This window comes from Lissotriton helveticus, chromosome 10 (genome assembly GCF_964261635.1).
Source record: "Lissotriton helveticus chromosome 10, aLisHel1.1, whole genome shotgun sequence".
NCBI classification, from domain to species: domain Eukaryota; kingdom Metazoa; phylum Chordata; class Amphibia; order Caudata; family Salamandridae; genus Lissotriton; species Lissotriton helveticus.
The window spans coordinates 886,467,838-886,539,926 of NC_136071.1; positions in this window are offsets into that span (position 1 = coordinate 886,467,838).

The window sequence follows — 72,089 nt, forward strand, 5'->3', positions numbered from 1 at the left end:
TTATCAAGGCGCAGCATCTGCATGCAGCGCGAGGTGGCGCACAACAGCCAGGATGTGGCAAGGGACCTGCTACAAATTACTACGGCTGTGGATGAGCTGCGGGCAGTCCGCACTACTGGTCCAGGAGTCCTGACTCCCACTGATGAGGACACCCTATCAGGAAGGAGCATCGTCACCCCCCCACCCACCATTGATAGGCGCTGTAGTGGCCATAACAGTAGGCCTAATGGCCCAAGTGATGGGGACACTGTGCATCCCCAAACAGGGGCTTCCTCCCGACAGCGCCGCTTGTGAGGAGTAATACATGGGACCACAGGATGGGTACAGCTACCCACTTCACATGGACACTTGCCCCTGGAAACTACCAGATGCCAAGAGGTGGAGTGATCACAGGACCTGGATGTGGGTGGGGATGGAGTGTGTCCTGCGTGTGGGATGTTCAAGGAAGGGTTTGAGTTCCTCAATTAAATTGAGGATGCTCTCTTCATCCAGCCTGTAGTGTGTATGGATGTCCTCCTCAGTGCGCTGGAAGATGGTAATGCGCGCACGGAATATCCTCTCCTGGCGTCTCCTCCTCTGTGCAGCAGCTCTGAGTCGCAGCCTCCTGGCTATCACGTAAAGCCCAGCCATTGTGGAAAAAACTCTGTTGCATTGTGGGACTCCTTATATAGTTTGCACCTGGTTACCACCTGCTCCTACTTGGTGTTAATTGCGATTCTCTAAAATGCGAATTTCGTGAAATCGCTAATTGTGATTTTTTCATACATTCCATAGCGATTCCTTGTTTTGCGATTACCCCATTTGCGATTTTCGCTAACTAAGGTAATCGCAAAATAAGGAATCACTGGAGAAATCGCAGAATTCAGGGCCTCGCAACCTAAGGAATCGCTATTTTAGCGGCTTCTCATTTTGTGATGCGATTGTGCTTCATACATTGGGAATAGCGAATTTTTAGTCGCAAGCGCTGTTTTTTGCGATTCGCAGCATTTGCGACTAAAAATTAGCTTGATACATATGGCCCTTGTTGTATACCACATACTAGGCATTCTAGAAACCTTTTGTACATTGCAGACTGGGCAACGTGGAATTGGCATGGCTATTTACCTTTATGTAGTGAGGCATTGTGAAGACTTTACTTACTATGGTGAATTACATACTTAGGAATTGTGATAATAGGTCAGGGCATACATTGTGACGAGCTCTTTAATGCTACACGGACAGTTAGGCACATTGTTATGTGGTACAATAATCAAAATTAGTGTATTTTAGCATATGTTTTTTGAAAGGTGTTCTTCCAGAGTGCTTCACTCCTACAGATATGCAACTATAAATATGCAGTACAGGCTCAACCAGTGCTTTGCATCAGATGCCCGTTTTTTTCAAGAAGGTACATGCATGATTTCCTATAGCAAAAATATTTGCTTCAGAGCACTGCTGAAGATCCTAATGTTTTGAGTTGTTACAGTGACTCCCCTTTAGAAATATTTGCTAAACGTACATTTTTAGCCAATATATTTGAAAGTTTTCTGGTAAAATGCACAGCATTTTATCAAAATATCCTTGGGCGAACAAGCAACAAAGTCAGACCCTCTTGACAAAAGTTTTCATTTATAAGGCATGCTGTTTTTCACACCTGCTTTGGATTGCAAACCCTGCACCTAGGCACAAAGTACCCTGCCCTCTCGCCCATCCACAAAGAAAGCTATACTGTTAGAAATGGGGGTCTCTAGTTGGCAGGTTGTTACCCTGTCCAAATAGGGATCCTTCTTCCTAGTGACGATAAGAGGGATACACTTCTAAAATAACACCTGCTCACACCCTTGGGTGCTTGGCACAAGCAGTCAGGCTTATCTCAGAGGCAGTGTGTAAAGTATTTGTACTTAATGTACTGTAATACAGGGAAAACACTACAAAAGGACACCACATCAGTTTTAGAAAAATATCCAATATTTTATATGTGCAAACAAAACCAAAAACAATTAAAAAAATCCGCTTTACAGTTCTTAGAAATATCAATCAGCAAAAATAGACTTAAAATACAGTTCTGTGAAGTTGATAGCTCCGTCTGGGGTTATCAGGGCGTCCTGAACAACAAATCCAATAGTTATGGCTGACCACAGCGTCATGGGCCAGCTGTGTCGGGAAGATATGCAAGCAGTACCTTTAGAAATGCAGGGTGTCAGTGGCCTTGCGAAGAGCCTCGAAGAGCCAGCTTCAGCAGGCATTGGGTCTAGATATCAGTGCAGGAGTCATTAGGCCCTTGTAGTCACGCGTGTTGCAGATCGAACTCCATGCGGTTGAAGTCAGGACCACTGGCATTGGCGGGCTGAGGTGCGAAGTGCAGCGGTGCAGCTTGCAGTGAACTCAGGTGACAGTCCTCCAGCAGCATTGGTGAGATGAGGGCTGTGGTGAGGTTCTCGTTGCGGTGCTAGAAGGTAACTGTGCAGGCAAAGGGGTTATCATTGCTAAAGCACTGTTGTTGACTGACGAACTGGAGTCGATAGCACCAGCGCCGGTAGGCCAAGGCTGCGGTGTGGGGTGGGGCAGTACGTCGTGTAACTTACGAGCGGTGCCCTCAAACCAATGTGCAGGCAGTAGTGTCGGCGTGGAGCGGCGCTAGGGATGCCAGGGCAGCTGTGTGAAGCGAGGCAGTGCAAAGTGCTTTACCCTTAGGTCACGGTGCAAGCGCAGCTTGGGGGCAGCACCGGGTATCGTCATTGGTAAGACCAGGGTGCGCTGCGAAGTGGGGCGGTGCCTTCATGACACGGCGCCAGCTGGGTCGGGTTGCTATTTCTTCTGTTGCAGGACAAAACACACAGTTCCCAGTGCCGGTTGCAGATGAACTTGAAGTCTTTGCAGTTCCTGAGACTTCTTGAACAGAGGGCCAGCTCCCCATCAAGCCCTTGGAGAAACTTAAACAAAGAAGTTGCAGAAAGTTCAGTCCAGTCCTTTCTCTGCCCAAGACAGAAATAGCTACTGCGGGCCAACACAGTAAAGCAAACAGCAAAGTGGTAGTTCCTCCTCACAGCTTCTCCATCTCTTCATCTTGGCAGGTTCCTTGATCCAAAAGAGAACTAAAATCCTGGGGTCAGGGCCCCAATATTTATAAAACACGTTATCTTTGTGGCAAGGGTCTCTGAGCTCAGTACAAATCAGTTCACCCTCTCTGGCCCCACTTCACTACAGGAGGTGAAGACAGCATTGTGCAGAAGAGACACTGCCTATTCAGGTGCTAGTGAAAACTCCTCCCGCCAGTCTAAATGCAGACCAGGCATATTCAGCCCAACTGTGAGTCACCCAGGAAAGGCAGGAGACACCTCAACACCCTTGTAACTGTCTACAGTGAATGACCATTCCCAGCCCCTGTCACTCCAAAACCAGACAGTCAATACAAAATCATGCAGAGGCACACGGAATGGTTAAGCAAGAAAATGCCTACTTTCTAAAACTGGAATTTTCAAGCATATAATTTAAAAAACCATCTCCCTAAAAAGAGTTCAGTGAGCCTAAACTCAATTTCTCTATCTTGTATTTTTTTTTATAAATCTTTATTAAACCTTTTCCAATATAACAAAACCCCCCAGAACCAATCCCCACCACCCCTCCCCCTGAGCAAGGAACAAACAACTTGGATACAATCGTTCATAATGTTCACCGGGATATACAAGTACAAGATTGGGCTCAATCCGCAGGCAATAGTAACCTTTCACCAATAAATAATTCAGCTATATGAAAGCAGATATAAACCTCCAAACATTATTTAAAGTGTGATGTGCTCAGTCTGCACACAACAGACAACATTGTAATATTTCATTAATAAATAATTCAGGTTTATAAAAACAGCTATAAACCTCCAGCCATTATTTAAAGTGCAGTGTGCAAAGATAAACACATAGAGACAGGGCTAAAAGTGAGGAGATGTTAGCAGTCCTTCCTAACTTTACATACAGCATCAGTTTTCAAGTCTGAGTAAAGGTGCCCATATTAGCTGTACCTTTTTTTAGCCTTAGAGCGTTTTCTAAAATAGATCGCCTTCTCCATTTTATATACGGCTAATAGGCGGGCAAGCCATTGTTGAAACTGAGGGGGCTGAGGTTTCAGCCACGCTGAAGCGATTAAAAGTCTAAAATTTGTCATAGATATGGCAAGGAAATAGTCCATGCCCTGGGTCTGTTTCTCTACATATACCCCTAACAGAATTAATTTTGGAGTCAGTGTTACTTTTATATCCAATTTGATAACAGGAACATTTTGTATTTCATTTTTGACTGACTGATTCTAAAGATGAACAAGATACAAACATATGAACGATATTTCTATCTTGTCCCAATGGGAAGTTATACTTGTAAAATGTTATGAAGTTACTCCCATGTTAGCCTATGGAAAGGATAGCCTTGCAATAGTGAAAAACGAAATTGGGAGTATTCCACTATCAGGACATATAACTCACACCAAGGCATGTCCTACCTTTCACATACACTGCACCCTGCCCAGGGGGGTACCTTGGGCCTACTTGACGGGTGCCTTACATGTAAGAAAAAGGCAAGTGGGGGCACTTACCAGGTCAACATGGCAGTAAAATATGTGTGCAGACACTGCAGTGGCAGGTCTGAGATACCTCTGAAAGGCTGCCTGTGTGGGTGGCACAATCAGTGCAGCAGGCCCGTAGCAGCATATGACTTTAAGGCCCTGTGGATTATACTAGGGACTTAGTAGTAAATCAAATAAGCCAAACATGGAAACACCAATCCATAAACACAATTTACAGTAGAAGCACTTGCCCTTTAACACTGAACAGCAGTAAGAAAGTGCACAGAGACACTAAACCAGCAAAACAAAGTCCAAAGTACCATTAAAAACAGGACGCCAGAGAGTGAAAAGACTGGGGAAACATGCCAAAAGATGCCAGGTCTAACACATGTCCCCTTCAGCTGAAAGTAGGGAGAACTACTAAACTACCTGGACATTCTCGTCACTAAGGTGGAAGAACCTGGTCAGAACATTAGCGTTGGCGTGCTCTGTGCCAGGGCAGTGTTCCACCATAAAGTGCATTCCCTGTAGAGAGATGGGTCACCTCAAAAATGTTTAGTTATCACCACTCATCTGCATTAACCATCTGAGTGGCCTGTGATCTGTCTGAACTTGGAACTGAGGCCCAAACAGGTAGGGTCTCAGCTTCTTCAGTGCCCAGACCACAGCAAAAGCTTCTCGCTCTAAGGCACTCCACCTCCGTCCCTGAGGAGTATTCTCAGGCTGGTCTAAGCCCTCTTCGTTCAGTTGTGAGAACACCGCTCCCATCCCATGCTCTAAAGCGTCAGTCTGCACTATGAATTCCTTGGAGAAGCCAGGTGCCTTGAGCATGGGTGCCGTGCACATGGCTGCCTTCAGGGCATCAAAAGCTGTCTGGCAGGCATCATTCCAGGGCTGTTTCTTCTAAGTCACCTCAGTCAAGGAGGCAACAATGGTGCCATAGCCCTTGATAAATCTCCTATAGTAACCAGTGAGACCTAAAAAGGCTCTCACCTCAATTTGTGGGTCTTGGGGGGGCTCCCAAACCAGAATGGTGTTGGTCTTAGGCTGTAGGGCTGCCACCTGGCTGCTTCCTAACTGGTGCCCTAAGGACACCACAGACCACTGCCTGATCTGGCACTTACTAGCCTTGATCATAAGGCCTACCCTCTGCAGAGCCTTCAACACTCCCCAGAGGCGGGGTAAGTGATTTTCCCAACTGGAACTGAACACTGCAATGTCATCCAGGTAGGCGGCACTGAAACCCTCCAGTTCAGCCAACACCTGGTTGACGAACCTCTGAAAGGTGGCAGAGGCATTCTTCAACCCAAAGGGCATCACCCGGAACTGGTAGCGCCCCTCTGGTGTTAAGAAAGCAGAAATACCCTTGGTCCCATCACTTAAGGCAATCTGCCAGTACCCAGATGGTAAATCAAAAATGCTGGGGAACTTGTCAGCTCCCAACTGATCTATGAGCTCATTAGCTCTGGGGATGGGGTGCGCGTCATTTCTGATGATGGTATTGAGCCCACTGTCTTCCAGGCAGAACCGAAGTTCAGGAGTGGCACCGGGTGTAGCAGCCTTTCTGACCAAGACCACTGGGCTGGCCCAAGGACTGTTGGTGGGCTCTATCACTCCTAACGCCAACACCTTAGAAACCTCTTCTTTGATACTGACTCTGACCCTGTCAGTCAGCCTGTAATTTAGTATTTCACAAGGGGACTGTCCCCAGTATCCACATCATGGGCACACCAATGGGTGACACCGGGGGTCAGGGAGAACAGGGTGGCAAACTGCCCTAACAAAAGGCGACAGTCACTCTGCTGCTCTGGGGTCAGTGTAGGGGAAAGGTTCACCCCTTCCACTGACCCATTGTGCTCCTTGGTAGACAGGTGGTCAGGAAGAGGTTCAATCTCCTCATCCATCCCATTATCTGTTGCCAAGACGATGCTTACTTCAGACCTCTCAAAGTGAGGTTTGAGGAGATTCACATGGAGGAACCTCAAAGGGTTCCTGGGAGTCTGCAAATTCACCATAGAGGTGACATCACTTTTGAGCTCCACCATCTCAAAAGGCCCAGTACACTTGTCTTGAAGAGCGCAAGACTCTACTGGGGGCATGACCACACTTTCTGGACAGGATGAAACTCTATCCGAGTGGCATTCTGGTTGTACCAGCGTTTCATTTCCTCCTGGCTGGCTCCTAGGTTCGCCTGAGCAAGTTTCCTGAAGCTCGAAGTTTGGTTCCTGAAGGCCAGCATTTAGCTAAATACATCATGAGGAGTTTAGCTTGGAGCTGTCTCCCAGCCTTCCTTCACCAAACTGAGAGGCCTTCTCACAGGCTGCCCATACAGTAGCTCAAAGGGACTAAGCCCTAAGCGCGTATGTGGAACCTCCCTGTAAGCAAAGAGAAGGCATGATAAGAGGATGTCCCACTTATGCCTCAGGGGTTCAGTTAGACCCTTGATCATGCCTTTCAAGGATTGGTTGTATCGCTCCACCAAACCATTACCTTGGGGGTAGTAAGGAGTGGTGAACTTGAGGGTTACACCGCACTCCTCCAAAAGGGATGTCATATACTTCGACCTGAAATTGGTAGCCCGGTCAGTTACCACCTCTTTTGGGAACCCCACGCGGGAAAAGATCCCCATTAACACCTGGCCCACCTCTAGAGCTGTCGTTGTCCTGAGAGGGATAGTCTCTGGGTACCAAGTGGCATGGTCCACCAACACCTGGATGTGCCTGTTGCCCATGGCTGTCTTGGGGTCCAGGGACCCCACAATGTCCATCCCCATCCTCTCAAAAAGGGTGCCTACAACTGGAAAAGGTTGGAGAGGAGCCTAACACTTCCTCCCACTCTTATCACTTGCCTGGCAAGTTTGGCAAGATCTACAATGAGCATCAGACATCCTTTGAATTTGGGGCCAAGAGAAGTTGGTAAATTAAATTAAATTAAAATTAAATTAATTAAATTAAATTAATCCTGTCAAAGGTCTTGCTCAGCCCCAAATGTCCTGCCAAAGGCACGTCATGAGCCAGGCCCAGTAAGAAGGTCCTGAAGTACTGGGGTACTACCAGCACACGGGCTGACCCAGGCTCAGTGACCTTAGGCTTGCTGTATAGGAGATCATTCTTCCAGTTTGCATCCTGCTGCCTTAAACCCTATGGAGAAGGGCATTCTTTCTGCTCACTTCAGAACTCTTCCCTGGTGAGACCTCCTTCTTACTGGCAATAGGTCAGCTCAGAAAGGTCCCCCAGTTCAGTCGCTTGCTCCCCAGTAGGTGCTGGGGCATCCCCCTCAAGGTCAGTCTCCTCCCGGACCGTGGGAACTTAAGGGGATGGTTTCCCATGCCCCTTGCCCTTTCTTTTGCAGGCACCTGGCCCAGTGTTTCAGGCTCCAGGTCCTTCTGACCTCTGGCAACCCAAGCATCTCCAAGTGAGATTTGAGCTCACATTCTTCAACAAGGAGTGCTCCAGGTCATTACCTAACAGATAATCTACAGGCATGGTAGGGCTCACAACCACCCTCAAGGGACCTGTGACACTTCCTCATTCAAAGAGAACCTGCCCCACCACAACACTGGCGGTCTGAGTTTTCCACAGCAACTACTTGGTGGAATTCCCCAGGGTCTACTTGCTCCTTTAGAGAAAAGGGGGCAAGGGACTAAGGTCACGCGGCTCCAGTCCCTCTGAGAGCCTCTATCCTTCTCCCATTGATGGTCACCCAGGCGCTGTACTTCTTAGTGTTTGCAAGCACCTGGTTCCTGGGACCATCTCATTGTCCTCTAGTGAGACATGGGTCGTTTCTGCAGGATCCCTACTCTTCTCTGAGTACCCCTCCTCCACAAGAACTACACTAGCCAACACCTTGGACTGCCTACCAATGGGTGGCTGTGCCCTCTTGGGACACTTGGGGTCCCCCTTCTAGTGATCCACCTGCTCACAGGCATAGCACTTGTGCATTCCTGTCTCTGCAGACTTCCCTGAAGAGACCCAGGGCTTCTTATCTCCTGGGGGATGATAATCCTAACCCTGGGTGCTAGTTTGGGGCCTTTAGAGAACTTCTTTCCTTTACCCGTGTCCCCCCACTCTTCTGCTAGAGACCCTGCCCACCTTTGGCAGAGGCTCCCCCATATACCTTCTAGTGGACCCTGGTGCTCACCCAGCAGTACGCCTCCATACCAAGCTTCCTGGGGTCAGTCGGCTTATTATCCGTCAAGTGCAGGCGCAGCTCTATAAAATATAGACTAGACAAGTGCTCCCACACAATCAAATTATACAGCTCCTGAAGATCTGTCATGTTGCTGCCCTTCACTCAACCATCTGGCGACCTGCAAAAAGAATCTACACATTCTATGCATGTGTGGGAATCAGTTTTCATGCTAGTTCTAAACTGGTCCCTGTACTTTTCTGTAGTGAGACAATAACAAGTGAAAAGGGCGTCTTCCTTCATGTCAGTGTAGGTGAGGTTGTAACCCTTACCCAAAGTCAACACGGTTTCCCTCCCCTCTAATGAGAAATGAGACCACAATCCTGCTCCCCAATTCTTTTCAGGAACCCCATTCATATGGATAGATGTCTCAGCCCTGAAATCACCTTTGTATATCATCACCCTTCTTGTACTCCTTCCCTACATTCTTAGGAATGTGTACTACTCTGTTTGAGTACACTAAGGAATTGCTGCCACCATCTGAGTTGTATTTACCCTATAGTTCCAGCTCCTTAAGACCATGCTCATGGTCTAAAATCATCTTCTGTGATTCTATCTTGAGGCTATAAAGCTCTATTTGATGCCTCCTAGCTTCTCTCCTGTCATTCAGCTCCTCTTGGGACAAACCACTGCTGCCCGGCCTGGGGGGGTCCCCCACCCCACAACAACACATCCACTCTAGGAATAGGCTCCTCCGCCTCCACACTAAGGTCTCGAGACTGCCCACTGGCATGTCTGGCTGCACCCCAGGCCCTCAGCGCCTTTTGTAGCTCATCTTTCCTTGGGAGGCCTCTGATTTGGAATCGTAGGTTTTTGCAAATGGTTCACTGACACCGATGTCACAAACATCGATGTAAAAAATATTGATGAAAAAATAGTTACTAAAAAATATTGTTGTAAAAAATATAGATTTACAAAATATATATATATTTTTCACTGTAACAAAGTAATCACGCTCTCTCAGGAGATCGGTTTAAACTGCAGTTTTAATTCCAGTTAAGCGTTTCGGGGAGCAAAGTACCCTTCTTCACACACTGGGTAATCTGTCAAACCACTACTTATGAAAGCTTCAAACAACATAGACAGAGGACTGACAACTGGCAGTATTTGCATGGTTTACATGGCATCCATTTTGAGATGGATTGTATACCTACTTTGTTATACATGTATTGCAAATACAAGATTTCTGTTTATATTGTTAACATCACAATAGTATACAGAGAAATCCTAAAAAAAAGCCACAAAAAATAGAAATGTAGAGAGATGAACACGTTTGATGCTATATTCAACTTATGAATTTCTCCTAGTCTTGCAATGCTAATCACCTGTGTTATAATCAAATAAGCAGTTTGCCATGCACTGCGGCCTCTTTGTAAATCTTATGTTTCTAGAGTATCGGATATATTCATAAATGTATGCACAGAACAACGTAATCAGTCTAGTATTCAAGCGCCGCAGTGGCTTAAGGTAGCTGGTATATATCACATGCTATACCAGGCGTAAAATCCAATTGTACGCCTCTTAGTGAGGATTCCTTGTGCAGGATCAGTGTCTCTTTCTATGTGTAAAACACCTTTAGTTAAAGAGGTGTTAAAATAACATACACAGTGAGAGCCAAATGGCTCTAGCTACCTCCGTTGTCTATACTGTGCGTGCATATACAATGTTAAATTCTGTGATTCTGTCTAGCTCTACTGTGTTCAAATTTGTGGTTCGAAGTTACCAACCTAGGAACCAATGGTTCCATCTCACCTTCTTGTGTATAAAATATTATCTACAACTACATGTGTGTCAAAATCATAAAGACTACTTGAAAATCAAACCCTCTCTTATCTTTCAATGTGCTCTGAACAACCTCTTCCATGTGATGAAGAAAGGGGTAGGCAACTTCTACAAATCTTTCCAGTGTCAGTAGGCCCCTTCCTTTCCTTCTGTGAAAGTAAAGAAGAGAAAGAAAAGAGAGAAAACATAAAATGTGGGTTAAAATACAGTAACTTAGCCTGGTATACACAATGTATATCACATTAGGACTTCTTCACTTGTTGAGTGTGTTAACGTCTATTTCAATGCCCGCTGCTGACCTCGTTGTATGGGGATCGTTACTGAGGTGGGCAGGACTCTTTGAATAAAAGCAGGTGTTCCGAACTACGTTGTCGTTGCTCTACTTGTGAGGGGCTCTGGATGAAGGAGTTATTTCCGAAATGTGTCAGCCTGTTTACAATGCTTGCAGAGTAAGCAGGTGCCCGCTGCTGTCCTCGTTGTATGGGGATCATTACCGTGAGGGCTTTCTCACTAAAAGGCAACTTTTGATGGTTTGATTTGAGCGGCTTAGCCCTAGTCGCGAGAAAGCACCGCCGCGAGCAATGCGGACTGTGTGGTTGGGAGGACCCGGCATTTTGCACGGACGAGTGACGCTCGACAGCGAGAGTTGGAGACATATCAGCGGGCGCTGCACGGTATATTGACATTGCCCCACTTGAGATTTTATTTCCTCTGTTCTTCAGCGACGGCACCCACTGGGGTTTGATGTACAGTTCGGACTGCTAATACTATAGTGCTTTGCAGCATACGCCACAGGAGGTGTGAGATCATGCCGAGGTTGGTGGGACTCTTTGAATAAAAGCAGGTGTCCCGAACTAAGTTATTTCCGAAAAGTCAGCCTGTTTACAATGCTTGCAGAGTGAGCAAGCGCCCGCTGCTGACCTCGTTGTATGGGGATCGTTACCGTGAGGGCTTTCTCACTAAAAGGCAACTTTTTATGGTTCAAAATATATATATTATATATAATATATATATTATATATATATATATGTCATTTGAGATGTCATCAGTGATGTCATCAGTGATGTCATTTGAGATGTCATCAGTGATGTCATCAGTGATGTCACTGACCATGTCATGAATGATGTAATATGTGACATCATCAGCAGTGGATTGCGGGTGCGCGATATATAGTTAGTACAACTAACTATATATGGAATTTCAATGGTTTTGTGTGAGTAAAATAAGGTTTTTTAAATGCTAATTCCTAACTATATATGGTCTATAACCTATGGTTTTTTCAGTGAATTTTCAAGGTTTTGTAAATGCTAATTCCTAACTATATATGGTCTATAACCTATGGTTTTTTCAGTGAATTTCATTGGTTTTTTAAAAGCTAATATCTGTAGCTGTAAAATGTATTCTTCTTTAAATCCAAAAATATATTTTATATGTTTATTAATAATTTTTTTTAATACTTTTTTTTTGTTCGCTCCCGGTTCGCGAACCGGGAAGCTTCCCGTTAGCTCATCTTGATGCCGCGACCCAGTCCGCGAACCGGTAAACGTTCCGTTAGCGCAACTGCCGCGTTAGAAATCAACATCGTGACGCGTCGTGGAAGCGCGACGTATCACGTTGTCGCGTAATGCGTCTTATGACGCGCCGCATTAGCGCCCCCGGAAGTGCTCCGGTACGCGAACTGAGACGCGAAGCGCAGCTCCCCGGAAGCAATCCGCGGCGCGTCGCGAAAGCGCGACGTATCGCGTTGCCGCGTAATGCGTCTTATGACGCGCCGCATTAGCGCACCCGGAAGTGCTCCGGAGCGCAAACCGGAAGCGATCCGGGGCGCGTTCCGCAGCGCGTAACATAAGCGTAACAGGTCATGTGACTTGTTAATAAAACTTTTCATTGGTTCATTTCACTTTTGGTTTCATAATGATGTAAGGCTAGGTCAGGTGACCTAAAAATAACACTTTTCATTGGTTTAGAACTATTGTTTTTCCCAAATGATGAAAACCCCTCCTTCTTTCCTCACTCTGACTTTCATCTTTGTGAGAGGAAGACCATTTTTGATAGTTGAGCAATGGCATCATTAGTTGCTTCAGCTGGTGCACCCCCACCACCACCTCCACCTCCTCATGGGAAGAGAGGACCACCTCCCCAGTTCATCAGCAACACAGAGGAGGAAGAGGATGAACTAGAGGAAGAGGAGACAGAAGGACCACAGTTCTTACAAGAGGTGCCCCGGGTTTCCCATCGGAAAGCCAGTTTTATTTGGCAGTTTTTTTCACTCCCTCGAGGGCAGAAGAAAGTAAATGCTAGGTATGTCACCTGCCTCATTTGTAAAGACCGGTTATCTAGAGGCACTGATAAAAAATATAGCTTCGGTAACTATACAATGCATCGTCATATGAGCAGGTGGCATCCATTGAACTACAGCCAGGCAGAGATACGTGACATGCAAGATAACCCAACAACAACTCCTGTGGCCAGGTCAACATCACTGATATCGTTGACAGGAGCAGAGGCACGGGAAACCGTGCCAAACATTCAGGAGAACTTTGCTCATATGAAATTTACCTGTATGTATTGCGGTGCATTGCTGTCATGTGGTAACATGAGCATTACGTTAATCAACCTAGCTTATGTAAATCACAATTGCCCTAACCGCCCCAGACAGTAATTTTTTTTTTGCTCCTGTTGAGCCCTTTTCAATGCCTGTTTTTTGTTGTTTCCCCTCCATCAAAAACAAAAAAAAACATAAAACTGTTCAAAAAATACAAAAAACCCAAAAAATGTTAAAAAAATAAAAAAATATAAAACAACAAAAACATTAAAAAAAAAGTTCTTTTCAGAACTACCTCCCCTTTCAAAAAAAAATTGCTAGAATGTTTAGCACTCTGGCAAGCTCTATTTCTTTTAGTTCGCTTCCCCGTTCGCTTCCCGGTTCGCGAACCGGGAGCGAACCAAAAATAAAAAAAATAAAAAGAGTAAGTATAAGGGAAGTAAACAGAGAGTAATGTTAAAAGAAAGACAGCTATAGGGAGTAAACCAGAGATACTGTTTAATAGATCTATTTACCGAAGAAAAGATGGAAGAGGGTATAATTGTGAAAAAAAAAATAGATAAGGAAGTGAAAGAAAAAAAAGAGAGTAGAACAATAACAAAGAAGAGTTTCTTGGAGAATGTGAGTGAATGTTCAAAATCAGATTAAAACATGTGGAATAACAGAGAGAAAAAACAGAAAACAGAAAAGAAAAAATAACAGAAAAAGATTAATTGAAACAGCAAAGAAATGTAAATAACATAGAGCCATATCATCAACATAGGCAATAAAAGTTTTGCAGCTTTTATCGGCAGAAATGTGTCACTAAAGCCGCTTTTGCGGCGGAAAACTGCCGCTAAAACCACTTTTGCAACAGTTTTCTGCCAATAAAAACAGCAATAATTTTATTGGCTGTGTTCATAATATGCCCCTTAGTGTGCTTCAACTACACAGAAAAAGCATAATGAACAAGTAGTGAAAGAGTGATCAGTCAAAGACACTAAGAGTAATAGAGACGGAGTGAGTGAACAAGAGTGAGGAACTATGAGAAGAGAGGGACTGAGAAAAGGAGTGGAAGGAGTAGAGTAAGTAGGTAATAGAGAAAGGAATGAGGGAAGTAGCAAAGGCAGGAAACTGAGGGTTAAAGAAATGAAGCTGTCGAACTACTAGTACGTGAATGTGATAGAAATGTAACGAAAAGAGTACAAAACATTTACCTTATAATTGTCGTTAACTTACTCACTTTTTGTTTTTATACTTTCAATCTGTGAAAGAGAGAACAAACATTTGAAAAATATTAAAACATGTATTTAAAAATTAGAAAAGACAAGGGAAAAGATTGAAGGACAAACAGTTTTTCAACAACTTTGACACTTATAAAAGCTTCAGCTTCTGCATGCCCCCTACACAGTGCTAATTATATACATTTTAAACTGATGGTATCTTGCTGGAGATGAACTGAAACCTATCTTGCAACATGGTGCATCTTTTACACAAAAGTGACCCACAATGGAGCAAAAGAGGCTCACGGCCACCATAAATCTGACCCTAACATTTTAAATGATTGTTTGAAGATGCCGATAAGGTGTAACCTATCCACAGATTTGTTTCAGGTAAGTCCTACTCAGGGTTGCAGATGGAATTTAGGTTTGTTGAAGAATACAGAGGAGATAATACATGTGGAGGCCTACCAACGAAGTGAGTCATGTCCACTGCACTCTTGAACAAATGTCAGACCTCCTCTGTCTCCAGGAACAGGCCTAAACCTCATCTACACAATGTGATGTGTAATGTTAGGAAACACAGGTAATATAATTGAAAAACGTGCAATTTTTTTTTTTGCTCATTCCACAATCATATCACCTGTGTTTCCTTTGCTTAGGTATCTCATTGTGGAAATGTAGTCTATCATATGAAAGACTACGTAGAATATGAGCACTGTATGCAACAACTTTGACACTTACAGAAGCCTCTCCTTCTCCATGCCTCCTACACAGTTCTAAATGTACATCATAAATGCAAACAGTACAGAATTAATTATACATGTTAAATGGTTTATTTTTGCTGTTCTCAGAATGTATCAAATTTCACTAAAAACAGTGACTTGAAGGTATTCATCATATAACAGCGGGGAAAAAAAAACACAATCAAAATGATTGTGTTTAAAAAACCCATACAACATAACAAATCAGAATTCAGAACTCCTTAAAGTTAACTTACTTTCCATGACGTCGAAGGATGTCCTATGAACAGCTTACACTCTGTTGTGCTGTTATTACTTTCAGACCGCCACTTTCTGAAAGAAAACCTCCATCGTTTTGAAAAACATGTTACATACAATAAATGACTTCTTGCTCTCTACCACACGTTTCCACAAGGCCAAATCATGTCAGAGCCATTTATAACTCTTAGAATTCTTGTAAGCCAATCCCGTCATGTTGTATTTGCGCAACTTTCACAATTAAAATGTTGAAGATCATTTTCACAATCCTGGACTAGTAAGATCTTCCCCTTCTTGCTCAGTCATGTTCTACATTTCCTATGACACTGATACTGCTTACTATGAAGCAGACTTACACTATCTCTATGACTACTACAATTATTTAATTCTCTACATCACTTTTAATCACAAAGCAATATAAAACAGTAGACAGCATTGCAGACTTACATTCCCTCTACTCCATGTTTTGATTGGCTGCTTCAATTTGCTTATAAAAAGAAACAGTTTTTCTGAATTCATTCAAAGTGCACTTATTTCTCCATGACGTCCAGTCCTATGGTAAGAAGTTATGTCTCTGTACTACACTTATCCTCAAGGCCAAATCGTGTAGGAGCCATTAGAACTTCTTGAAATTCCTCAGAGCACATCCCGAGATTCTTTCCCTAAAATTTTGGTTTTAAAAACACCAGGTAAGAGTTTTTAAGGTCATACGGCAATTTTTTTTTGAAAATTAAAACAGAATCATTGCAGAATGACCAGCCATTTCTAGACTTTAAATAAGCTGTGTAATGTCCTGATGTTATTGAAGGACCGTCATGATATATAATTGCTGCAGTTACAAAAGTCCTTCCTGATATTGACAACTGTGAAGCCACAACATTTTTAATTAAAGTTGTCAATTTTGTTCCATCAGGCCTACATCGTTGGAACATTAAAATAACATACTGGCCATATGTTCGTATAAATAATGTGGACATCATTTCAGATTTACATTGGCTACACTCCATGTTGTGATCAGCTGCTTTTACTAGTTTATTAAAAGAGACTGATTTACTGTCTGGCAAAGTTAAATATATAAATCTTTCTGAGTCTACACTAGTAGTACTTGATACCCTACAGTTCTCGCAGTCATGCTGCCATTGATAAGAAAGCCCAAACAGGTGATCTACATCTACACCTTCAGCATGCAATACATCAAGCATATACATTAAAAACTCCTGAGAATCTTGCTGAATATTTTGAGAGAATTGTGTTTGGCCTGAACATCTGTCTAACAGATTTCGAATTTCAGACACACTTTCTATTTTTGTTCTATCAGTGCTACATTTCTCTAACACAGAATTTAACAAACTGCAAAATCTTTGATCAGAATTGACCACAATCTCTTCTTTTACATTTTCTAGAGAAAACAAAACATTGACCACTACATTAGCATAGCAGTTGACACCAGAACTGTTTTCAAATTGAAAACCAACAACATCTTCAACAGAATCCTTTTTGTTTCTGCTTATAATTTCAGGTTCATCGACTTTTCGTCTTTTTGCTACAACCTCCCCAGTATTGGTCACATTTCTTCGTTTCCGGCCTACCACACGTTTCTCAAACAAAGGATATTGAGGCAAATGTGGCGCATACTCTCTTCTTAACCTATTGTATTCCTTAACACAATCTAGATCCGCACAAATGTTTGTGACATCACACTCAATCAAGTACAATCCCGATAAAGTTCTAACTCGTGACAATGCCACATATGCCATACCCTCCTTGAACACAGAACTGCCAATATTCACCAATGCACTGTCTACACTTAAACCTTGCGATTTATGGATTGTCACCGCATATGCCAAACAAACAGGAAACTGCTTACGGCGAACATATAAGTCTTTTACAAGCAAAAATCTAGCAGAACAACGACCAATTAGCTGTACTTCCTCAATGCCATCAAATTTAATTTTTAAAAATTCAATTCCATCTCTATTTCTGTATTTTACAAAATCAACAACATTACCCATTGATCCATTTACCAGACCTCTTTCAACATGTAAATTCCTTCTTAAAATTATACGGCAGTTCAAGCACACATTCAGAGTCTTTTCAAAACCTGCAGTTTTAGATATAGTCTTCTCTAATGAATCCAATTTTGTTTTCAAATTCTCAGACAAAATAATTGTTGATCCCATATGCTCTACTCTGTCAATAGCTTCCAGTTTCACAATCTCTTGCTTTTCTAAATGCAACATTTTGTTGTTGAATTTGGCACATTCTGCAAGAGTTGGCATCAAACATATTCCAGATTTCTTCTCAGTAATTTTCTGAAAAATATTCTCAGGCACAACATCTTGTTCTGGATATAAATTTGACAGTAATCGTGCATGTAAAGCTTCTTTCCCATGCTCGGTCACTTTTCCAATTCTAACATCTTGTAGAATAGTCTTGTAAACTTCATCCTTCGCCTGACGCATATTTTCATGCAGTTCAGCATAATTGAAGTTTAACCATATATTGACGTTGCCAATGCTCCCTAGGCACTTCCTGGTATCTTCATGCGTGAGCATTTTGAACACAGGTTGCCCTTTCACTGGTGTCAGCTGCAGAAGATCTCCGAAAACAATGATGTTTTTGCCACCAAATAACACATCATACTCTGTTTTGAGAACTTCTTGCATTCTCAAATGCACAAAGGCAAGCATGACATTGGAAACCATGCTTACTTCGTCAATGATAAGAAGTTTCATTTTCCTCAAGATTCTTGAAACTTCACAACAAGCATCTCCAGATAGCTTGTGATATTGTAATTTGTTGTCATGCTCCACTGGCAGCATCAGTAAACGATGTAAAGTAATCCCTTTAATGTTATGTGCTGCCAATCCAGTTGGAGCGGTGACAACACAAGACAACGATGACTCTGTCCTTTCCTGCAAATAACATGAAATTGCTTTAATAAGGAAACTTTTTCCAGTTCCCGCTTCTCCACTCACGTACAGTCGGACAGGCTTCAACGACGTACATGAGCACTCTTTCTTCTCATGACTTAATCCATGATCAATTTGCATGGTAACTTCGTCATATATTTTCCTCTGCTCAACGTTGAGTTGTCTTTCCAACTCTTCTAAGTTAACCGCATCCTCCTGAGCATGTGCCATGGCTCTTTCCACTTCATTCATAGCAGTGGCAGCTTCATTTTCGATAACAGGTCCTCCTAGTGGATCCTGACTCAATGAAGCAGAACTCTGACTGTCCTGAGAACTGTCTCTGGCAATCTCGGCTGCAATCGTTGCTTCCTGCTCAATTTCCGCATTCAACATTTCTACATAGTTGGGAAAAGCAGGACATGCTATGGTCTCCTTGGCAGCATTGAAAGAGTCTTCGTAACAGAGGAAATCTCCAAGCAGTTCCTCTTCTGCACGCCAAGGCTTGAAAAGTTGCAAAAGTGCTAAATAGAAAAACTCCTTTTTTTCAGGAGATTCGCCACTCAATTTTCGATGGTTTACCAAGTGGCATTTTCTTTGCTTGACCAGACATCCCTCACTTCCTATTACAGCATACACTCCTTTCTCAGTATCTTCTTTGATGTTCCTCTTGAATATGTAATTTTGAAGAACCTCATACAGACAAACATTCTCGAGGTGACTGCTTCGATTTGGATAATATGTATCCAACATGTTGGTCTTCAAAATGTCGGTACTGTTTGGCTCCTTTTCCGCCAAATACTCAATTTCCCGCACAGGTTTCAGAACTCGATTACGCGTTGCAGCAAGACCAAGACTCGCCCAAACGATACTCCTGGACTTGGCATAGAGACTTGCTGAAGACAACCGGTCAGAACATTCGTAAGCTCCGATTTCTCGATGCGACAACATCTTCAGACTGAAACTGTACAACTTCTTACTGAGGCTCTTTTCATGGGAAATGTCCTCCCACATATCCTTCAATTCTGTCTTCTCTTTTTTGGTGATGTAAGATGTCACATACCGAGCCACAGCCATACAGTTATCAGCCACAAACTGTATATCCATGTTAGCATTCCACATGGACAAAATCACCGGGTTGTAGTCGTTGATGTACTTGGACTCTTCGTTCCTCTTCAAATTGTATGTGTTTTTAGGTGATTTCTTAATCACATTATGTCGCAGCGAAGACATTAAACTGTTTACTCTTCCTTTAGAAATCACCGGTCGTGGAAAGCCGAAACGACATTTGGTGTAGAACTTGTCCTTGTTTCGGAATTTACGATGACAGTACTTTCCACATCGATGGCTTTGGAAACGTAGAACTTTTTCTCTTAGGCTTTTCTTCTCCTTTGCGTTTGGAACAGCACACGTAGAATACTGTTGTATGAAACTCATCACTGAGTCTTCTGGATCCGTTCCAAATTTAGGTGCATCCTTGATCCACAGCAGCATATGTATATGAGGAGCACCTCTTGCTTGGTACTCCTTTCTCCAGAAGAAATCCAACACCTCTCCAAGAGGTGAATTCTTCTTATTCATGATGAAAGACATCATAGCTTCAAATCTATGATTGAAGTACCTGCATACATTGACTGGATCCAAAGAGCACAGTTCTCCGGGTGTCTTGAATTCGATGTTTTCGATGTTTCCATTTGCCTCTCGTAGAAATTCAAGTAAGTCTTCCCAGCCATACTCGGCACAGCTCAGAGTGAGGAACCATGTGGGAGTTCCTAAGTTCCTCAGCATACATTTTAAATCACCATGATGACGGTACCAGTACTCATTAGTACCACGCTGACACGCCATGAGATTAATCAGGTGAGAATCCAAAATACTGTCTTGGACATTGACTTTATCCATAAAGTCACTTGCCGAGATGTTCTGCATGTGTATACCACTTTTCAAGATGTGGTTCACTGCATATGACAGTCCAGACAGATCGCTTTCAAACAGAAGATGAAACAAATAGGGAATGCATTGTCGAAACCTAGCATCTCCTGCATACAATCGCAAAGACCGGTATTCAGAAGCAGGAATTTGATGAGGTCGCTCATCATATCTTCCTCCCTGACCTGTTGGAAAAAGCTGTGGGAAACACCGAGCTTCCAAACTTTCCTCCCAAACACTAATGGGACTCCCTTTGGCTTGTTTCATTTGAAACAACTCAATAGCATTCCCCATGACTTCCTTGGAATGCAAAGGATGAACACTATAATGTTCATATATTTCTTCACTAGTACAGGGTTCTACTTTCTCAATTTGACCAGCACACAAATCGCTATCCTCTTCCTCACTTACTTCCTCTTCTGCAACATATACATTCTTATAGTATTTATTCTTTTTTTTCAAATACAATGTTGCCTTTTTAACTTTCCTAACATCCACTAAATCTTGCCATATTTTCTTATTCTTTGTCGGAACCCCATTAACTAAGATAACCAGAGGTTCCTCTTCCACTTTTTCTACTCCAATTGTGTTAATGTTTTTCTTCAAATCTAGAGGCAAATAAACAACTCTTCCCTTTAATCCTCTCTGTAAATCTGATGGAGGCAATTTCCCTGTCTTTGGCTCCATTCTTACAATAGCCTGAAAGGGATGGATACTTTGAATCAAAATAGATTCATAAGTATTTAAATCCTTCAATTCAGAAGGAATCTCAACCAATTCCAGATTATTATGAACTGCTCTAGCAGGCATCTGGTTTTGATTTAATTTGTTACAACAATAAGTACACACACGTTGATCCAATCCCAAATCAAAACAATTTTCTACCATCAAGTATGTTGTGAAATCCTTCCATTCACTATTATTTTCCCTTTCACTTTTTGCATATAAATCCACTAACTTAGTCTGATTCTTATAATAAGTGCGTCGACAACACACACAAGTGAAATTTGGCCTCTCACTTGATTTCACCTCAAACGTCGCAATTTCCCTCTGGAAATTATCTGTACTGGAAACCTGTACACTATCTTCCACATTACCCTCTTCTTCTTGGTCAATTTCAACATTCTCCTCTTTACTTCCAAAGTAACAAAACTCAATTTCTTCACATATATTCTTCACATCTATTTCAGAACCATGCAAAAGAGCAGCGCATAATTGTTTAAGCATAATTGCTGGACTCTTAGCATAATACAACATTCTAACTAATTTCCTCACTTTATTATGATGCACTGCTAGCATCCTGAAATGATGAAAAACACTCTGGCATACTCTCCTGGAAAGACAAGCCAGTGAATGACCATGCAAACCTGTCACTTCTCTCACTCTGCAAGGATCTAATTCTTGCAACAACTTCATTTTCTGCTTCAAACTTTTCTTATTAAATGACCGTACAAAATCACAAAGCAAATTGATGGAATCCTGTCGCACACTGCAAATACTACTACACTTCCAGGTGTACACAGGACCCTTAGGACGTCTTCCTAAAACCTCATTACCTAACACCTCTTCTATCTCTGTTGTCACAAGTTTTTCTTTTTCAACTGGACAACCATCTTTCACTTCATAAGCTCGACCACTGGTGTCAACTGCATGCACCAAATCATTATCCTGGAAATAACTCTCCTCATTAAAAAATGCCTCACAGCTTGAACTATGCATCTATTCTCCAGAAAAAACTTCACAAAAATTACTACGATTAACTATTCTCTTCCATCTACTATTTCTTTTGAAATCATAAATTGCCTTGTTTAGCTTCCTAATTCTATTGATTATCAAAATAAATAACTTACGTTTAATTTCAAATGCCTGATCAATAACTTTCTCAACTATTTTTTTTCTCTTATAAAAAAACACTTTCTGTTGACCTTTCTTAATATTTTTTAACAAATTGCCAATTATCCTGTTGCGGAACATTCGTTTACGAATGTCCCTAAACTGTTGTTTCCTTCTACTATCATGCACAGAGTTATCTCTTGCTCTAGCAGTAACATTTTTCATTGGCCTTTCCTTTCCGTTTGAATTGCTTCTCTTTTTCTGGTCTGAAACATTTTCTGTAGTAATATTTTTTTTACTACAGATATTTCTTATGAATGTTTTTGTACTCTTACCCGGTGCTTTCTTGGTGACTTGACAAATCTTTTTGTTAGAGGACTGCTGCTTTTTTTCATTGACCTGCTGTCTTTGACGTTTTGCAGCCTTTCTCAGTCTTTCTTTGGTTGGCATGCTGAAATCTTGAAATGATCTGCAGTTGAATCTGTGGTAAAATATAATAAAAAATGTTATTAACCACTATTACCCAACAGTAAATCAATAACAGTCATCAAAAACTTAACACACTACTTGACATTTTTACATAGAAGATTTTTTACTGCTTGGCAAATTTAGAATACAGAAATAGCAGAAAAGAAATGGAATTTATATTCATTTTACCTGTGCTGTTTTATATGTGAATCTGATCTAATTTTATGAGCATATTTTAATATTTTATTGAAGACACTACACATAACCTGTTTTTGAAGGTGTCTTTATTTTTAAATTAAACGGTTTACATTTTTACATTTTATTTATTATAAATTTTTAAAATAAATGTTTATAGTTCCATAGGCTCAAGCACGTCAGCTTCCCATCCTATGTCATACAATTCTGACAAATCTGCATCCTCATCATGTTCTTCTTCCTCCTCAGGATTTAAATCATCCAAAGGATCAACATCCACTGATGTTTCAATTACGAGTTCAATGATGAGGTCGAAATCAACTGATTGCTGATTGTCGCTCATGTTGATGTTGTCTTTATCTTTAAAGAAAGATAACAACAATGAGATGTTGCAGAGTAAGAGACAAATCTCAGAGATTATAATAGTAAAATTGTTTAACAAGAGTAACATTTTGCAGCTATTATTTAGCCATGTCCAGCGATGCTGAGGAGGTGAAGCCTATGTCCAATTTTTCAGTGAACAGGACTCATCTCTTCTTAACCTTGGATAAGCCTCACCGACTCTGTGTCCCCTGCACATACTTAAATGTAAAGGGGCAGATTTATGTTAACTGGCACATCCCCAGGGATGCACCAGTTAACGTGCACCGCTGCTCTGCCACCCATGGTGTGCCGCATTTACAATCAGATAGGACAAAGCTGCGTCAAAACCCTGCGCCTGCTTGAAGCAGGCATAGGTCTTGACGCAGCATTGTGGAGATGGGGCACCCCTGAGCCTTGCTGGAGCTGCATCGCACTTGCGATACAACTCCAGCAATGCGCCACCTTTACGGCACAGATGCGTCACGCATCTGTGCCGTTTTTGCCCCATGGTGCGCCGCATTGTAAATGCAGCACACCATGGGTGGCGGAACAGCGGCGCAGGATGACTGGCACATCCCTGGTGATGCGCCAGTCATCATAAATCTATCCCTAAGCTTCTTATCTTGTTAGAGATGAACCGGCATATGTATCATCAAACTATTTTGCATTTCCTAAATAGCAAATTTTAAGGAATAAATAGCGATTCTTTACCATTCCTAATTTGCGATGAGCAAATTGCTAATTGCAAATTACCCATTCATTTCCATGGGCCAGGAGGCCCATAGGAATGAAGGTGCAATTTGCGATTAGCAATTAGCTAATCGCAAATTAGGAATTTTTCCAAGGGTGCAGGGGTGTCTCAAGAACACCCTGCTGCACCCCTGAAAAAGAAATTTGGGGGCATATGGCACACATACATGCCCTAAGGGCATGTATGGGCGTCATATGGCACCTTTTGATTTTTTGGAAAAAAAGCTTTTTGAAAAGAATTTGCAAATTACCACCAACTAGAAGTTGGTGGTAATTTGCAAATCCTTAATGGCATTTTTTGCATATTTTTTGTTTGATACATTGCATTTAAGGAATCGCAAAATTTGCAAATCCTTAAGTGCAATCGCAAAATAATGAATAGCAAATTTTGCTATTCCTTATTTTGCATCAAACTTGTTTGATACATACCATTTGTCTAATTAGCATTCGCAAAGGCCGAAATTCGCAGAATTTCGGCCTTTGCGAATGCTAATTAGCTTGATACATATGGCCCCAAGTGAGGCCTGTCTTGGAACATGGTGCATCTTTTGCATCACTGCTGCATCGGTTTCATGTGGCACGTTTTTTTTACAGCATGACACATCTGCCTAAATGCATCAATTTGTAATTTTGTCGCCTCATAGCAAATCTTTTGCACCGCCGCTGCATCACAAAAGTGACGCACAGTGGCGCAAAAGAGGCATACACCTATCATAAATCTGTCCCTAGCATTTTAAATGATTAATTCAGGATGACGATAAGGTGTGGCCTATCCAGAGGTTTGTTTAAGGTGAGGCCTACTCAGGGTTGCAGATCAAAGTTACGCTTGTTGAAGAATACAGAGGAGATAATACATGTAAAGGCCTACCAATGAAGTAAGTGATGTCCACTTCATTGCGCCAGTCATCATAAATCTATCCCTAAGCTTCTTATCTTGTTAGAGATGAACCGCCATATGTATCATCAAACTATTTTGCATTTCCTAAATAGCGAATTTTAAGGAATAAATAGCGATTCTTTACCATTCCTAATTTGCGATGAGCAAATTGCTAATTGCAAATTACCCATTCATTTCCATGGGCCAGGAGGCCCATAGGAATGAAGGTGCAATTTGCGATTAGCAATTAGCTCATCGCAAATTAGGAATTTTTCCAAGGGTGCAGGGGTGTCTCAAGAACACCCTGCTGCACCCCTGAAAAAGAAATTTGGGGGCATATGGCGCACATAAATTTTAAAAACATTCCTTTACCTCAAAAACGATTTTCAAGTCATAATTTGAAAACACTGCCCACGGGGAAATGACTTAAAATGTCCTTAAGACACATGAAAGTGTTTTTTTAAAGTCTTTGCAACTTTTTAGGTCACTTTTAACATGGCTATGTAACTCAATCAATCAAAATCTAAATTTACCATGCACAGGTGGGAGCATATTTACAAGGAATTTGCTCCACGGGGAAAGGTCTTTCAATTTAATATGGGAAAAATAACATCAGAGACACTGAAATGCCTTATAAAGAAGCATACACCATTATGTCCTTGTCATAAATTTTAAAACCATTCCTTTTCCTCAAAAACGATTTTCAAGTCATAATTTGAAAACACTCCACATGGGCAAATGACTTAAAATGTCCTTAAGACACATGAAAGCGTTTTTTGATTGCCTTTGCAGCATGTTTGGGTCACTTTTTACATGGCTATGTAATGCAAACAATCAAAATCTAAATTTGCCATGCACAGGTGGGAGCATATTTACAAGTAATTTGCTCCACAGGGAAAGGTCTTACATTAAAATGGGAAAAATAACATCAGAGACACTGAAATGCCTTATAAAGAAGCATACACCAGTATGTCCTTGTCATAATTTTTAAAACCATTCCTTTTCCTCAAAAACGATTTTCTAGTCATAATTTGAAAACACTCCACAGCTCCTATGCACAAAAACACCCTGTCAGTACTAATACTTCACATTTTCTCCAATTACAATTTCTCAAAGAAACAAAATCTATTTGTAAAACACTTGAGGCAAAGCAACATTTTAAAAACACAACTTTCTTCATAATTTTCTCCTTAAAGCACACTATTCTCTATCTAAATTAAATAAATCTTTTCTCACCTTAGCAAATACTTTATGAGTTTCAAAACAGTCTCAGAAACACACCACTTTGTCTTTAGCAGAGCAAAAGGTATGCACTCCAGAGTCTGCAGCTATCAAAAGCACAGAAATGCTGTAATTCTTCACACATATCTCTCATGTCACCCAATCAAAACTCTTCCCTCACTTTTTTCAAATCAAAACCCTTCCCCCCTCTGCCCTCTCTGCCTTTTTTGCATAGCAACCACCTCTTGGAAGACCTCTGGTGTTTGCAAGTTCACACAACAATGTTTCAATTGAACTCTGAACTCTCAGTGCACCTGCATATCCAGTGCAATCTTTCATTTAATGATTTTTTCTTGACCACTCAAAATACATCTTTCAAAGAACTCATCCATGCACCCTAACTTTCTGTTTTCAGCAATCAAAATCCACCAATCACTGTTACTGCTTCATTAACACAGAAACTCCACAGTTTTTTTCATTTTAAACTCTTATTTTTTCAACTGCCATTTCATTGCCACACTTCATCTGACTGCAGCAGAACCTTCTCTCACCATGTTTTCTGTCTGGATTGTTGGACATAGTTACATCTACTGGGCTCAGAGGTATGCTTATAACAGAAATTTACCTAACCTCAATTTACAAGATGTGGAAATTAAGTGGTTTGGCCACAGAGGATTAAAATGTCACCAATTGATACCATTGGTGAAAACCTTTATGCATTTGCCAAAACCTGACCTGTTAATTGTGCACTGTGGAGGTAATGACTTGGGCACTTTGACTGGGGTAGGTCTGGAAATGCTTTTAAAGGACACCTTTGAGCAATTAATGGCACTTTTTCCTCAGACTGCCTTGGTATATTCAAATATATGCCAAAGACAGAAATGGAGGTGGTCGAACCAATTTTGTCCACAAATTGAGAAGTCGAGGAAGCATGTAAACAAATCTGTTTCAGCTTACATGAGAGACCATGGAATGGGCTCCGTGTACAACAATAACTTGCGTTACTACATGCAAGATATCTACAGAGGAGATGGAGTTCACTTCTCAGATGAGGGCAACAGAATTTTCATTCTGAATTTAAGACTGTGCATTGGTACCTACTTATAAGTACCTAAATGTACCATAAACCCAAAAGCTCTTCTCAGAGCTACCCTACATCTGATCACTCACAATTATTATTTTACTCTAACTTTTTTCACTAATTTTCAACAAAGTACGCTCCCCGGGGCGCTACCCGGTACGCAAACCGGAAGCTAACCTCGCGAAATTTTTAAAAAAAATGTTTTTTTTCCGCACATATGGGCCTCCTCAGCCACCCTCAGAAAACCTAGGGGGTCAAGATAAGTCTACCGTGCCCCCTTCTACCCATTCTGAACATTAGTTGCCCTCCATCTTGTATCTTAATTCGACCGAAACACAAAATGGTGGACTCCCGTAACGCTTCAGGTTCGCGTACCGGGGCGCTCGCCAGTTCGCGTACCGGGGCGCTCCCCGGGAAGCGCTCCATCAAAAAAGGTGGGAAAGTAATTTACAGAAAAACGACTGGAGACACTTTCACCAAATATAGATTAGCTCATACTACATACCAATCCATATCATTTTCACAAATTTGATTGAAATTCCATTTAGCCATTTAGCCTGTAGACCTCTCTAAATACCGTGAGGTAAATTTCTTCACAAAACACATCTGAAGTGTTGGAATTGACAACCAATGAAAATGTTACTTTCATTTTCTACTTTTTTTACCTGACATTTGATTGGTTATATACCTGAATATATATAAAGGAAGAGAAGGAAACACACCCATTTTGACTACTACTTCCTGGTGTACATTTCAATTGGATTTTCACTAATCACTTCAACTTCTTTGTAAAGGTAAGTTGTTATTTTAAAAACTAAAGTATATTGTGCACTATCAGTTAATATGGTAAACTTTTTCTGATAGTTATATACTATCCCTCTGTAGTAGTTATAGATTTAGATAGACTTCTCTGTTATAGTTATGGATGGAGTTAGGTTTCTCTTGTATAATTATGAATTTACTTACGTTAAATCACATACACTTTTTTATATTCCTACTTCCACTCTGATACTATACACTGCCCAAAGATAAATTCACTGATAAAAACTGCCTATCTAAAATTAATCCCAACAGTGCCCTATCTCTACTAATATATATTTTTTACACTTTTTTATATTCCTACTTCCACTCTGATACTATACACTGCCCAAAGATAAATTCACTGATCAAAAATGCCTATCTAAAATTAATCCCAACAGTGCCCTATCTCTACTAATATATATTTTTTTTATCCAAATTTCAGGCAACATGGAAGGCGAACAGAAAGTTTCATTTCAAATTGTCCTGCAAGAGAGCAGCCAAGAATTAATTGATCCAAATTATATAGAATTTATGGATGAAACTTGGGACCAAGAACTACTGCAATGTGTGCAAGCAGTAGATGACCTCCTTCAAAATGAGGACATTTTACACCCTCAGAGATTACAAACTATGTTCAATGAAAATGACGACATTTCCGACAGTGAAATGTTAGAAATGTTATTAAATTTTGAAACACAATCACAATAATAAATAATTGCTTAAAAAATAAAGAAATTAAAAAATAATCAACAAAACCAACAATCAATTAACATACAGTATTTGAAAAGTCTATCATTCTTTTTTCCTTATAGTACGCTCCCCAGAACGCTTCCCGGTTCGCGAACCGGGCGCTCCCCACGCAAAAAAAAAAAAAATTTTTTTTTTTTTTTGCCCTGCGGTGCCCTTTTAAAGCCTCCACATCAAACCTAGGGGGTCAGGGAGGATCTACTATGCCCCCTTATGGTCATTTCCCCCTTTGTTTTGGCCTCCTCTTGTCTCTCGATCCTACCGAGAGACAAGATGGCGGCCGCTCCGGACTGTTTAGAATGTTGACAGACACCGGAGAGCCAATCAGCTTCGCTTCGCGAAGTTCCGTTACGCGTAAAGTACGCGAACCGGAGCGCTGCCCAGAGCGCGCTTACAGATATATATCTTTTTTTGAACGTTAATTTCTCAAAATCCACTGGAGCACATATATTGAGACCTAGCAAAGGCACATCGGGCTAACAGTCCCTACAATTTTGCCAAGTTTCGTGCAAATCCATTCAGCCGTTCGGGCTAAAAGTGAGGCCAACCGCCCTATGGAAATTAACATTGGAAAAACACGTTTTGGGACCCCCCTTTTTTCTCGGCCCCCCCGTGACGAACCCCCCCCAAATTTTCAGGGGCTGCTCAGAAACAAAATGTTCCATTTTCCTGAAAATTTCAGCCAATTCCGTCCACAAACGCCAAAGTTATTAGACATAGAATTTTCAAAAATCCCATAGGGAAAAAATCCTAACTATATATACCTACTGGCGACCGCCAGTAGGTAATATATATATATAAATATATATATATTCACTGAAAAAACCATATGTTATAGACCATATATAGTTAGGAATTAGCATTTATAAAACCTTATTTTACTCACACAAAACCATTGAAATTCGCATATATAGTTAGTTGCACTAACTATATATTTCGCGCACCCGCAATCCACTGCTGATGACGTCCCATATTACATCATTCATGACATGGTCAGTGACATCACTGATGACATCACTGATGACATCTCAAATGACATCACTGATGACATCACTGATGACATCTCATTTGACATGACTGATCACATCACTGATGACATCATTCATGTGATAATACGATGAACTTCTTCAGACTCTAATATAACCTTATATACACTCAGTGTAAACAGACACTCACAGACTGTCACTCATCCATGGAGTTACTCACACACCTAGTCAGTCATGCAAAGAATCAATCACACCTCCATTTCCTCAACTATACAGTTATACACACCTTACTTATTCAAACAGATACTAACACATATTTACTCTCTTATACAATCCCTGATACAATTTCAGAATGATCCATACAGCCACTCACACATTCACTGGCTCTTATGCACAGTTATTTATATATGTCAACTCTCACAAATACTGTGTTTTACATATGTTCTTACTTTGACATGTAGCACTGAGATATCCATTCACTCACCAATACACTCATGCACACAGTCAACCGCCCATACAGCTGTTTCCACATGCACTTTTGAACCCATACATCTAGTGAATCAACTGCTCACACATCTATGCAGAGTCATACACCTCCCAACCACCCACACACACACTCAGTCTCTCATACAAATACTTGGGGAACCAATCAATAACCCATATAGTTACTCATATAGCTATTGATCAACATATGCAGCAGTTTACAGAACAACAGACATAATGATGCACAAATTAAGACAGTTTAGTCACTAACCCATGCACTCAGTGAGACACATTTAATCACTCACTCATACAGTCAGTCATGCACCTACTAAATCCTTCATCCAGACACTTATACATCCACTCATTCTTCAATATGTAAGACATATTTAAACTTTACAGAAACATACAGTCACTGGATGTTGTTATCAGTGATGTCATCAGTGATGTCATTTGAGATGTCATCAGTGATGTCATCAGTGATGTCACTGACCATGTCATGAATGATGTAATATGTGACGTCATCAGCAGTGGATTGCGGGTGCGCGAAATATATAGTTAGTGCAACTAACTATATATGCGAATTTCAATGGTTTTGTGTGAGTAAAATAAGGTTTTATAAATGCTAATTCCTAACTATATATGGTCTATAACCTATGGTTTTTTCAGTGAATTTTCAAGGTTTTGTAAATGCTAATTCCTAACTATATATGGTCTATAACCTATGGTTTTTTCAGTGAATTTCAATGGTTTTTTAATAGCAAATATTAAAAGCTGTTAAATGTATTCTTCTTTTAAAGGAAAAATATATTTTATATGTATTTAATATAATTTTTTTATGTATATATATATTTTATTTTTTTTAGTTTCGCTACCGGTCCGCGCACCGGGTAGCTTCCCGTTAGCTAAATTTTATGCCGCGACCCGATCTGCGCACCGGGAAATGTTCCGTTTGCACAACTGCCGCGTTCGAGAACAACATCGTGACGCGTCGCGTAAGTGCGACGTATCGCGTTGCCGTGTAATGCGTCTTATGACGCGCCGCGTTAGCGCACTCGGAAGTGCTCCGGTACGTGAACGAGGCGCGAAGCGCAGCACACTGGAAGCGCTCCGGGCGCGGAGCGGGACGCGTAACGTAAGCGTGACAGGTCATGTGACCTGTAAATAACACTTTTCATTGGTTTAGAACTATTTTTTTCCCAAATGATGAAAACCCCTCCTTTTTTCCTCACTCTGACTTTCATCTTTGTGAGAGGAAGACCTGTTTCTGCTTGTTAAAATAATGACATCTGTAGTAGCTGCAGCTGGTGGACCCCCACCACCACCACAACCACCTAGGATAGAAGGACCACCTGCACAGTTCCTTCCAAACCCAGAGGAAGAGGAAGAAGAAGAGGAAGAGGACGTAGAGCCGAGGCAGTTCTTGCGTGAAGAGCCCCGGAAATCCCACCACATAGCCAATTTTATATGGCAATTTTTTTCTTACCCTCGAGACCAAAAAAAGGTCAATGCCCGATATGTGACATGCCTCATTTGCAAAGATGTTTTGTCTAGAGGTACAAACAAAAAGTATAGTTTTGGAAACTATACTATGCACCGCCACATGCAGAGGTGGCATCCAATCAATTACAGCGCTGCTGAGCTGCGTCACCTCCAGGATATCCCACGAACTCCTGTGGCCAGTACATCGTCACAGCAAACTCTATCGGGACCAGAGGCGAGGGAGACGGTCCCAAATATTCAACAGAATTTTGTGCACATGAAGCTAGTGTGCATTTATTGTGGTGAACTAATTTCATATGGGAATATGAGTATCATTTTAATTAATAGAGCATTTGAAAACCACAAGTGCTCAAAACGCCCCAAGAAGTAAATTTTTTTTTTTGCTCCTGTTGAGCCCTTTCTAATGCCTGTTTTTCGTTGTTCCCCCCCAAAAAACCAAAAAAAAAAAAAAATTGTTCAAAAAATACAACAAAAAAATTGTTCATAAAAATAAAAAAATATATAAAACAACAAAAACATTAAAAAAAAGTTCTTTTCAGAACTAACTCCCATTTTTAAAAAATTACTAAAATTTTTAGCACTCTTGACTTCATTTTTCTCATGGGTGCGCTTCCCAGTGCGCGCACCGGAGAGCGCCCCGTTAGCGCAATAAAAAAAAAAGAAAAAAAAACAAGAGAAGGAGAGCATAAGAGAAAGAGAGAGTAATGTTAAGAGACAGACAGCAAGAGAGAGCAACACAGAGGTACTGTGTAATACATAGTAAAACAGTGTAAAAGATATAAGAAAGTGTAAGAGAGAAAATGAAAAAAATATAAGGCTGTGAAACAAAGAAAGAGAGAAGAAGAATACTAAAGCAGAGGCACATGAAGAATGTGAGTGGCTGTAAAGAGTAAAAGGAAAGAGAAAAAATGATGTACAAATAAAAGGTAATAACGGAACCAGATTTAAATAACACTGGTGAGGGAGAGAGAGAAAAAAGTAGTGTGCATAACTAAAGAGGGATGAAATAAGATGGATAAAATCGACCAAAGTTAAAACATGTGGATTGACAGAGAGAAAAAACTGAAAGAAGAAAAGAAGAAGTAACAGAAATGGAATAATTGAAGCAGCAAAGAAATGTAAATAACGTAGTGTGCTTGAACTTCAGGGAGAAAGCATAATGAACAAGTAGTGAAAGAGTGAAGAAACAGAGACAATTACAGTAAGAGAGACGGACTGAGTGAACGGGAGTGAGGAACTGTGAGAACAGAGGGACTGAGAAAAGGAGTGGAAGGAGTGCAGTAAGTAAATCACCCACACAACACAACAGCTACCCTACCTCAAAGCACTCTAAAATATTATTTTACTGTTTCTCTTGGTTTTCCCCTTGTTACGCTCCCCGGTGCGCTACCCATAGTATAAGTAAAGAGGGGTGAGAGAGGGAGAAATATTGAATTAGGATAACACATGATGAGTGACAAAGAGACAGGACAAAGAGAGTAAAGGAAACAGTACCTGAATGGGCTTGAGTAAAACAGCAAAAAAAGATAAGTAATGCAGTGTGTGTGACTTACAGGGAGTCAGTGGGTGTAGGTCGGAGTGTGGGTGTGTAAGGTGTGTCTGTGGGTGTGGTTGTGTGGAGTGTTTTGGTGTGGGTAGAGATGAGGGTGTGTGAAATATGTGTGAGAAGTCTATGAGTGTGGGGTGTATATGTGTTCGATGTATGTGTGTGTATGGTATGTGTGTGTGTTTTTGAGGAGTGTGTGTGCGAGGTTTTTTTTGTGTGTATGAGGTGATTGTGTGGGGTGTATGTTACAGGTGTGTGTATGTGTTGGGAGGGGGATGAGGTATATGTGTAGGAGTAAGGTAAATAATTAAGAAAAAGAGAATGAGTGAAGAAGCAAAGGAAGGGAACAGAGGGTAAGTGAAGTAAAGAATAGGGATCAAAAGAAGTTGAATATGAGAGGGTAAATAGGGAAAGGGGAGTAAACATGGAGAATAAGAATAAGTGAGAGAAGCAGAGTAAAAACACAGGAGTGAGGTAGATTAAGAAAATGTTAGTGACCTTAAAGCAAAGGGTGATAACAAACTACATTTTTTTAGTCATACTTACCATATAATAAATGTAACTTTAATTTGTTTTACTACAGTTGGTATCTGTGAAAGAGAGAAGAAAAAATAAGTTATAATTAGTAAAATATGTATTTTAAATTAAAAGATACAAATGAAGAGCTAAAAACATCATAACACTCTATTTAGAAATAAAGTTAGAGTGTGAAGAACACAGAAAGGGAAATAAACTAAGGAAGAAGGACAAAAAGAGGGAAAAAGAAATAGAAGGAGAGCAAATTACAAAGAGTAAGGCATATAGATTCACTAAGAAAAAAAGGGAGAAGAACAGAGAAATGAACTGAAGGTAAGAAAGATACTAAAACAATGTGAGTTAGCAAAACTAAATCAGGAAACAGAAGTAAGTAGAAAGATAATGACTGAGACTGAAAACAGTCTAATTAAGGATGCATTTAGAAGAATGAGGAATAGAAGATAACTGAGAGTAAGTGAAGAACAGTCATAGAGTGAAAGGATGAAGGGAGACAGAATAATATACAACAATTGAAGGAAATGGACTGAGGAAGTTATAAGGTAGACACACTAAGAGAAAAACTGAGTGAGGTGGAGTACAATGAGTGAGAAAAGAAAAAAGTAAGTGAGCAAAAAAAAAGGAAAGAGAGGAGAAGACGACTAAAACAGTGGTACTGAGAGAAAATAATTTAGTGATGAAAGTAAAGAGAAGGACATTGAAAGAAAGGAAATGATGGATAGTAACGGAACCAGAGTAAAAGAAATGGGATGAAGAACGATGAGAGAGGAGCAGTGAAGTTGTTGTAAAAAAAGTAATAGAAGGTAGATAAAGACAAGTGAAAATAACACAAGTAGAGTGAGGCACTGAGCACAGAGAAGTAGTGAACGGAAAATAGAGAGAAGAGGTCAAAAGTAAGGAGCAAACAAAGATAAGCGAGGGAGAGTGGATGTCAGAGAATGGGAATACAATTTAATTTACACAATCCAAAGTATAGAAAAACTTCTACAACATGTTACATAGTTTATTTTTGCTGTTCTCAGAATATATTGAATTTCACTTAAAGCAGTGAGTTCAAATTACTCATCATATGACAGCGGGAAAAAAAAACACAGTCTAAAAGATTGTGTTTTAAAAAAAACCTTATATACTGACAAATGACAAATGTACGCTAATCTTTGATTGACTTACTTTTCCTTGAGGCCAAATAGTATATCATGGAGGTCCTTTTCTCGTTGCATAGTACTTTGCTGTTCACTTTGAAATCCATTTCATCGACTTTCTACAAGAAAAGCTCCAAGAACATCTGAAATATTTTCAAAATTTTAATATACTCCTTTTTTTCAGTCATGACTTTTTACTCATTCTTGCACCTTTCCATTTGGCCAAATAGTGTCAGATGTATGAGTATATATGAGTACTCCTCCCGTCTTCATAGGCCAATTACCTTTACCTAAATTTTGGCTGTAAAAACACTAGGTATGAATTTATAAAGCCAAAAGGCAAACGTTGTTTGAAAGTCAAATGAGTGTCGTTACATTGGGTCCAACCTTTAGAAGTTTTTAAATAGCATGTGTAATGCCCTGATGTTGTAGAAGGACCGTCATGAAAAATAATAGCTACAGTTGCAAAGGTTCTTCCTGATATCGATAACTGAGAAGCCACAAAATTTTTAATAGAAGTTGTCAATTTAGTTCCATCAGGTCTACATCGTTGGAACATTAAAATAACATAGTGACCATAATTTTGTAGAAATAATGTGGACAGCATTGCAGACTTACATTGGGTACACACCATATTGTGATCCGCTGCTTTAACTAGATTATTGAAAGACACTGATTTGCAGTCTGGTAAAGTTAAATATATAAATCTTTCAGAGTCTATTCTAGTAGTACTTGATGAAGCACAGTTATCACAGTCATGTTGCCATTGATAAGAAAGGACAAATAGATTTTTTATATCTACTCCTTCATCTTGTAATACATCAAACATATATATTAAAAATTCCTGACAATCCTGCTGAATATTCTGTGAAAATTGATTTTGACCTGAACATATATCTAGAAGATTTCTAATTTCTGAAACACTTTCTATTTTTGCTCTATCACTACTACATTTGTCTAACACAGAATTCAATAAACAGCACAATGTTTGTTCCCGATTTTCAACAATCTGTCTTTGTAAATTTTGAAGAAAAAAAACAACATTAACTACTACATTAGCATAGCAGTTGACACCAGAACTGTTTTCAAACTGAAATCCAACAACATCTTCAACAGAATCCTTTTTGTTTCTCTTTACAATAACACTTTTATCTACTTTATGCCTTTTTGCTGATACCTCACTGCAATTTCTCTCATTTCTTCTTTTTCGGCCTACCACACATTTTTCAATCAGAGGATATTGAGGCAAATGTGGAGCATACTCTCTTCTTAACCTATTGTATTCTTTTACACAATCTAGATCTGCACAAATCTTTGTTTCATCACACTCAATCAAGTACAATCCTGATAAAGTTCTGACTCGTGATAATGCCACATATGCCATACCCTCTTTAAACACAGAACTTCCAATGTTCACCAAAGCGCTATCTACACTTAAACCTTGAGACTTATGAATTGTCACCGCATATGCCAAACAAATAGGAAACTGTTTTCGGCGAACATATAAGTCTTTCACGAGCAAAAATCTAGCTGAACAACGACAAATTTGTTCTATTTCATCAATGTCATCAAATTTAATTTTTAAAATTTCAATTCCATCTCTATTTTTGTAATTCACAAAACCAACAACATGACCCATTGCTCCATTTACCAGACCTTTTTCAACATTTAAATTCCTTCTCAAAATAATACGACAATTTAAACACACATTCAAAGTCTTTTCAAAACCAGCAGTTTTAGATATAGTCTTCTCCAATGAATCCAATTTTGATTTCAAATTTTCTGACAAAATAATTTTTGCTCCCATATGCTCTATTTTATCTATAGCTTCCAGTTTCACTATCTCTTCATTTTCTAACTTCAGCATTTTGTTGTTGAACATGGAACATTCTTTCAGAGTAGGCATCAAACATATGGCAGATTTCTTCTCGTTAATTTTCTTAAAAATATTCTCTGGAAGAATGTTTTCATTTGGGTACAAATTAGAAATTAACCGTCCATGTAAAGCTTCTTTCCCTTGCTGACTTACTTTTCCGATTCTTACATCTTGTAGAATATTTTTATAATCTTCATCCTTTGCCTGCCGCATATTTTGAAGCAGTTCTGCATATTTAAAGTTTAACCATATATTAACGTTTCCAATGCTCCCTAAGCACTTCCTGGTATCTTCATGAGTGAGGATTTTGAACACAGGTTGTCCTTTCATTGGAGTCAACTGCAGAAGATCTCCAAAAACAATAATATGTTTTCCTCCAAATAAGACATCATAGTCTGTTCTAAGAATTTCTTGCATTCTCAAATGCACAAAAGCAAGCATTATATTTGACACCATGCTTACTTCATCAATGATAAGAAGTTTCATTTTCTTCAGGACTCTCGAAACTTCGGAACACGCATCTCCAGATAGCTTGTGATACTCCAATTTGTTATCATGCTCCACTGGCAGCATCAGTAAACGATGTAAAGTAACCCCTTTAATGTTATGTGCTGCCAGCCCAGTTGGAGCGGTAACAACACAAGACAGCGGTGATTCAGTCCTTTTCTGCAGATAAGTTGCAATGGCTTTAATCAGAAAACTTTTTCCAGTTCCCGCTTCTCCACTCACGTACAGTTGGACAGGCTTAAATGATGTACATGAGCACTCTTCTTTCTCATGACTGAATCCATGTTCAATCTGTTATGTGACTTCGTCATATATCTGTTTCTGCTCAAGGTTTAGTTGTTTCACCAAATCTTCTAAGTTAACTTCATCATCTTGAGCTTGTTCCATAGCTCTTTCCACCTCATCCATGGCAGTAGCAGCTTCATTTTGGATAATTGGTCCTCCTAGTGGATCCTGACTCAATGAAGCAGAACTCTGACTACCTTGAGAACTGTCTCTCGCAATCTCTGCAGCAATTGTGGCTTCTTGCTCTATTTCTTCATTCAACATTTGCAGATAATTTGGAAAAACAGGACATTCTATGGTATCCTTCGTTGCATTAAAGGAGTCTTCATAACAGAGAAAATCTCCAAGAAATTCCTCTTCTTCACGCCATGGTTTAAACAGTTGCAAAAGAGCCAAATAATAAAATTCTCTTTTATCTGGATTATCACAACTCAATTTGCGATGATTAATCAAATGACCTTTTTTCTGTTTCACTAGACATCCTTCACATCCAATGACTCCATATATTCCATTATTGATATCTTCTCTGATGTTCCTCTTATAAATATATCTTTGCAGAACTTCATAGAGACAAGCGTTCTCAAGGTGATGACTTCTATTTGGATAGCATGTATCCAACATGTTTGTCTTCAAAATATCTGTACTTTCTGGTTCTTTCTCCGCCAAATACTCTATCTCTTGTACAGATTTCAAAACTCGATTTCGTGTTGCAGCAAGACCTAGACTCACCCAAATGATGGTTCTAGATTTGGCATAGAGACTTGCTGACGACAATCGATCAGAACATTCATATGCTCCAATTTCTCGATGCGACAACATCTTCAGACTGTAACTGTACAATTTCTTGCTTAGACTCTTTTCATGTGAAATGTCCTCCCACATTTCCTTCAGTTCTGTCTTTTCTTTTTTTGTGATGTAAGACGTCACATATCGAGCTACAGCAATAGAGTTGTCAGCAACAAATTGAATATCCATGTTAGCATTCCACATGGACAAAATCACTGGATTGTAGTCGTTGATGTACTTGGACTCTTCGTCTCTTTTTAAATTGTATGTATTTTTTGGTGATTTCCTCGTCACAGTATGTCGCAGAGAAGACATTAAATTATTTACTCTTCCTTTAGAAATCACTGGTCGTGGAAAAGCGAAACGACATTTTGTGTAGAACTTGTCCTTGTTTCTGAATTTTCGACGACAGTACTTTCCACAACGATGGGATTGAAAGCGTAAAACTTGTTGCCTTAAACTGTTTTCTTCCGTAGTTTTCGGAACAGCACATGTTGAATACTCTTCAATGAAACTCATGACTGTCTCATCTGAATCTGTTCCAAATTTGGGTGCATCTTTTATCCATAACAACATATGTATGTGAGGAGCACCTCTCGCTTGATACTCCTTTCTCCAAAAGAAATCCAAAACCTCTCCAAGGGGAGGATTTTTTTTGTTGGTAATAAAAGACAACATAGCTTCAAATCTATGATTGAAATATCTGCATACATTCACTGGATCCAAAGAACACAGTTCTCCAGGTGTTTTGAATTCTATATTTTGTATATTAGCATTGGCCTCTCGTAGAAATTGAAGTAAGTCCTCCCATGCATACTCGGCACAGCTAAGAGTGAGGAACCATGTAGGAGTTCCTAAGTTACTTAGCATACATTTCAATTCCCCATGGCGACGGTACCAATACTCATTTGTACCACGCTGACATGCCATGAGATTGATTAGATGAGATTCTAAAATATTATCTTGCAGATTCACTTTCTCCATAAAGTCCCTCGCCGAAACATTTTGCAGATGTGCTCCACTTTTCAGTATATGGTTTACTGCATAAGAAAGCCCAGACAAGTCACTTTCATACAGTAGATGAAACAAATAGGGAATGCATTGACGAAACCTTGGATCTTCAGCATATAATCTTACAGTTCGATATTCAGATGCAGGAATTTGAAGTGGTCGATTGTCATATCGTCCACCTCGACCTGTTGGAAATAGCTGTGGAAAACAACGAGCTTCCAAACTTTCTTCCCATACACTAATGGGACTTCCTTTTGCTGTTTTCATTTGAAACAATTCAATTGCATTCCCCATTACTTCTTTGGAATGCAAAGGATGAACAGTATAATGTTCATATATTTCTTCACTTCTAGACACATCAACTTTTTCAATTTGGCCGCCTGAACAATCACTGTCTTCATCTGCAGCTGTTTCCTCTGCTGCAACACATACATCTTTGTAGTACTCATTGTTTTTGACTAAATACAACGTTGTCTTTTTGACTTTCCTAACATCCACTAAATCTTGCCAGATTTTTTTACTCTTTGTTGGAACCCCATTAACTAGAATAACTAAAGGTTCCTCTGCTACTTATTCTATATCAATTATATCAATATTTTTTTTCAAATCTAGGGGCAAATAAACAACTCTTCCCTTTAATCCTCTCTGCAAATCTGTAGGAGGCAATTTCCCTATCTTAGGCTCCATGCGAACAATTGCCTGAAAAGGATGGACACATTGAATCAAAATAGACTCATATGTATTTAAATCCATCAATTCATGGGGAATGTCTATCAACTCCAGATTATTATGAACAGCTCTAGCAGGCATTCTGTTTTGATTTAATTTGTCATAACAATATTTACAAATACGCTGATCAGAACTCAAATCAAAAGAATTCTCCACCCACAAATAAGTTGCTAAATCTTTCCACTCATAATTATCCATCTTTTCACTTTTTGCATATAAATCAACTAACCTAGTCTGAATCTTATAATGACTTCGTCGACAACACACACAAGTAAAATTCGGCCTTTCACTTGATTTCACCTTAAACCTGGTAATTTCCTGCTCAAACTTTTCTGTATTCAAAATCTGTACATTGTCTTCCACATTACCTTGAATTGCTGTCTCAATTTCTACACTGTCCTCTTGTTCACGAAAATAACAAATCTCAATTTCTTCACAAATCTTCTTCACATCTAATTCTGTTCCATGCAAAAGAGCACTGTTTAATTGTTTAAGCTTAAGTGCTGGATTTTTTGCATGATACAACATTCTCACTAATTTCCTCATTTTGGTATGATGCACTGCTAACATCCTAAAATGATGAAAAACACTCTGACAGACTTTTCTAGAAAGACAAGCCAGTGAATGGCCTTGCAAACCTGTGATTCCTCTCACTCTGCAAGGATCTAAGTCTTGCAACAACTTCACTTTCTGCTTTATACTTTTTTTACTATATGTACGTAAGAAATTACAAAACAAATCAATTGATTCCTGTCGCACACTACAAATACTACTACACTTCCAAGTGTACACTGAACCCTTAGTACGTCTCCCTAAAACTCCATCGGATAACACCTCTTCTGGTTCTCTAGGCACAAGTTTCTCTTTTTCAATCGGACAAGCGTCTTTCACTTCATACGCTCGACCACTGGTGTCAACTGCATGCACTAAATCATTCTCCTGGAAGTAACTCTCCTCATTAAAAAATGGCTCACAACTTGAACTGTGCATCCATTCTCCAGAAAAAACTTTACAAAAATTAGTCCGATTAATTACTCTTTTCCATCTACTGTTTGATTTGAAAACATCAATTGTCTTGTTAAGTGTCCTAATTCTATTGATTATTAAAATAAATAATTTTTTCTTAACTTCAAAAGCCTGATCAACAATCTTCTCTACACTTTTCTTTTTCTTATAAAAAGCAGCTCTCTGTTTACCTTTTCTAATGTTTTTTAACAAATTTAAAACCACTCTATTGCGAAACATTCGTCTACGAATGTCTGTAAACTGATTCTGCCTTCTATTCCTATACATATTATTCTCTCCTGCTCCAGTTTTAGGATTCTTTTAAGTTCTCTCCTTCCTTCTCAATGTTACTCTCTCATTTTCTTTTTCTACATGGTGTCCATCATTTTTTTGGGATGTACATATGTTGCGTAAAAAAGACTTAGTTGTCTTACCAGGAGCTTTGTTCCTGTTTTTGGAAGTATCTGTTGTGGAAGAATGCTGTAATTCCGTTGCTGTTTTTGATTTTTCCCGGTTATGTTGTTTCTTTGTCCTTTCCTTTGTGGGCATCTTTGCTTTTTCTTCAAATAACGATTTCAATCTGTGTTAAAGAAAAACAGTAGCACATTATAGACCACTATTACCAAACAACAAAGCAATGACAAAAAGCAAACGATCTATACAGGGTTACAGATCAGGTGAGGATTCTCCAGTGGTGCACAAAAGGTGAGGCCTGTATTGAAAAGTATAGTGGAAGACAGCTCTGTCCACAAGTACAAAGAAGATCAGACCTATGTCTAAGTCCACTGCACTCTTATACACAGGCTTCACCACCTATGCTTCCCGAGAAAATATTGAGTTATATAGTTATATAGAATTGTATTTTATAAAATTGTGAAGCTCCATGAGAAAGCGTTTGCCTCAGTCTTATTCCTGTTGTGAGGCAGGTGCAAGATTTTGCCTCAGTCTTATCCCTGCTGTGAGGCAGATGATTGTAAATAGGATCTGTGCTGTGTTTCCTAAATGTGATGTCAAAAACGATTTTGGAGAAAATGATTGGTTTTTACATTTTTGATTATAATGTGGCGCAGAGGTTTAAAAAGTGACGCATCTACCTACATGCATCAATTTTTAAATATGGAGCAAAAAGGTACTTGTTTGGGTTTTCCTGGGGAGCGTAGGTGGTGAAGCTTGTGTCTAAGAGTGCAGTGGACTAGGCTTCATGAAGCATATACCTGTCTGCATTCTTAGACGCAGGTGTCAATTTGACTCTTTACAGTGATGTTAGTTGTGTTTTAAATCAGTGTAGGAAGCATATTGAGTTTGTTTGCTTAGAGGAATTGTATTTTGTAAAATTGTGAAGCTCCATGTGAAAGCGTTTGCCTCAGTCTTATTCCTGTTGTGAGGCAGGTGCAAGATTTTGCCTCAGTCTTATCCCTGCTGTGAGGCAGGTGCAAGATTTTGTCTCAGTCTTATCCCTGCTGTGAGGCAGATGATTGTAAATAGGATCTGTGCTGTGTTTCCTAAATGTGATGTCAAAAACGATTTTGGGGAAAATAAATGGTTTTTACATTTTTGAGTATAATGTGGCGCAGAGGTTTAAAAAGTGACGCATCTACCTACATGCGTCAATTTTTAAATATGGGGAAAAAGGTACATGTTTGGGCTTTCCTGTGGAGCGTAGGTGGTGAGGCTTGTATCTAAGAGTGCAGTGGACTAGGCTTCCTGAAGCATATCCCTGTCTGCATTCTTAGACACAGGTGTCAATTTGACTCTTTACAATGATGTTACCTGTGTTTTAAATCAGTGTAGGAAGCATATTGAGTTTGTTTGCTTAGAGGAATTGTATTTTGTAAAATTGTGAAGCTCCATGAGAAAGCGTTTGCCTCAGTCTTATTCCTGTTGTGAGACAAGTGCAAGATTTTGCCTCAAAACACCTGTGTCTAAGAATGCAGCAGAGATAGGCTTCATGAAGCCTAGTCCACTGCATACTTAGACACAAGCCTCAACACCTATGCTCCCCAGGAAAGCCCAAACAAGTACCTTTTTTGCCCCATATTTAAAAATTGGCGCATGTAGGTAGATGCATCACTTTTTAAACCTCTGCGCCACATTATACTCAAAAATGTAAAAACCATTTATTTTCCCCAAAATCGTTTTTGTGTGTTTGTGGGTGTGGGTGTGTGGGGTGTTTCGGTGTAGGTGGAAGTGTGGGTGTGTGAGGTGTGTTTGAGGTGTGTTTGGGGTGTGTGTGGGTGTGGGGAGTATGTGTATAGGATGTGTGTGTATGTGTGGGATGTGTGGATGTGTCTGTGAGGTGTGCGTGTGTGTGTGGGGGGAGGTGTGTGGGATGTGTGAGGTGTGTCTGTGAGGTATCTGTGTGTGCGTGTGTGTGTGTTGGGGGGGTGAGGTGTGTGTGTGTGTCTGGGTGTGTGGGATGTGTGGTTGTGAGTGTTGATGTATAAGGTGTCGGTGTAGGGCTGTGGGGTGTTTGGGTATGTGGGTGGGGATGTGGGTGTGTAAAGTGTGTGTGTGGGTGTGGGTGTGTGGGGTGTTTCGGTGTAGGTGGAAGTGTGGGTGTGTGAGGTGTGTTTGGGGTGTGTCTGGGTGTGGGGAGTATGTGTATAGGATGTGTGTGTATGTATGGGATGTGTGGGGGAGGTGTGTTTGGGGGATGTGCGCGGTGTGTCTCTGAGGTGTGTATGTGTGTGTGTGTCTGGGGGGGATGAGGTGTATATCTGTGTGGGGTATGTGGGTGTGGGTGGGGATGTGGGTGTGTAAAGTGTGTGTGTGGGTGTGGGTGTGTGGGGTGTTTCGGTGTAGGTGGAAGTGTGGGTGTGTGAGGTGTGTTTGGGGTGTGTGTGGGTGTGGGGAGTATGTGTATAGGATGTGTGTGTATGTGTGGGATGTGTGGATGTGTCTGTGAGGTGTGCATGTGTGTGTGGGGGGAGGTGTGTGGGATGTGTGAGGTGTGTCTGTGAGGTATCTGTGTGTGCGTGTGTGTGTGTTGGGGGGGTGAGGTGTGTGTGTCTGTCTGGGTGTGTGGGATGAGTGGTTGTGAGTGTTGATGTATAAGGTGTCGGTGTAGGGCTGTGGGGTGTTTGGGTGTGGGTGGAGGTGTGCGTGTGTAAGGTGTGTGTGGGGAGTGTGTGACTGTGGGGGTGTAGGGTTGTGTGCGTGTGGGTGTGTGTGGGATGTACTTGTAGGTACCTAAAACAGCCACACAACCCAAAAGCTCTTTTCAGAGCTACCCTACCTGTAATCACTCAAAATGATTATTTTACATTATTATTTTCACTATTTTTCACCAAAGTACGCTCCCCGGTACGCTCCCCGGTGCGCGTACCGGGCGCTCCTCCCGCGAAAATCGAAAAAAAAATTACATTTTTTTTTACCCGAGGAACCCACATCAAACCTAGGGGGTCAGGGGGGTCTACCCTGCCCCCTTTTCATTATTTTCCCTTTTGTTTTTACCACCTCTTGTGTCTCGATCCTACCGAGACACAAGATGGCGGCCGCTGCGGACTGTTTCGAATGTTTACAGACACCCGAAAGCCAATCAGCTTCCCGTGCGCAGGTCGCGTGGCGCGCCCGGAGCGCTCCCCGGTACGCGCACCAGGGCGCGCTTACAGAAATATAAATTTTTGGGAACCTAAATTACTCTAAATCCTCTGGAGCACATATCTTGAGACATAGCAAAGGCACATCGTGCTACCAGTCCCTACAATTTTGCCAAGTTTGGTGAAAATCCATTCAGCCGTTCGAGCTAAAAGTGCGACAGACCGCCCTATGGAAATTAACATGGGGAAAACACGTTTTGGGACCCCCCTTTTATCTCAGCCCCCGCTTGACGGATCCCCCCCAAACTTTCAGGGAAGGACCGGAGCGCCGCGAGGCAAAGTTGCAGGCTGATTCCTCAACCGGCGCCAAAGTTATTCCCAATAGAATGTTGCGATTTCCCTATGGAAATCAATCCTAACTATGGGGCTCATTAGGATGGCGGACGGAAGAGCCACCGCGGCCCTGGAGTAGGCGGAAAAAGCCTTTTCCGTGTCCGCCTGCCGCGGATACTCCGTCCGCCATATCAGGATAGGAAAACGTGTCAAATTTCCGTCCGCGACGGAATAGCACGCTCCGCCGCCGAACTACACACGAGACCGTGGCGGACGGAACACATCCGGATGCCCCGCCGTACGTACTGACGTCGAAGACCGTCCCCCAAATCAAGATGGCGGAAAATACACATAAAACCGCAGCGGAAAAACAACCTGTCTGAACACGGCGGAATCCCCACTGCGAAGACAGGTGACATAGCAGAGATACCCACCGCAAGCTGACCAACACCATGGACCCAGCGCTACACGCTTTCCCGATGCTCTTCGCGATCCACCACGTCCTAGTCATGGCCCACCATGGACGACGACGCAGGTAAGGCACAAACCATTGGCCGTCTGCAGGGGAATACCAGTAAGGGACGTGACGTAGGGAGGGGGAGTGTCATGTTACCGAAACCACTGATGAGAAGCAAATACAAATACACATTAGTAGTACGCAAGCAGGAATGACAACGACAGACCACGAGACCTGATAGACTACCTTTATTGTACAAAATAGGGGTTAAATCACAGTGTATGCGTGAGCATGGGCAAAGTGGGCACCACAGCAGCTACATCATTGGCAGTCAACGAGAGGGCAGTATGCAGTATCAGAGCATCAACAGGGCATTGTGCAGTACAGAGCAGGTACATCATAGGCAGGTAACGAGAGGGCAGTATGCAGTATCAGAGCATCAACAGGGCATTGTGCAGTACAGAGCAGGTACATCATAGGCAGGTAACGAGAGGGCAGTATGCAGTATCAGAGCATCAACAGGGCATTGTGCAGTACAGAGCAGGTACATCATAGGCAGGTAACGAGAGGGCAGAATGCAGTATCAGAGCATCAACAGGGCATTGTAGAGTACAGAGCAGGTACATCAGAGGCAGCACGTGAGAGGGGCTAAGTGCATCAACAGTCCATTGCACAGAGCAGGCCCATCAGAGGCAGCACGTGAGAGGGGCTAAGTGCATCAACAGTCCATTGCACAGAGCAGGCCCATCAGAGGCAGCACGTGAGAGGGGCTAAGTGCATCAACAGTCCATTGCACAGAACAGGCCCATCAGAGGCAGCACGTGAGAGGGGCTAAGTGCATCAACAGTCCATTGCACAGAGCAGGCCCATCAGAGGCAGCACGTGAGAGGGGCTAAGTGCATCAACAGTCCATTGCACAGAACAGGCCCATCAGAGGCAGCACGTGAGAGGGGCTAAGTGCATCAACAGTCCATTGCACAGAGCAGGCCCATCAGAGGCAGCACGTGAGAGGGGCTAAGTGCATCAACAGTCCATTGCACAGAGCAGGCCCATCAGAGGCAGCACGTGAGAGGGGCAGTATGCAGTATCAGAGCATCAACAGGGCATAGTAGAGTACAGAGCAGGTACATCATAGGCAGGTAACGAGAGGGCAGTATGCAGTATCAGAGCATCAACAGGGCATTGTGCAGTACAGAGCAGGTACATCATAGGCAGGTAACGAGAGGGCAGTATGCAGTATCAGAGCATCAACAGGGCATTGTGCAGTACAGAGCAGGTACATCATAGGCAGGTAACGAGAGGGCAGAATGCAGTATCAGAGCATCAACAGGGCATTGTAGAGTACAGAGCAGGTACATCAGAGGCAGCACGTGAGAGGGGCTAAGTGCATCAACAGTCCATTGCACAGAGCAGGCCCATCAGAGGCAGCACGTGAGAGGGGCTAAGTGCATCAACAGTCCATTGCACAGAGCAGGCCCATCAGAGGCAGCACGTGAGAGGGGCAGTATGCAGTATCAGAGCATCAACAGGGCATAGTAGAGTACAGAGCAGGTACATCATAGGCAGGTAACGAGAGGGCAGTATGCAGTATCAGAGCATCAACAGGGCATTGTGCAGTACAGAGCAGGTACATCATTGGCAGCACATGAGAGGGCAGAATGCAGTATCAGAGCATCAACAGGGCATTGTAGAGTACAGAGCAGGTACATCATAGGCAGGTAACGAGAGGGCAGCATGCAGTATCAGAGCATCAACAGGGCATTGTGCAGTACAGAGCAGGTACATCAGAGGCAGCACAACTACGTGTCCCTACCAAACCGTCACAGGGACCACAAGAGTGCCACACAGTTCTCAATGGACACACCATGTGAACTAACATTTGAGTGAAGTGTACAGCACCTCACATCACAGAATCAGGGGGACTGCGTGAACTACCTGCCTCGGACACACTGGCAGCACCAGCAACAGGAGTGTGAGACACAGCCACAGCCCGAGTGACACACACATGGGCCACGGACCCAGACACACTGGCAGCACCAGCAACAGGAGTGTGAGACACAGCCACAGCCCGAGTGACACACACATGGGCCACGGACCCAGACACACTGGCAGCACCAGCAACAGGAGTGTGAGACACAGCCACAGCCCGAGTGACACACACATGGGCCACGGACCCAGACACACTGGCAGCACCAGCAACAGGAGTGTGAGACACAGCCACAGCCCGAGTGACACACACATGGGCCACGGACCCAGACACACTGGCAGCACCAGCAACAGGAGTGTGAGACACAGCCACAGATGTAGTCACTGACACGTGAGCCACTGACCCAGACAGACTGCCAGCACCAGAAACAGGAGTGTGCAACACAGACACAGATCTCCTAACTGACACGTGAGCCATAGACCCACATACCCTGCCAGGATCTGCAACAGGAGAGGGCACAACTGACACTGTGCCACCATCTGATACATGAGAGTCAACTGCACCAGCGCCACTGGGACTACTGAAATGATGAGCCACAGGGCTGTATGGGCCAGGAGGCAGGGTGGGCCTGGGAGCTGGGGATAGCTCACCTAGAGCCAAATCGGGGTTGGCAGGTGTCAATGGTGTGTGTCTGCGTTTCTTAGGGAGGTGTGAGTGCACCCTGGACAGGACAGGACTGCCAAGTGGTGGGGACTCCAAAGAATCACCACCCAGCATAGGTGGAGCAACTGCTGCCGGGGATCTTGTTTCGGGGGACGTGCTGGAGCCTGCCTGCCGTTTGCTCTGTGCCTGCCGCCTGGACTCGGAATGATGTGTAATGGGGGATGCAACAACAGGGGACACCCTCCTCTGCTTGTGACTGGCCTGGATGGGAGTGGAGGTATGGGGGGACTCCGCCGCGGAGACATCAGTTTGGCGTTTAGTAGAAAACATCAGCCTCAGTGATGTATGCCTGTCCTTGATAGCGCCATTGTCCATGCGAGATGCCTTGTCCGTAGGATGTGCCTTATCCTTAGGTGGAGTGTTGTCTCTGGATGTAGCCTGTGCCCTGCTCGCCGCCCTGTTCCTGCCAGCAGACTTGTCGTCTGTGGTGCACCTGTCTCCAGCAGACACCTGCTCTCTGTGTGTGTCCCTGCCCTTGGGAGTGGTCCTATCCACTGCTGTGGGCCTGCTCTTGGGAGTCTCCCTGCTCTTAGTAGGTGCCTTAGTCTTCTCACTGTCCTTGGGAGTGTCCCTTACCTCTGCTGTGGGCCTGCTCTTGGGAGTCTCCCTGCTCTTAGTAGGTGCCTTAGTCTTCTCACTGTCCTTGGGAGTGTCCCTTACCTCTGCTGTGGGCCTGCTCTTGGGAGTCTCCCTGCTCTTAGTAGGTGCCTTAGTCTTCTCACTGTCCTTGGGAGTGTCCCTTACCTCTGCTGTGGGCCTGCTCTTGGGAGTCTCCCTGCTCTTAGTAGGTGCCTTAGTCTTCTCACTGTCCTTGGGAGTGTCCCTTACCTCTGCTGTGGGCCTGCTCTTGGGAGTCTCCCTGCTCTTAGTAGGTGCCTTAGTCTTCTCACTGTCCTTGGGAGTGTCCCTTACCTCTGCTGTGGGCCTGCTCTTGGGAGTCTCCCTGCTCTTAGTAGGTGCTTTAGTCTTCTGACTGGCCTTGTCCAAGGAACAGTCCATGGACATGTGAGTATCCCTTGCCTTGGGAGTACCTTTCGTGTTGAATGCCTGTGTAGCTCCGGAAGGCATGTCCCCCAACAACACTTGTGGATCCTGTGTGTGTACTCCAGTGCATCTGACGTCGTCTACGTGAACAGAGTTAGCTGATCTAGGGGATGGGGTCTGTGCCCTGCGTGCCCTGACGTGCTGTCTGACGCTGCTTCTAGTGCAATAACCTGTATTTGAGTCCTGCTCAGAATAATCACTACCCCCTGAGACATCCAGCGGTGTAGATGGTGAAACAGAAGTAGCACCCTGTTCGTTCGACTGTACTATTGCAGACGACACACTGCTTGCCAATGACTGCACTGTCCTGTGTAGACCTGCAAGATCGCCATGCATCCCTTCCATGAATGCCACCACCTGCCCCAACTTCCTATCATGGTCCTGGAAAGCATTTGTCATATTGGTCTGCCCCACACACAGCTGTCGCAGCAGATCAACGGCCTCAGCACACAGTGCATTTTGGCTCACCGTGGCAGGGGCAGCGGTGCCTGCACCGAACGCCACTCTGCTCCCCCTACTCCTCCGGCCACGAACAGTACATGGTGCAGTTGGCGGAAGTGTGGGCCCTGTGTGCTGTCTTACGACAGAAGGTGATGAGTGCCCACTCCCAGTCTGTGTCAACAGTGCAGGCTCACCACGAGTGTCCGACGAGGAGGACGATGGTGTCTCCACATGCGAGTCCTCAGGGACGGTCCTGTCCCCCTCTCCGGCGCTGGCCTCCTCCGTGTCAGTCTGCGTGTGTGCGAAGTCTGAGCCGGACTCATTTCCTCGGCTACTCTCCACCGTCTGTGGCTGAGTGTCCTCTGTCAAAGCTGAAATGCACAGAAAAGATGTGTGAGTCATGGGCACACTCACGTACAGAAGGAACAGGATAGCCAAATCACATAGCAGACAAAGGTTTAGGAGCCCTCATCCTGCACATGGCCCACCCCTACCAGTCATCCTCACATTTTCTGCCATGGGGCCATGGACCACTAGGGGATGTGCTTTTACACTCAACTACTAAGCAAGTGGCGTGTCAACATGGCGGACCTGGATGTCAAATGAGTACCACCCAATGGGACCAAAATGGCTTCACAGGCATACATACGCAACACGGAACTCAATAGTGTGTCTGTGCACCAATACATGCATAGCACTCACAAGTTTCCTACACAGACAGTATGCTCACCGCTAGTTTGCTGTTGATCGGCACTCAGACGTTCGGCCAGTTCAGGATGCGTCACTGCAATGATACGGTGCATGAGAGGGGTCATGGAGCGTCGGGACAGACGGGGCGTCCTTGGAATCAGGCCCAGTGTTACTTCCGCTACATTCTTGCTCAGCCTGGAAATGTCGTCCCAGCGTTTGTGGCAGTGTGTATGTCGTCTGTTGCACACCCCCAATGCCCGTACTTCCCGTGCTATGCTCCTCCACAGGTCCTTGCGAAGGTGCAGCTTGACCTACCATGATGGGAGACAAAAGGGTGTAAGTCAGTGGACAGGTGGCCTGTCACACACATAGGGGCAAGACGTTACTGTCAGCAGCCATGCACAATCAGGAACATATGTCTAGCCCACACTACACAGCTAAGATAGAAATAGGCCTGATCATTTGGCCCCCTCATGCACACCAACATGTCCCACACTGCACTTACCACCCGTCCCGGTGCGCCGTAGAGGCGTCCATAGTTGCGGAGTACACCGTCCACGAGGACATCAAGCTCCGCGGCGGTGAAGGGTCGAGACCGGATCTCTTTGCCTCTCGACATGGCAAGATCACGGAGTATGGCACTAGAGCAGCAGTCGGTGGTCAGCTCAGCAGCAGCAGCAGGTCGAGGTGATGGCACTAGAGCAGCAGTCGGTGGTCAGCTCAGCAGCAGCAGCAGGTCGAGGTGATGGCACTAGAGCAGCAGTCGGTGGTCAGCTCAGCAGCAGCAGCAGGTCGAGGTGATGGTCACAGGCAGCAATGGTCCCCAGGGTAGGAAGTTTCATTTTGGCCAAGACACATATATAGGGCCCTCAGCACGTGTCAGTGGCATACGTCGCCAGCAATTGGTCAGCCCTGGAAGCGTGATCGTGAAATGGGCCAATGACTGGCCCTGTTGTAGCGGTGCACAGCTTCCGCTACTTGCGATTGGCCGTATGCGGCCAGCGTCCCTCTTCCCATTGGCTGCATGTGCAGGGACCGTCACGGGCCCACATCGGCAACCGCACGTGCAAGCCTCAGGCACGGATGCTTCAGTTGCAACAATGTACTATCACTGGCGCCTCCATGGCGGTGCACGTACACAGCGGGGGAGGTGCAGGCCTATACACCCTGTAGATGTACTCAATGGACATGCCAGTTCATGACCCCCCTTACAGTCACCTTGCATCATCCACCGTACACCGGCCGGAGCGGCCGGCCCTTCCACTACCGCCGTGCCAGGCCCTGCCCAGGACCGCCGTGCCGGCCATGGCAACCACCGCCATTGCACGGCCCTTCCACTACCGCCGTGCCAGGCCCTGCCCAGGACCGCCGTGCCGGCCATGGCAACCACCGCCATTGCACGGCCCTTCCACTACCGCCGTGCCAGGCCCTGCCCAGGACCGCCGTGCCGGCCATGGCAACCACCGCCATTGCACGGCCCTTCCACTACCGCCGTGCCAGGCCCTGCCCAGGACCGCCGTGCCGGCCATGGCAACAACCGCCATAGCACGGCCCTTCCACTACCGGCGTTCCCTGGCGGTCCGTGCAATGGCGGTTGTTGCCATGGCCGGCACGGCGGTCCTGGGCAGGGCCTGGCACGGCGGTAGTGGAAGGGCCGTGCAATGGCGGTTGTTGCCATGGCCGGCACGGCGGTCCTGGGCAGGGCCTGGCACGGCGGTAGTGGAAGGGCCGGCCGCTCCGGCCGGTGTACGGTGGATGATGCAAGGTGACTGTAAGGGGGGTCATGAACTGGCATGTCCATTGAGTACATCTACAGGGTGTATAGGCCTGCACCTCCCCCGCTGTGTACGTGCACCGCCATGGAGGCGCCAGTGATACAACATTGTTGCAAATCGACCATCCGTCCCGGATCCTTGCACATGCACTTGCCGGTGTGTGGGCGTGACGGTCTGTGCACGTGCAGAAAATGTGAATGTCGAAGGCGGCCCGCGTATGCCCAGACGTAAACAGCGGATGCAGTGCACCGCCATGGCGTGGTCAATGTTAGCATCTTAGCCGATGATGCACCTTGTACCATTGTCTGCAGCTGCCTGCTCACGGTTGTGTGCGTGATTGCGTGGCTACACATGTCATGCTCCATCCCATGTGTGTCCATACCATGGGCATCGGTGAGCCACAAGTGTCCATCACGTGTGCATGTCCACATCGGGTAGTACCCTACACAATTTTGTCGTACCTCACATGTACACAGTAGATCCCGTATGTATGGGCACCTGTGAATCAGTTGTCAGTGAGTGGTATGTGTCAGATGATGACTATGGTGGGGGTTCTGTTGTGTACTGTACATGTGTGTTGCCTATTGTGTCCCCATGCATGTGATGTCTGTATGCCCACCATTCCTGGTGTTGCCATTGGTGCATCATGATATGGGGGGGTGGGGGGGTGTTTAATTTAGTATGTGTGCATGTACTTACATGTGTGCATGTGATGTTGGGCCTACACATGTGGGTCATGTCACATGTCTGGTTGGCAGTGATGTTGAGGTGAGACAGTGTGCATTGCACATGTTGCTAAACATCATGTTGCTAGTGGATGCACATTGTTGCCACGTCGATCCATGTTGTCCTGACAATCAGAGGAGTCACACATATGACAAGCATACACTGGATACTACATGTTGGTAGAGGGCGTTGACATGTGATTGAGGTGCACACACATGCGTTGTATGTGATTTGACTTCCATTCCATCTACTCCCACACAGGAGGGCTCCAAATGTCCATCGCCCATACACTGTGCTGGAGGATATGGTGGACGAGGAGGTGATCCGGAAATTCAGGCTGGATCGCCGTCGATTGTTGGAACTTGTGACCCTATTGTCTCCTCACCTGCAGCCGCGAAGAAACTATCCAGGTTCCATGACACCCACGCAAAAGGTGATGGCGGCACTCCATTTCTTTGCAACAGGCACATTCCAGTACACAGTTGGAGATGCCGGGGGAATGTCACAGGCCATGTTCAGCACGGTACTCCGGGATGTACTGACAGCCATGATGCTGTACAAGCATGACTATATACATTTCCCTCAGGCGGCGGACTTGGCAGCGGTCAAAGCTGACTTCTATGCCCTGGGTCGTATACCACACGTTGTGGGTTCCATTGATGGCACGCATATCGCTCTCATTGCACCACGGGCACGTGAGCAGGTGTATAGGAATCGGAAACACTTCCATTCCCTGAACGTGCAGGTGGTGTGCCAGGCCGACAACATCATCTCACATGTGTGTGCAAGATTCCCTGGCTCTGCACATGACGCCCACATCATGCGGAGCAGCATGGTCCCCCAACTGATGGCTAATCTGCGTCCGGCACAAGCGTGGCTTGTTGGTGAGTATGCTGTGGTGACAGGAGTGATATCTGTGTGGCATGGTGTGCCCCACAATGCAGGTTGTGATGTTTCTCTCTCTCTCTCTTCCACCAACACAGGCGACTCGGCGTACCCAAACAGGCCTTGGCTGCTCAGTCCCTTACGCAATCCCACTACAGCTGGAGAAATGAGATACAATGATGCCCATGGTAGGACACGTCGAGTGGTAGAACGGACATTTGGCCTGCTGAAGTCTAGGTTTCGGTGCCTGGATAAGACTGGAGGGGCCCTGCCTTACTCACCAGGCAAAGTATGCAAGATCGTGATAGCGTGCTGCATGCTTCACAACCTGGCTGTGCGCTATAACATTGAACTGCTCTTGGACCCTGATGAACTGCAAGTTCCTCGCCCTCCCGACCCAGCCATGTCAACTGATGAGGATAGTGGTGAGGAGGAAGGTGTGGACCAGAGGCGCCAGATCATTGATCGCTACTTCCCTTGATTGTGAGTGTGCTCCTCTTGTGCTGCTTGGGTATGCCCTGTGAATGTGTGCTGGTGTTGTGGCATAGTGGTGTGCTTCATCTCTGTGTTCTGCTATGTGATGCATGCATGTGTGTGTGTGTGCTAAATTGTGGCCAATGCACGTCTCCATGATGTGTGTCGTCTCATCCATTACTGTTGTGATGCGTGTGGGTTGTTATATGTTGCACTGCAGTGTGTTCTGATGAGTGTGATCATGTTTCCTGACGTGTCTTTGCGGTTTCTATTTTCCCTAGGTCACTCCCGCAGCGCCATGATTCTGTACCAGTTGGATACCTGTACCTAGTAACATCTGTTTCTGATGCATTCATGTGAATAAACATGGAGGCAACACATGATTGAGTGAGTAAGTGGCTTTTATTTACAAATTGTGCATGGGTGTAGGTGCATATTTACAAATGAGTGAAGGGGTGGGGGAGTGAGAGTAGAAGGTTATGGCAGATGAAAATTCCGTGCGGACACCACATAGGGTGGTGTCTGCCTAGTACAGCAGGCCTGTGGCAGGTGGGACCGGATAGTTGCCAGGGTGAATGGCATGCGCAGGTACTGGTACAGTCATTTTCTGTTCCTCTTGGAGCGTGTGGCAGCTGCTTCCACACTGCTGTCGCCCACTTCCTGCCTCGGACGGCCCCTCCGTCTTTGTGCCGGTACGGAGTCAGCTGGTTGCGCTGGGGCATCGGGTACCACATCCGCCGCAGGTGGCGGTGGCGGTGGCGTTGTTTGTGGCCTGATTGTCCTGGTGAAGATGTCCACTAGTTGGCCAAGCCGCCTCTCAATGGCCCCCAACATTGCAGTGTTATCTACAAAGTCCTGGTGGGCCCGGTCTGCCTGTGCCTGACCACGTTGGTAGCTCACCTCCACCCTGCCCAGTGCCTCCAATGACTGTTGCACTGGATTGGGTGTGTTGGTATCCTCCCGTCTTCTTTGGCGTATGCTCCTGCCTGCCGGATCTGGACTTGCATCTCTGCCTTGCCTCACACTCTCCCTGCGTGGCTGGCATGGCGCTGGCACGGCGTTGGCCGTTGGGTTGGGCAGGGTGGCAGGGGCAGGAGTGGTGGTAGTAGTAGTGGTGGTGGTGGAGGTGGTGCTGGTGGTGGCTGTGCAGGTCACAGTGGCCGGTGTTGTCACAATGGCAGAGGCCGTAGTTGTTGGTGCAGGGGTGACCTGGGAGCCAGATGGCCCTGGCTGGCTGCTTGTGCCGGGATCATCCTCTGCCCCGGAGGTGGCTGGCCAATCGTCCCCTGAGACGTCTGTGATTGGCGAGTCTGGAGGGCGGGTGTTGCTTCCAGCTGTCAGATTAGGATGACCTGCAAAACAAAAATGTGAGGATGAGTAATGTGGACTTGACAGGTTGTTTTCACTTTTTTTGCCGATTCTGTCTGCACTGGTACTCACCCCACCCACCACCACCACCGCCATCCCTATGGACATGGGGGCCTGTTGGGAGTTGTAGTTCCATCCCCTCACACCCACCACCACCGCCATCCCTATGGACATGGGGGCCTGTTGGGAGTTGTAGTTCCATCCCCTCACACCCACCACCACCACCACCACCGCCATCCCTATGGACATGGGGGCCTGTTGGGAGTTGTAGTTCCGTCCCCTCACACCCACCACCACCGCCATCCCTATGGACATGGGGGCCTGTTGGAGTGATTTCGACGTTGGTGAGTATGTGGACTGCATGCATGGGTTGGGGTCTGGGAGATGTGTCTTCACAGTTGTGTGAGGCACACCATGTAGTAGTGCTCGTGGTGCTTGGTTTGTACTTACCAGCCTCTTCTCCCTCAGGAAGTCCATCAAGGCTCTCAGGGTGGATGATGGTCATCACCTTGTCCTCCCACTCGGTGTAGGGTAAGGGCTCCGGAGGGGTTCCACCGCCGGTGTGATTAGCCCGGAGATGGTTCTTGGCTCGTATGGCTTTGACTCGGGTCTTTAGATCGTGCCACCGCCTCTGGATGTCCTGCTTCGTCCTCGGGACGCTCCCGGAGGCATTCACCCTGGTGACTATCCGGTCCCACATGCTGTTTCTCCTGGCTATGCTGGTCTGCTGCACTAGGGCCCCGAATAAGTGGGGTTCCACACGGATGATCTCATCTACCATAACCTTCAACTCGGTGTCAGTGAATTTGGGGTTTTTTTTTGGTGCCATGGTGTGTGGTGCTCGGGGTGTGGGTTTGCGTGGATGGGGAGGTGCAGGTGTGTGGTGTGTAAGAATGGTGTGGTGGAAGTTTGTGTGTTGGGTGTGTTTGGGTGTGGGTTGTGTGAATGCTATTTCTCTTTGGTCTCAGTTCAGTGGTGTGTCCTGCTAGCAGCTATGCTGTGATGCAGAGGAGTTGTGGAGTGGGTGGGAGTTCTTTTATGGTGTGTGTCTAGACCGTGTCTGAATGGGTATTGGCAGTCAGGTGCTAGGTGGGAGTGTTGCCAGGTGTGGATTGTGTGGTGCTTGGCGGTGGATCATTGTGTGTTGTGATTGGTTTGGATGTTTGCGGTGGGTGGGCGTTTTTTTTCGTGTGTTTGGTGATTAACTTCCGTGCCAATGTATGGCATTGGTTTGACAGTAGGGATGTTGTTTGTGTTGTCGTTCCGCTGTGGTGCACGGATTCTCGGTGCATTTGTACCGCTGCGGACGTGGATGGCGGTGACTACCGGGGTACTTGCGGAGTTATCCTAATAGCGGACACGGACATTGCGCAGGTATCGCGGGGGTGGTGGATGTATTCGCGGTCATGTGCGTACGCGGCGGTCGGTGTTTTTACTGTTCCGTCCGCCTGCCGCGGACTCAGGTGTACTCCGACCGCCGCGGACGGGGATTGGTGTGCTCCGTACGCCGCGGTCGGCGTTTTTTGCATGTTTTATCCTAATTGCTGTTGCGGATTTTCCGCGGACAGGTCCGGAGTATCTAGCCACCTTCCGCGGCGGACGGTACACGTTTCCGTCCGCCATCCTAATCGACCCCTATATATACCTACTGGCGACCGCCAGTAGGTAATATATATATATATATATATATATATATATATATATATATATATATATATATATATATATATATATATCAATTCTGTCCCCAAACGCCAAAGTTATTCGACATAGAATTTTCAAAAATCCCATAGGAAAAAAATCCTAACTATATATATATATATATATATATATAAAATCCTAACTATATATATATATATATATATATATATATTACCTACTGGCGATAGCCAGTAGGTATATATAGTTAGGATTTTTTTCCTATGGGATTTTTGAAAATTCTATGTCGAATAACTTTGGCGTTTGGGGACAGAATTGGCTGAAATTTTCAGGAAAATTGAACATTTTGTTTCTGAGCAGCCCCTGAAAATTTGGGGGGGGTTTCGTCAAGGGGGGCCGAGAAAAAAGGGGGGTCCCAAAACGTGTTTTTCCCATGCAATTTTCCATAGGGCGGTTGGCCTCACTTTTAGCCTGAACGGCTGAATGGATTTACACCAAACTTGGCAAAATTGTAGATATGGTTTGCCCGACGTGCCTTTGCTATGTCTCAATATATGTGCTCCAGTGGATTTTGAGAAATTAACATTTAAAAAAATATATATATCTGTGACAGCGCTCCGGTTAGCGCCCTGGTTCGCGTACCTGATGCGTAACGGAACTTCGCGAAGCGAAGCTGATTGGCTCTCCGGTGTCTGTCAACATTCTAAACAGTCCGGAGCGGCCGCCATCTTGTCTCTCGGTACGATCGAGAGACAAGATGTGGTGAAAAACGAAGGGGGAAATGAAGGAAAGGGGGCAAGGTAGACCACTCCTGACCCCCTAGGATTGATGAGGGGGATATTAAAGTGCCCCGCGGGGCATCGCGGTAGAGGCGCCTCCCGGTACGCGAACCGGGCAGCTAACCGGCAGCGTAACGGGAGTCCGCCATCTTGTGTTTTTGGAGCGTCCGGTTCGCGTACCGGGTAGCGTCCCGGTAAGCGTAACAAGGGGAAAACCAAGAGAAACAGTAAAAAAAAATGAAGGGAATAGATTTCCAGCAAACTTGGCAAAATTGTAGGGACTGTTTGTTTGATGTGCCTTTGCAAGGCCTCAAGATATGTGCACGTGTGGATTTTGTCTAATTAAGGTTAAAAAATATATATATATCTGTAAGCGTGCTCCGGCACGCTTACGTTACGGGTTTTGTTTGCGCTGCTGAGCCGATACGTCACGGTTATGCGACGCGTCATGAGGCGTCTCATGTGGCTACGTGATACGTCACGTAATAAATAATATATTTTACAGCTATAGATATTAGCTTTTAAAAAACCAATGAAATTCACTGAAAAAACCATAGGTTATAGACCATATATAGTTAGGAATTTGCATTTACAAAACCTTGAAAATTCACTGAAAAAACCATAGGTTAGAGACCATATATAGTTAGCTGGACATTTTATTGACATAAAACCAATGAAATTCCATATATAGTTAGTTGCACTAACTATATATCGCGCACCCGCAATCCACTGCTGATGATGTCACATATTACATCATTCATGACATGGTCAGTGACATCACTGATGACATCACTGATGACATCTCAAATGACATCACTGATGACATCTCAAATGACATCACTGATGACATCATGACACACCAATACCAGTTACTACATACGCACTCACTGATTCCTACGTCTACACACACATTCACTCATTCACCCATACAATCACTCATACATACAGTCACTCATTATTACAACACTATCATATGCACTCATACACCTATGCAGACACTCACACACTGCCACTCATCCATGGAGTTACTCACACACCTAGTCAGTCCTGTAAAGAATCAATCACACTTCCATTTCCTCATCTATACAGTTAAACACAGAACACCATACTTCAGTGACATCACTGATGACATCACTGATGACTTCTCAAATGACATCACTGATGACATCTCAAATGACATCACTGATGACATCATGACACACCAATACCAGTTACTACATACGCACTCACTGATTCCTACGTCTACACACACATTCCCTCATTCACCCATACAATCACTCATACATACAGTCACTCATTATTACAACACTATCATATGCACTCATACACCTAGTCAGTCCTGTGAAGAATCAATCACACTTCGATTTCCTCATCTATACAGTTAAACACAGAACACCATACTTTTCACACATATACTAACACATACTTACTCTCTTATACAATCACTGATACAAGTACACATTGATATGCACAGAGTCACACACCTCCCAGCCAGCCACACACACACTCAGTCTTCCATACATCCACTCATTCTTCAATATGTAAAACATATTTAAACTTTACAAAAACACACAGACACTAGATGATGTCATCAGTGATGTCATTTGAGATGTCATCAGTGATGTCATTTGAGATGTCATCAGTGATGTCATCAGTGATGTCACTGACCATGTCATGAATGATGTAATATGTGACATCATCAGCAGTGGATTGCGGGTGCGCGATATATAGTTAGTGCAACTAACTATATATGGAATTTCATTGGTTTTATGTCAATAAAATGTCCAGCTAACTATATATGGTCTCTAACCTATGGTTTTTTCAGTGAATTTTCAAGGTTTTGTAAATGCAAATTCCTAACTATATATGGTCTATAACCTATGGTTTTTTCAGTGAATATATATATATATATATATATATGTATATATAGATATATATATATATATAACCTACTGGTTGCCAGTAGGTAGTTATAGTTAGGACCTATTATCCATAGAAAATCCGCAACATTCTATTTGGAATAACTTTGGCGCCGGTGAAATTTTCAAAACTGGTGGGGCGCTCCGGTCCGCTCCTATCCTGAAAGTCTCGGGGTGATTTGTCAAGCGGGGGCCGAGGAAAAAGGGGGTCCCAAGGCGTGTTTTCCCCATGCAATTTTCTATAGGAACCGTTCATCGAGGCTACAGCCAGAACTGCAGAACGGAATTACACCAAAATTGGCAAAGAGGTACTCCTTGGTTCAGAATTGTGCCTTTTGCTTAAATGGTGTAAATCCGTTCAGTAGTTCCTGAGAAAATCACAATTAAAAGTACATATATATCTATGGCAGCGCAGGATCCGCGCACCCTCCCGATCACGATCTGCATGCTAATTGGCTGTCAACACTCCAAATCAGGAAGTGTTGGCAGCCATCTTGTGCCTCGGTAGAACCGAGGCACAAGATGCATAAAAACGTGAAAAACACAAAAAGGGGGCAGGGTAGAAACACCCTGACCGCCTAATCCTGCTCAGGGGGTCCCACAAGGACCCCAAGGGCCCAAAAAAAAGTTTTGGGAAATCAGCAAAATACGCTCAGGGTGCGCGGATCTTGCTATGGAAAAAAAAAACGAAGCGCGGGCTCCCTGGCTATATTAGTTATTAGCCCCCGGGGGGCCAAATCCCGGGGGCAATGAAATAGTGTAGGTGGGGGGTCCAAAGGGGCCCCCAGCCCCGTGGACCGCCACCCCCAGGGCTTTATTACAAATTGTGTGGTGGGCTCATAGCCTCCCCAGCCCCAGGGACCGCTACCTCCGGGGCTTTCAACATAAGAGGGTGGGGGGCTCAAAGGCCCCCCAAGCCCCGGGGTCCGCCACCCCTGGGGTTTTTTGCTAATATATGCTGGGAGCTCACGGCCACCCCGCAGCCCTGGGGACCACCACTCCCCGGGGCTTTTCAAATGGTGGGAGGGGGGCATGCGCCCCCCTTCCTAGAGCCCTTGATGGCCCTGGGGACCGCCACCCCCCTGGGCTGGCTCCTGCAGTGTCCCAGGGTGCCCACCCCCGGGACACTGCCGTTTGCAATGACAGGGCCTCGCGGCTCCCACCCTATCATTGCAAACTGCTTTGCTATTTGGAAGAAACGAGAAGCAGGAAACCTGCTCTCTCTTCCAAATAGCAAGGCAGATTGCTTTTCCACAGGGGGCCAGCATGTTAGCTGCTCCCCATGTGGAAAAGCAATGCCGGCTCCCGCAGGATGCGGGGAGTCGGCTGCGACCGTGGGGGGATTGGGGACCCCCCACGGTCCCCAATGAACAGGGCAAACGCCCTGGGGATGGGGTCCGCGGGGCTACAAGTGGCCCGGGAGGGGGGCTATGCGCCCCCCTCCCCAAAATGTAAAATTCAAATCAAAATGTAAAAAAGATTTTTTTTTTTAAAAGGCCGGCCCCGAGGGATGGGGTCCCAGGAGCCATTAATGGCCTAAGGAGGGGGGGCAAGGCAGCCCCCCTCTTATATGGAAAATATTTTTTTAAAGGGCCATGCCCCAGGGGATGGGGTCCCTGGGTCCGAATATGGCCATGGGAGGGCCCCCTTCCAGAATTTTTTATTTAAAAAATTCATTAGGGGGCAGGCCCTGGGGGATGGGGTCCCCAGGTCCAAAATATTAGGAAAAGAAGGGGGCCACACAGCCCCCCATCTTAAACCAAAAGAGAAAGAAAAAGACCGGCATTATGCCGGAGGTCACGCCCTCTTCTTGTAGTACTCTGCAAATGCGCCCCCTGGCAGAGGTGAAACAAATTGCCCTTGAATACTGGGGGTCCCTGGGGGCCAACTAGCCCACCAGGAACCTCCAGTATGCGCCAGAGAGGTGTTTTGAGGCCCCGCCCCTTTTTACACCTCTCTGCAACGCAGCTCTGTGGCGCTTACTGGAGGTGCCTGGTGGGCTAGTTGGCCCCCAGGGACCCTCAGGATTCAAGAGGAGTTAATCCCCTAACTTCAAATGCGCTGCGTGTGCGTTTGCACAGTGGTGAAGGAAGGGGTGGGGCCTGAGTTCACATGTGTGCAAACACACCCTGTGGTGCTGTTTCAAATATGGTACTCCATATTTTATAATGAGTGTTGAAAGGTTATACTAGTGTATAATGAGATGTATCAGATTGTCACGTGGATGATGTCATCAGTGATGTTATTTGAGATGTCATCAGTGATGTAATCAGTGATGTCACTGAGCATGTCATGAGTGATTTAATAGGTGACATCATCAGCAGTGGATTGCGGGCGCGCGAGTTATAGTTAGTACAACTAACTATAACAGAGGAATTTCAATGGTTTTGCACGCGTGAAATGTCCAGCTAACTATAACACCCCTAAAACCTATGTTTTTTCAGTGAATTTCTAAGGTTTTTTAAATGCTAATTCCTAACTATAACATGTCTGAAACCTATGGTTTTTAACAAATAAATTACATTTAATATACATGTTAACAAAATATGACAAACTTAATTTAAAAAAAGACAAAACACTCAAACATAATAATGTATACATATTATATATATATATATTTACTTTAAAATAATTAATAATCAATTTTTTTATTTTAAGACTTTTACATTATTTAAAAATAAAAAATATATCAATAATTTAAAGTATAAGAAAAAAATTCTATAATAAATTTCCCAATACAGTCAGTGCAAAAGTAGGGGGATGAAAATTATTATTCCCACTCTAATAACTACAAAAGTAGGGAAAGTGTTGGATAGCGAAAGGGTAAAAAATTATTATTCCAACCCCAATGAGTGCAACAGTAGGGAAATTGTTGGATAGCGGAGGGGTAAAAATTACTATTCCAACTCCTGTGAGTGCAACAGTAGGGAAAATGTTGGATAGCGGACGGGTAACATTTTCTATTCCAATTCCAGTAAGTGCAACAGTAGGGAAAGTGTTGGATAGTGGAGGGGTAAAATGTACTATTTCCAAGCCACTGGGTGCAACAGTAGGGAAAGTGTTGGATAGCGGAGAGGTAAAAATGACTATTCCAACTCCAATGAGTACAACAGTAGGGAAAGTGTTAGATCGTGAAGGGGTAAAAATTACTATTCCCACTCTACTGAGTGCAACAGTAGGGTAAGTGTTGGACAGCGGAGGGATCACATTTACTATTCCAACTCCAGTGAGTGCAACAGTAAGGAAAGTGTTGGGTATCTTAGGGTTAAAAATTACTATTCCCACTCCAGTGAGTTCAACAGTAGGGAAAGTGTTGGATAGCGGAAGGGTAAAAATTACTATTCCCACTCCAATAAGTGCAACAAATGGGAAAATGTTGGATAGCAAAGGGATAAAATTACTATTCACACTCCAGTCAGTAAAAAAATTAAAACAAAATTACTTTTTAAAAATCAAGAAATATTATTAAAAAAATAAATACATAAATGTATAAATATGTTAAACATGTAAATACCAATATATTAATAATATAAAAAGAAAACATTACAATATTAATTACATATAACAAATACCTACAAATATTATATAAAATAAAATAAAAAACACATTTCCAAAAAATAAATATTTTAAACTACAAAATATTTACAAACAAAAACATTAATTATTACATACATTTATTTATTTTATTTCCTACCCTATAACACCACACAAATCACAACACACTTCTGAAATTTGAAACAAAATATACTTCCATAATCAACATAATTAATTATCAATTAAAAACTGTTATTAATAAAAAATAATTAATCACAATTAATTACCCACACTTTAACCCTTTATTCCCCACTAAACACACCTAAATTAAACTGTAAAATAATAAATTACACAATTAAAACGTATTTTTAAATTACAAACTATTACTCAACTAACTATAAAGTAAGTAAAATGTAGTTAATGCCCACCCTTTACCCCTTTAAATGTAAAAACACCCTACAAAAAAACAGTTACCCAAAATAAATATCCAATAATTACCATTAACAACTATATATTAATTAATTAAACACAAATTACTTCCCACCCTTTACCCCTATAAACACCACAACGTGCACCTAAAATTAATTACACAATTACCATAATTAACTTTTAACTAAATTAATTAATAACAATTAACAAATACTTAATTTTAAAAAATTACTTGCCACCCTTTACCCCTATAAACCCCACAACACACAGCTAAAATTAATTACACAATTACCATAATTAATTACCAATTAATTAATTGATATTAATTAACAACCAATTCTTAAATAATTAATAATAAATTAATTTACACATTTAACACTAATATATCTCAATTAAGTAAATAATCAAAATACAAAAATCATTAATTTATTATAATTAAATTACTTTTCACGCCTTTCCCCTATAAACCCACAACCCGCTACGGAACTAAAAAAAGCAAAAGCTAATTTAAAAAAATTAATAACTATTAAAAATGTTACACAACTATTAAAAAATATAAACAATACTTATACAAAAAAATACATGACATACATTTAAAATATATACTAAAATACATAACATCAGTTTTAAAACCAATATTTTTAACAACTATATTTTTACAAACTATATTAAAGACTTCAATATTATTTAAATCGATATTACTTACTTTAAGTTGATATTCTTGACCACAATATTCTTGCTGTCGATATTTCTCACTCACAATATTTGTGACTCCATATTTCTGCCAGTCGATATTTAAACCTCGATTTTTTGTCTCATCACCTTTGCAAATAGCCTTCAACTCCTTTCTAATGTTGGTTTCCAACCTTTCCTTCTCATAGGCCACTTCTAGGGATGCAACTGATGATGCTGCGGATTCAGGCATAATGCAGTAGGAAGTTTAACTTCAAAAAGATGGGAACACAAAAATAGACCAAAAAGCAAATGGTATGTGGTACGTAATGGTCAGCGATATGGTAGTAGTGTACACCAATCACTGTAGGTCAAGTACAAACACAAACCCTATCCTCACCGCTGACAACCAATGTTAGGAATGGGGGTCTCTAGTTGGCAGGTTGTTATCCTGTCCAAGAAGGTGCCCTTATTCATAGTCAGGTTAAGGGGGATACACTTCCAAAATAACACCTGCTCACCCTCTTGGGAGCTTGGCAAGAGCAGTCAGGCTTATCTCAGAGGCAGTGTGTAAAGCCTTTGCACATAACATACAGTAATACAGTGAAAAGACTACAAAAGGACACCACCCCAGTTTTAGAAAAATTTCCCATAATGTATCAGTGCAAACAAGACCAAAACAATACAGATTCACCATACAGTCCTTTTCAATAATTACAAATAGACTTAAAATACAGTACCTTGAAGTCAATAGCTCTGTCCGGGGCTATCACGGCGTTGTGAACAACACATCCAAACAGTTCAGGCTGACTGCTGCGTTGTAGGCCAGCTACAGTGTCGGGAAGACCCGCAAACAGTACATTTAGAAATGCAGGGTGTCAGTGGCCTCACACTGACCCTCAAAGACTCGCGTCTACAGGCAGCAGATCCGGCGGTCAGTGCAGGTGTCATCGGGCCCTTGAAGTCACGCAGATAGAACTCTGTGTGGTTGAAGTCAGGTGTACTGGTGTCGGTGGGCGCCAGGGCTGCGGTCTGAAGTGCAGCGGTGTGGCGTGCGGTGCCCTCAGACTGAGGTGCAGGCAGCGGCTCTGTGACAGTCATCCAGTGACGTCAGTGCAACCAGGGCCACGGTGCGGATTGGTGTGGTGCTCGTTGCAGTGCTAGCAGATCACAGTACAGGCAGCGTCGTCATCATTGCTGAAGCGCTGTCATCGGCTGATGAACTGGAGTCGATGGGGCCGGCATTGGTAGGCCAAGGTCGCGGTGTGGGGCAGGGTTGTGCGTTATGTAACTTATGAGCGTTGCCCTCAAACCATGATGCAGGCATTTGTGTCAGCGTGGAGTGGTGTCATCGGGAATACCAGGGCTGCAGTGCGAAGCGAGGTGGTGCAATGTGCGGTGCCAACAGGTCATGTTACAAGCAGCAGCTCTGTGGTGACATTGGGCGGCGGTGTCGATGAAACCGGGGCTGTGGTGCGAAGTGTAACTGTGCCCTCTGCTGTGCCTTCAGGACATGGAGCCGGCATCGTTGACAGCGTCAGGTTGCTTTTTTTCTGTTGCAGCACAAAACACACAGTTCCCAGTGCTGGTAGCAGATGAACTTGAAGTCTTTGCTGTTCCTGAGACTTCTTGAACAGGGGGCCAGCTCTACCTCAACCCTTGGAGAAACTCGAATAAAGAAGTTGCAAAAAGTTCAGTCCAGTCCTTTTTCTGCCCAAGACAGAAGCAGCCACTGCAGGCCAACATCCCAAAGCACACAAAAAAGTGGTAGTTCCTCTTCACAGCTTCTTTAGCTCTTCAGTTTCCTTGATCCAAAAGAGTTCTAAAGTTCTTGGGAGTCATTAGGATGGCGGGCGGACTTTGTCTGCCCGCCATCCTATCGTGAAATGGGAATGCCCACCATAAGGGTGGGGGTCCCGTGGGGGCTATTACGATGCGCCCGCCACAGTGCCAGGCGCATCCAGCATTCCTGACATTGTGGCAGGCGGTGCACTCAACACCGCCCACCACAATGCCAAGAAGGCGTGTCATGCACTTCCATGCACAACATGACAGGCACCGCGTGGTGCCTGCCATGTTGTGCATGGAACAGCAGGGGGTTACCATAGGTACCCCCCATGTGCATACCCCACCCCCCAGAGTCCCTGGGGGCCCGCAAGCAATTCCTGCATGCCCATTGCCGCCACCGAAAGGCGTGTTTCCGCCCCCATAGTAATATGGCTGGTGGTGACTAACCGCCTGGTGTCAACTTGTTGACCGGGCGGAAAAGCGGCTGATGGTCTTTCCGTCCACGGGGGAAATGGGTGGCGGGCAGGGACGGAACTTGGGCGGGTCGCCACTGCCATGGGGGCTGTGGCGATCCGCCCGAGATCTTAATGGCCCCCCTAGTGTCCGAGTCCAAATATTTATACCACATTTTCTCATTTTGGCAAGGGTCTCTGAGCCCATCCCAAACCAGTTCTACACTCTCTGGTCCAGCTTCACTACAGGAAGTGGAGACAGCCATCTTCCGAGGAGACACTGCCTATTCATGTGCTAGTGAAAACTCATCCCACCACTTTAAATGCAGACCAGGCCTTCTGAGCCCAACTATGAGACAACCAGGAAAGGCAAGACACACTTCAAACCCGCCGCCCCTGTGACTGTTTAAAGTGAATGCACACCCCCAGACCCTGTTTACTCCAAAATCCAACAGTCAATACCTAAACCAACAGAGGCACACAGAATGGTTAAACAAGAAAATGCCTACTTTCTACAATTTTTCACTCGAAAACATCTATCCTTATCTTCATAAGGACTTCTATACTCGATCAGACTGCAGGAGATATCTGCAGAACTCTCAGGGAAGATCGAGAAACAAGTTTCTCACTTTTTCCGATACCTCATCCTCATCAGGCTCTGAAACGGATGCAAATGAGGCAGGCCCAAGTGGCACTAATAGAAGAGGTGGCCAACACAATCAGCAATTACAAAGGAACAACTCGCATCCTATTTTAGGCAGAGGCCAACGGAGAGCCAGGGGCAGACCCCAATACAACTCCCAACCTTGGGAGATGACAACGAGGCGCCAATTTTACAAGAATTAAAAATATCTTCATTGTTCAACTTATCAGAGCGAATTCTTACAGACACAGAGAAACTTGTGTTAGAAAAGGGACTTTCCTTTGTCCCATCAAGGAGGACCAATTTTGTCAAAATGAAGTTGGAAACACTGGAATTTTGCCGTAAAATCAGACTCAAAACGTTCTTTAAAGATCAAGAAATGGTAGGGAACGAGGAAGTGACAGGCCTCAAGAACAAATCCAACTTTTGTTCCCCAGGGAACAAAATTCCCAAGCAAGTCATAACCTTCGAAAAAACGCTGTTATCAGCAATTGCTCAGATGGAGTCGAAAAAACAATATACCCGGTTCAACTTGCCTAAAGAACAGAAAGATGCCATCTTCTCCCTGAAAAATGATCCATCCCTAGTTATCAAACAAGCAGATAAGGGAGGTGCATTAGTCCTTTGGCATATAGAAAAGTATAGAACTGAAGTGATGAGACAATTGGGAGACACGAACTGTTATAGAAAGATCATAAAGGATCCTACAGTAGAACTTCAATGACAATTGTTTGATATGTTACAAAAGGGGTTTGAGCAAGGCTTCTTGGGACCCAAAGAGTTATCATTTCTTCAAAACAAAAACCCTCGAATCCCAGCATTCTAAGTCCTTCCCAAAGTCCACAAAAGTGAAACAAACCCCCCCGGAAGACCCATAGTCTCCGGGTGCGATTCCCTGCTGGAACCAGTGTCAAAATATATTGACTTTTTCTTAAAGCCATTAATCACACTTGTTCCAGCACATTTGCAAGATACCACTGCTTTTATCAGCAGACTGGCCAATATTGATTATGATCCATTGAAGCAACTGTTGGTGACAATGGATGTGGTTGCTCTGTATACTCAGATTCCGCAGGAAGAGGCCCTGGACACTCTGTCATATTTTTTAGACACCAGAGAACAACCAGATAGGGTCCCAACTAATTTTATCATCGATCTCGCCAAATTTGCGCTTCAGAAAAATTACTTTTCATTCGGAACTGATTTCTTTTACCAAATCAAAGGGGTAGCCATGGGCTGCCCCTTCAAGCCGGAATTAGCGGTCCTGTTTATGGGGCTTTTTGAGGACAAATTTATCCTCAATAATAACCCATTTGCGGCATTCGTCACCCATTGGATGCGATACATTGATGACGCATTTCTTGTTTGGAGTGGGTCTGAGGAACAACTAATGGACTTTTTCAACTGGCTCAATAGACGGACAAAAGACATTCAATTCACAATAAATTTTTCGACACACCAAATCACCTTCTTGGATGTTAAAGTCTATGCATCAGAAGGGTCATTGGCAACAACACTTTTCAGAAAAGAAACGGATCGCAACAAAGCGTTGCATTACACAAGCAATCACCCTCGAAACCTTCGCCAGAATTTACCTTTTGGTCAATTCTTAAGGATCAGGCGAAATTGCACATTCAAAGATGAATATTTCCAACATGCACAAAACCTTCTAGAACGTCTGATGGACCGAGGGTATCCGAGGAAATTGTTGAAACACGCACTTCGTCGAGCATGGTGGACACCTCGAGAAGCCCTGTTGGAAAAGAGATTTAAACAACCACTACAGAGAATTGTTTGTGTAACGACATTTTGCCCAAATACAAATCAACTGAAAAGAATTATCCATCAAAATTGGCATTTGGTGAAGAGCCTTGATGCCAGCCTGCAAAAACCACCCCTCTTTGCTCTTAAAAAAGAAAAGAGTATTGCCAATTTTGTGGTTCGGGCAGCATTACCTAAAAAAGAAGTTGTTACACTACGGAGCTTGTTCGGTTTACAACCGGTTCAGGGCCACCACAAATGTGGGACCTGTACGTGTTGTGACCAAACAATGGAGGGAGACGTGTTTTCCCATGATGGCATCTTTTGGAAGCACTCAGCGTTCTCAAACTGTAAAACAAAGAACGTAATTTATGGAATTATATGTCCTTGCCCCAAGCTATATGTAGGCAAAACTTCTCAGGAAATCCGACAACGGATCACTCAACATAAATCCAGAGTACGGAGGTCAGTGGCCAATGCACCATTGGTCAACCATTGGCAGAGTAAGGGGCAAACAGAAAATGATTTAAAATGGACTGTCCTCTCCAAGGTAGAAATTGATGCCAGAGGTGGTGATATGGAAGCCAGATTGAGTCAGCGTGAAGCACAATTAATCATGAGATTCAATACAGCAATAAATGAGCTCAATGAACTTTCTGAGATTTTGCGGGCACTCTAAGACACCATGTTGCCCCTTGGGCACAGAATAATCTGCTACACAAATTGACTTTGGAACACAGGCAGGCTGAACATCCAATTGCCTCCAGTCCACAAGTCTCCAGTGAGCAGCGTGATCACATGTTCACGTGCCCATCCGCACTGCTTAACTACATTTCCCAGACCTCCCCCAGTCATATCAGATCTTCCGGGTGGTGCTCGCTTCCCGTCAGACTCCGCCGCGGATTGTGACCAGAGCTACAGGAGAGTGATCCTCCATTCGAAGGTATTTCGGCCTGACTACACCCCGCCCTTGTTGTCTCTGCAATCCATTCTGTGTCCGGCAGAGGTCATTGATTTTCATCATTTGGGTTTGTCTAGGGAAATGAAAGTTCCTTCCACGCTGCGCGTCTGAGTGTGCAGACCCGCTCTGGAGGTAAGGCGTGGGCCACGCCCCTCTAGCTGATTCGTAAACAATGCCAGAACAGCTTTACCTCATTGTGAAGGTAAGACTGTTCATCAAAGGTTTTCACCCTTTGTGCGTTTAAACTCCTTCATCCTCAGTTTGGTTAAAGCCCTTAGTAAACCGCTATCTTACATTTCAGCTGCACTTGAAACTACAAATTCCAGACTTCCTGTGTGGCGTCCGCCCCTTGGTATCCGACAGCCCAGACATCAATTGCTTTGTTTGGCAAGCGACCCCCTTTACTTGCCATTCGTGACTGACTGGCTTTAGGTAAAACCAACACTTAGCTCTATGCCCACAACAAGGTTGACAGTAGGCTTTAACAAGGACGTACTAATTTGTACTTACAGTATGATGTTGTTCTTTCACATAAATACACGCTTCTTTTGAACTGACTGAAGCACAGTTTTGAAAATTAAGGTAGGAGGCTTTCAGTTGGCATGGCGTCTGTTATTTGGTGTTTTCTTTGATACAGCGAATAAGTTCATGAATGTAAGGAGGTTTTCTTTGTATCCTCTTTCAGATTTCCTTTTGGTCCTGATGAGAACCGGACAAAGGGTCCGGTTTGAAACGCGCCAACCTTGTTGTTGTATCCTGTGTCAAAATAAATGTGTACTGCCAATGGCTTGTTCTAAAGTATATATTTAGTGTTGGGTATGCAGGATGACATTGTAAATCAGATTTATCCCTGCACAACCCGTTTTGCTTATAATTGAATATATTTCACTTTTTGACGTAGGATTCAATTTCTGTTGTTGCACGTCTGATTTTGGTAGTTTGATTGTTTGAGTGTTAATGTGAGTGTGAGGTGAGTCAGGTTATGATTCAGGTAACGAGTATGAAGGAGGATGTCTAAATGAAGTTTATTGTATGGTAATTTTTGTGTTCACGTCTGTTTTTTTTCAATCATTGTTGCTGTCACACATATTTATGAAACATTTTGTATCTTGTCTTCTTTGAAAGTTTGAAAATAAAAACAAACTTTGATGGATTAAATCCAAATCACGACTACAAATCTACTTTTTAGTCTGAAAAAAGTTGTTTATCGTATTAGGTCTCAGTACTGGCTTTTGTTTTGGTTTTTGAAGTATATAGACTCTGCCTTACTGAGGTGAGTCAAGGCCCTTCGTTGTTTTCTGATACTTTCTAAAAGTGGCATTTTCAACACACAATTTAAAAACCATCTCCCTAAAAAGATGTGTTATTAAATTCTGAGTTCAGAGAGCCTAAACTCCATTTCTTCATCTTTTCCCAATTGAATGTTATACTTGCAAGATGATACAAAGCAACTCCCATGTTAGTCTACGGAACAGCTAGCCTTGAAATGGTGAGAAAACGAAATTGACAGTATTTCACTATCAGGACAAGTCATACACACCAGGACATGTCCTACCTTTCACATACACTGTACCCAGCTCAGGGGGTACCTTGGGCCTACCTGAGGGGTGCCTTACATGTAAGAAAAGGGAAGAATAGGGCTTGGTAACTGGGGGAACTTGCCTCATCAACATGGCAGTAAAAACTGCATGCAGACACTGCAGTGGCACGTCTGAGACACCTATGAAAAGGCTGCTTGTGTGGGTGGCACAATCAGTTTTGCAGGCCTACTAGCAGCATGTGAATTCCAGGCACTGCACACACACAGTGCACTATATTGAGCACTTAGTAGTAAATCAAATAAGACAAACATGGAAACACCAATCCATAAAACAGTTTACAGTAGGAGCACTTGCACTTTAACACTGAACAGCAGTGAAAAAGTGCACAGAGGCACTAAACCAGCAAAACGAAGTCCAACGTACCATTAAAAACAGGAGGCCAGGAAGCAACAAGACAGGGGAAACACGCCAAAAGATGCCAGATCTAACATACACATAGGACACAACTCATCTGAAACTAAGCTGTGAGTCTGAAAAACTTAGGGCTAGATGTACAAAGCATTTTTCCAGTCGCATTTGGCCCAATTCGCAGAATCGGGCTGCTTGAGACTTGAAATATGATTTTTCCAATGTGCAAAATGCAAAATATGTTTTGGTAACTTGTTATCAAATCCCATTTTTCATATGCTATTCAGTGTTTGGAAAAAATATGATTATACTGGTCAAAGCGCGACCCACAAGGAATCTCTAAATGAAACTC